This window comes from Mchenga conophoros, linkage group LG3, assembly GCF_057382185.1.
Source record: "Mchenga conophoros isolate Kocher_MC1m ecotype Shallow Benthic linkage group LG3, M_conophoros_male_GT1.1, whole genome shotgun sequence".
NCBI lineage: Eukaryota > Metazoa > Chordata > Actinopteri > Cichliformes > Cichlidae > Mchenga > Mchenga conophoros.
Window position 1 is genome coordinate 29309591 of NC_140528.1, and position 60948 is coordinate 29370538.

At 42.8% G+C, this 60948-nt stretch overlaps 3 protein-coding genes across 3 annotated transcripts; 2 read left to right on the top strand and 1 right to left on the bottom strand.

The window, feature by feature from the left end:
• The first annotated feature begins 2334 nt into the window (after positions 1 to 2334).
• LOC146578032 (E3 ubiquitin-protein ligase TRIM21-like) lies at positions 2335 to 4888 on the top strand. The gene has a single exon (XM_085256625.1). The coding sequence runs from the start codon at positions 2335 to 2337 to the stop codon at positions 3973 to 3975; it is 1641 nt and encodes a 546-aa protein (XP_085112751.1). The 3' UTR covers positions 3976 to 4888.
• Positions 4889 to 19973: 15085 nt separating this feature from the next.
• LOC146578033 (uncharacterized) lies at positions 19974 to 29339 on the top strand. The gene is made up of 8 exons (XM_085256988.1): positions 19974 to 20112; positions 20390 to 20741; positions 21381 to 21459; positions 21765 to 21809; positions 23081 to 23125; positions 24032 to 24161; positions 24658 to 24745; positions 29211 to 29339. Exons 2-8 carry the CDS (start codon positions 20617 to 20619, stop codon positions 29251 to 29253), a joined length of 555 nt encoding a protein of 184 aa, XP_085113114.1. The 5' UTR covers positions 19974 to 20112; positions 20390 to 20616; the 3' UTR covers positions 29254 to 29339.
• LOC146578034 (protein NLRC3-like) lies at positions 27403 to 60419 on the bottom strand. The gene is made up of 10 exons (XM_085256248.1): positions 60374 to 60419; positions 47475 to 47590; positions 45587 to 45688; positions 43563 to 43641; positions 42523 to 42751; positions 40587 to 42384; positions 37139 to 37312; positions 35740 to 35913; positions 29905 to 29954; positions 27403 to 29728 (listed from the first exon to the last, which is right to left on the bottom strand). The coding sequence occupies exons 2-10, from the start codon at positions 47561 to 47563 to the stop codon at positions 29196 to 29198; spliced, it is 3228 nt and encodes a 1075-aa protein (XP_085112374.1). The 5' UTR covers positions 47564 to 47590; positions 60374 to 60419; the 3' UTR covers positions 27403 to 29195.
• Positions 60420 to 60948: the final 529 nt, after the last annotated feature.

Consider the following 60948-nt stretch of genomic DNA (forward strand, 5'->3'; position numbering starts at 1 on the left):
GGTTACTGACCTGGTAGCCTGGCTGCCCCTGGGTGGGTCCGGGATGGGCGTGAGGTTCTGGAGGCGCTCCGTCTCTGGGCTGGGGCCCTGGCCGGGCCTCAGGGGCTTGGGTCCTGGTTGGTGTGTTGCCGGGGTGGTGGGCGGGTGGGTGCATGGGGGCCTGGCCCTGGCGCAGGGTGCCGCCGGTGCGTCGAGCCACCTGGGGGGCTCTTCAACTGGTGGTGGAGATTGTCACATCTTGCAGGAGCTTTCCTCTCTTCAGGAACTCTCTCTGCAGGAGGGGGAGATATAGGAGAGGTGGAGGAAGATCTCAGCCTGGGCGTCTATTGTCTTATGTAGTCTGGAAGATGAGTGGATGGTGGGGTGGGTGCAGTTTTTTCTGTGGTGGGGTTGGGTGGACTGTCCCGGGCTCTGTGGGGCCGGGCGGTGCTGCTGCACTGGGCCCCGGTCTGGATGGGCCTGGGCCCCCTTTCCCTGATGGGTCGTGGAGTATGGGGGTGCCTACTGGGGTCAGCGGGGGAGCTGGCCCCAGGGAGGGGTCACTTGCCCCTCCCTTCCTTCCCGCCCCATCTCCAGCTGCCTCCCTCTTCCCGCTCCACCACAACCACCCACACATGCAGGGCCTCGGAGTAGGGGTGTGTCACCAGGGTGTAGAGGAGGCTACCCCCCCCCCTCTGTCCCCTTCCGGCTGCCTCTGCCTCAATTTTATCCCACAACTTAGACATTCACATTACTCACACTCTCATTACACATACATATAGGATCTTGGGGGTGGGCACGATACACAGAACCCAAGTTACCATCAGGGTGTACACCTCACCCCTGGCGTCGTTGCCCACCTCTCAATTTTAAATACACGTAGACATTGAGGGCTAGCAGGAGGGACTATGCGCTTACCTGCTGCTCTCTGGCAGGTAGCTCCCTGCCCTCCTGGGTTTTAAATGCACCTTAGAACACACATGCATCAACACTACAATGAGCGGGTGGAGGGAGGTTTGGAGTCTTCTCTCACCCCCGTTCTCTGCGGCCTGCTGGAGCGGGGGGGCTAGGAGGAGGAGTTGGCCGTCCGACTGCGGTCTGGAGTGTGGGGCCTCCCTGCTGCTGCGGAGTCGGGGCGGTCTGCCTCTCCCCACCGTAGGGAAAAGGGTAACACCACCTGGGTCTGGGTGCAGTTCCCCCCTCCAGGGGCAAGGGTACCTAGACCCGGTTCGTAGAGTACGCTTGGGGAGTGTGATCGTGTGTACAGCGTCTCTTTATGTCTGTCTCCACGTCGGTTGAGTGTGAAGTGCACATGAGAGCATGAGGGTGGGAATGGATGTTTGTGTCTGTGTGTGCCTGTATGTTTGTGTCTATATGTCAGGTTGGGTATCAGACGCCACCTCTTTGGGGACATCTCGGGCCCTCCAAGGTTTGGAGGCCTATCTCCACCCACCACCACTTCCCCTGCCGGTGGCGGACTCCCTCAGGTGTCGGTGCGTTGGTGGTTCTTTTTATCTGGGGGTGGGCGTCCGGGTACACACCGGCTCACTCCTTGGCGGCCGCTCGCTCGGGCCATTTCGGAGGTGGGGACACATCCGGGACTTTTTCGCGTTCTCGGCTTGATGCGTACTTCGAATTGGAACAGTACTTAGTCTACGACTGATGACGTATCACGAGTACACGAGAACGCAAGTACGCACAAGTACGCATATTGAGAAAGACCCACTGACACCTCTGAATAAACATGTTCTCATAAATGCCATTAAAATACTGGATCAACAGTTAATGACACATTTCTGAGGTTTGTGATTCATCGTCCTCCTCACTGTCAGCTCTACTGGAACAGTCACTGTTTAATATTAATGGCTCGTTGATCTGGACTTACAATAAGAAGTATTTAGTCACCAACAAGGTCGAAGTTTACTTCACAGTAATTGATGGAATATATCCAACAAACTGATTTATTCAAGTATACAAATGATCTGGATGAATCTTGGACCTTCTGTAAAATAGTCAGAGAAACAATTTTACTTCTTTGTAACGACTGTATTTATCTTCATCCCCAAACGTTGATCCTGTCCATCTGGACGCTGCACTGTACAGCAGACACTACGATGTTAGGTTTGTGTTTGGATGAACCAGTTTGTGTCTGAGTGTATTGCTGGGTCTCCACCAGTTACTCTGAGAACTGAAGAAGCTTCTCTGATGAAACGTCTTCAAGAAACTCAAAGAAGTCCAGACGCTTTTCTCTCCAAGCTCCTCAGACTACTGACGCTTGTTTCTCTCTTTGTAAAATGAAATTTAAAGTGAATTTTGAATCAAATGTTTCTCTTCTTTCTCCCTCAGAGTGCAGACATGTCTGCTGCCAGCAATCTGCGATCTGAAGATCAGTTTCTGTGCTCCATCTGTCTGGATGTGTTCACTGATCCAGTCTCTACACCATGTGGACACAACTTCTGCAAAACCTGCATCAGTCAGCACTGGGACATGAATGTCATCTGTCAGTGTCCCATGTGTAAAGAGACTTTCTACACTCGACCTAAGCTGAGGGTCAACACTTTGTTCTCTGAGATGGTTTCTCAGTTCAGACGTGAAGCTCAGCAGAAAGCCAGCAGCAGCAGCTCAGAGCAACAAGCTGCCAAACCAGGAGAAGTTCCCTGTGACGTCTGCACTGGAACCAGACTGAAGGCCCTGAAGTCCTGCCTGGTGTGTCAGACCTCCTACTGTCAGACTCACCTGGAGCCTCATCTGACAGTGAAACGTCTGAAAAGACATCAGCTGGTTGATGCTGTGGAGAACCTGGAAGGCAGGATGTGCACGAAGCACGATAAACTCCTGGAGCTGTTCTGTAAGACCGACCAGACATGTGTCTGCGTGCTCTGCTCTGTTTTAGACCACAAGAACCACGAGTTTGTTCCTCTGAGAGAAGAATATGAAGGAAAGAAGGCAGAGCTGGAGAAGACAGAGGCTGAGATTCAGCAGATGATCCAGAAGAGACGACTGAAGATTCAGGAGATCACAGAGTCGGTGAAGATGAGTAAAGATGCTGCAGACAGACAGAAAGCAGAAGGTGTTCAGGTCCTCACGGCTCTGATGGAGTCTGTTGAGAGACGCCTGAAGGAGCTCATGAAGGAGATCGAAGACAAACAGGAAACTACAGAGAAACAGGCTGAAGGTCTCATCAAAGATCTGGAACAGGAAATCTCTGAGCTGATGGAGAGAAGCTCTGAGATGGAGCAGCTCTCACGCTCTGAAGACCACCTCCACCTCCTCCAAAGCTTATCCTCCCTGAAAGCTGCTCCACCCAGCAAGGACTGGACAGAGGTCAGAGTTCATCCACCATCATATGAGGGGACTGTGGGGAGAGCTGTGGCTCAGCTGGAGGAGACAATCAGGAAACTCATGAAGAAGAAGCTGTTTGAGGCTGAGCTGCAGAGGGTGCAGCAGCATGAGGTGGATGTGACTCTGGATCCTGATACAGCAAATCCTAAACTCATCCTGTCTGATGATGGAAAACAAGTGTATGATACTGATGTGAGGAAGAATCTTCCAGACAACCCAGAGAGATTTTCTCTGTGTCCTTGTGTTTTAGGAGAGCAGAGTTTCTCTTCAGGCAGATTTTACTTTGAGGTTCAGGTTAAAGGAAAGACTGAGTGGGCTTTAGGAGTGGCCACAGAGTCGATCAACAGGAAGGGACAAATCACACTGAGTCCTCGAAATGGTTTCTGGACTGTGATGCTGAGAAATGGAAATGAGTACAAAGCTGCTGCTGACCCTTCAGTCCCCCTCTGTCTCCATCCTGGTCCTGAGAAGGTGGGGGTGTTTGTGGATTATGAGGAGGGTCTGGTCTCCTTTTATGATGTAGGTGCTGCAGCTCTGATCTACTCCTTTACTGGCTGCTCCTTCACTCACAAACTCCACCCATTCTTCAGTCCCTGTAACAATGATGGAGGTAAAAACTCTGCACCTCTGATCATGTCCTGTCAATCAAACTGATCAACGACTGATTTAATTGGATGAATGATTGATTTTTCTTGAAGGGAACAAATGAACATATTGAGTGTAAATCCTCTACAGTCTCCATGTTTCTATAGAATCTGATCATCAGGACTCTGATTCACACTTTGATTCTCATGGAGTTTGATTTGAACAGAAGAAAAGTTGAATCAGGAAATGTTCCCACTGATGGAGACTCGAGCTGAAGAGCAAATATCAGAGAACAAATGTCCAAAAGCTTCATTTACAATAAAGTTTGTTCAATGCTTTGAGTGAATCCAGACTCATGTGTGGCTGTTATACGGAGCATCAGAGTCCAGCTGAGTTATGTTGGATACAAACTGCTTATTTTGGCTCTGTGAGGAGTTTTGTTCACTGAAAACTGATGAGCCGGATAATATTCAAAGAACTCTGTAGAGATTCATGCATCCATGTTCTCCACCTGCAGGTGTGGAGGAGAAAGGTGGAGCACAGACTGCTGCATCCTTCCAGTCACATCATTTTGATGATTATATTTGCATGTTGTGATGATTTGGGTTAAAGACAAACAGAGTTGAACGGCTGCAGTCACAGCATGAAGACGATGCTGAAGCTGAGCTGTCAGTGAACATGTTTCACTGTGATTTGATTTGAAGAATAGAAAGTGTGTGTGGCTGCTGACAGCTGCAGTCTCTGCTAGTCTGCATAACACACACACAACTTTCCCCCTGAGGCAACGATGCAGCAACAACACAACAGCTGCAGACACACACACGATTGTGCGCTCCCTTTCAGTCTGAACTCTCAAACACACAAACAAACTCTATCAATGTCGTACTGTTAAAGAACTCCTCCTTCTGCAGTAACAATGATTTGAGGTCTCTACCAGTGTCTCTTGTTTTGACCTTTGACCTCTTTATTCCTTATAACCAAAAAAACCCTTTTATCTGATATTTTCACCTTATTGATTGATTATATATATCTATTATATTTTCTCACCTTATTTTGACCTTTGACCTATGTCCTTGTTAGCCTTGATCTTCCTTCATCAAACGTGAAATTTCTTTCACCTTTGAACTTAAAGCTTAAATCAAACCTTTGTTAAAAAGCTTCTTACCAACTTGTAATTCCAACTCTCTGCATTAAACACGTATCTTATCATATAAACACTGGATCACTGAGAGAACTTTAGGCAGAACCAAATGAAGCAGCTGACCTCGTCAAACTCACAGCGACAGTAACTGACAGTGAATTATTTTAATCTTCTTCATTGTATTTGTTAGAAACATTTATTTTCCTTTAATTGGACTTTGGTTAAGTTCAATCCGATGTATTAACCGACCTTTGAGGTGAAGTGCAGCTGCGAAGAACGCTACGGCAGGCAATGAGGTGCGTTTAATGTCGCTCTGTTAATTTGAGCGTCCATAAATTGAATGTCTTATTTTTTCTTACTTTATTATTGCTAATTTATTGGAGAATTAGGCCTTTTAATCAAGATAGATTTTATGTTGTTGGTGGTAAAGATCTGGATGGATGTTTTATTTTATTCTGTGTTTCTATTTTTCAGTTTTACTTTTCAAGACTTGGTGAATTGCCTTTTTCTACTTTTTGTTTAGTTTTGTTAAAATTAGCAGCAGTGAGAAGTGTTGTTGTCGGTCTTGAATATATTTGATGTAGCCCACACTGTTAAGGTAAGTGTCATGTTTTTAGTTGTTAGTCTGATGAAGAATCTTTTATTTTTCTCCAAAAGTTGATTGTGTTTATCTGGACATAGTGTTTTTCAGGTCCAGCTGAATGCAGGTTTCCCCAGTCTTATACGTTGTGACAGCCACTATGGTGTGGTGTCCCTTTAAGACACCCAAGTCGAGGGTTGATGGTGTCATCAGTTTGTGCCACTGCTCTCTCTCTGGGATTATGAGGACACGTGCCTGCATGCTTCTGCTTAACGAGGGACGGATTTACGTTTTCTTCTTGTTTTGTTTGCAACGCTTGGGTTGTATGAACGCTGGGCGTTATGTTGTTGAGCCGCAGCCGTTCAGCCGGGCTTTTATATGGTTGTTGAAGAAGGCGTATTAAAGAACCACCGTGGATTACCGATACCAGCGTGGGTGTGTGTTCTTCCGACTAGCCTGCTAGGTGTTTTGCCGCCTCCTCTCAACCATGCAACACAACCCAACGTTACAACGTGTCAGGAGCATCAGCACAGCTGAAATGCATTTTTTCTAAGCACCGCGTCTCTGTGGCTTTTAAACCCCAAAACACGCTACAACAAAAATGGGTCCACCCCAAGGATGGGGTCCCCCGGTGTAGTTTCCACTGTGACAGACTGTGGGCTTCCTCAGAGTGAGGCTGAGAGCGGCAGGCCCAGGTGGAGTCTGACCTGTGGCCCTTCAGATAAAGCTGAAAAAGGCCAATATATGATATTAAATATAAAATATAATTAAAAAACAACATCAGAATGAACAACGAGCTGCTGTTAAGAACTCCCGACGTCCATCCAAGGCCCGATTGGTTTCTGTTTCCATGACAACAACAACCGTATGTGGAAAAGACCAAAAACTGAAGCGGTGAAAAAGTTTTGTTGCAGATTAACTATTAACTTTATGTTATTCATTGTCAGCTCGTGCCATCATTAAAGCATGTTAGAACACACATGTAGGATTTCACAAATCATCGCTCCTACATTTAATCGTCTCCATAACAACTGTGTGTACGTGTTCGCTTTGAAAACATCACATTCTTTATGTTGGTTGGTTTAGACGAGTGATCTCCAGGATGAATGAGGGCAGAGGCCCGTTTCATGGAGACTGTTTAAGTGTAAACCTGGATGAAAACCCCACATTTGAACACCTTCATCAGAGGCTGTGACCATGTTGAAGGACTGATGCTGACGTGCTCTGACACTCATTAGCATAGAAAACAAAGTGGTGAAAGCACAGAGCCCTGAGGAGCTCCACTGGACGGTCTGTTCACAGAACATTTAATTATTTCACTTTTATTTACATGCAAAACAGCCTCAGAGAGAACAGCTGTTTCAGAGCTGCCAGCTTTATTGGAAAGATGAACTGAAATCCTAAAATAGTCCAATTTATGACAAACTGACACGGTGAAATGTTGCAGGATTCAAATGTGTCGATTTTTTTACTTTCCTTATGAGTGCAAGGGAGACGCATTATGCACTTATGAATCAGAAAAGTCAACAGAGATTCTAACAACTGGTTCATGGTGATGGCTAAGTGGAAAACACATCTGACTTGGCTCAGGGCTACTTATGGCTGACAGAGAACAAAGAGCCATAAAGACTGAAAATGTGAGTGCCTCAGTTTGCTCCCTGATGATTATGTTAACTGTGATTTAGCAAAAAGGAAGGTTTTAAGCCTAATCTTAAAAGTAGAGATAGTGTCTGTCTCCCGAATCCAAACTGGAAGCTGGTTCCACAGAAGAGGGGCCTGAAAACTGAAGGCTCTGCCTCCCATTCTACTTTTAAATACTCTAGGAACAACAAGTAGGCCTGCAGAGCGAGAGCGAAGTGCTCTAATAGGGTGATATGGGTACTACAAGGTCATTAAGATAAGATGGGGCCTGATTATTTAAGACCTTGTATGTGAGGAGCAGGATTTTGAATTCAATTCTGGATTTAACAGGAAGCCAAAACAGGAGAAATCTGCTCTCTCTTTCTAGTCCCTGTCAGGACTCTTGCTGCAGCATTTCGGATTAGTTGAAGGCTTTTCAGCGAGTTTTTTGGACATCCTGATAATAATGAATTACAGTCGCCCAGCCTGGAAGTAATAAATGCATGAACTAGTTTTTCAGCGTCACTCTGAGACAGGATATTTCTAATTTTAGAGATGTTGCGCAAATGGAAGAAAGCAGTCTTACATATTTGTTTAATATGTGCGTTGAAGGACATGTCCTGGTCAAAAATGACTCCAAGGTTCCTCACAGCGTTACTGGAGGCCAAGGTAATGCCATCCAGATTAAGAATCTGGTTAGATACCATATTTCTAAGATTTTCAGGGCCGAGTACAATAACCTCAGTTTTATCTGAATTAAGAAGCAGAAAGTTAGCGGCCATCCAGGTCTTTATGTCTTTAAGACATTCCTGCAGTTTAACTCATTGGTGTGTGTTATCTGGCTTCATGGACAGATAGAGCTGGGTGTCATCTGCATAGCATTGAAAATGTATGCTATGTCTTCTAATGATACTGCCTAAGGGAAGCATGTATAATGTAAACAGAATTGGTCCTAGCACTGAACCCTGTGGAACTCCATAATTAACCTCAGTGTGTGAAGAGGACTCTCCATTTACATGCACAAATTGGAGTCTATTAGATAGATATGATACAAACCACTGCAGCGCAGTACCTGTAATACCTACAGCATGTTCTAATCGCTCTAATAGGATATTATGGTCAACAGTATCAAACGCTGCACTGAGGTCTAGCAGGACAAGCACAGAGATGAGTCCACTGTCAGAGGCCATAAGAAGATCATTTGTAACCTTCACTAAAGCTGTTTCTGTGCTGTGATGAGCTCTGAAACCTGACTGAAACTCTTCAAATAAACCTCTGCAGATGATCTGTTAGCTGTTTGACAACTACTCTTTCAAGGATGTTTGATATGAAAGGAAGGTTGGAGATTGGCCTATAATTAGCTAAGACTGCTGGGTCTAGAGATGCTTTTTGAGTAAAGGTTTAACTACAGCCAGCTTGAAGGCCTGTGGTACATAGCCGATTATTAGAGATAGGTTGATCATATTTAAGATCGAAGAATTAATTAATGGCAGGACTTCTTTGAGCAGTTTTGTAGGAATGGGGTCTAAAAGACACGTTGATGGTTTGGAGGAAGTAATTATTGAAGTTAACTCAGAAAGATCAATTGGAGAAAAAGAGTCTAACTTAACATCAATGGTACTAAGAGTAGCTGTAGATAATATTACATCTGTGGGATGATTATTGGTAATTTTTTCTCTAATGATAAAAATTTTATTTGTGAAGAAGTTCATGAAGTCATTACTAGTTAACGTTAAAGGGATGGTTGGCTCAAAAGAGCTCTGACTGTTTGTCAGCCTGGCTACAGAGCTGAAGAGAAACCTGGGGTTGTTCTTATTTTCTTCAATCAGTGATGAATAGTAAGATGTTCTGGCTTTGCGGAGGGCTTTCTTATAAAGCAGCAAGCTATTTCTCCAGGCTAAATGATGATCCTCTAGATTTGTGACACGCCATTTCCTCTCCAGATTACGAGTCATCTGCTTTAGGGTACGTGTTTGAGAATTATACCACGGAGTCAGGTACTTCTGATTTGAGGCCTTAGTTTTCACAGGAGCTACAGTATCCAGAGTCGTACGTAGTGAGGAGGTGAAATTATTAACAAGATAATCGACCTCTGTTGGGGTAGCGTTCAGATAGCTGCTCTGCTCTGTGTTGGTACAGGGCATTGGAGATGATAACAGTGGGTGGATTATATTCTTAAACTTAGTTACAGCACTTTCAGAAAGACATCTACTTTGATAAAGTCTACTCTCCACCGCTGTGTAATCAATTATTGTAAATGTAAATGTTATCAGGAAATGATCAGACAGGAGAGGGTTTTCAGGAAACACTGTTAAATGTTCAGTTTCTATGCCATATGTTAAAACAAGATCTAGAGTGTGATTAAAGTGGTGGGTGGGTTCTTTTACATTTTGAGAGAAACCAATTGAGTCTAATAACAGACTAAATGCCATGTTGAGGCTGTCATTTTTAGCATCTACATGGATGTTAAAATCACCCACAATAATTATTTTATCTGAGCTCAGAACTAAATTAGATATAAAGTCTGAGAAATCAGACAGAAACTCTGTGTAAGGCCCAGGTGGACGATAGATGATAACAAGTAAGACTGGTTTCTGAGTTTCACAGCTGGGGTGGACAATGTTAAGCATCAGGCTTTCAAATGAATTAAAAGTCTGTCTTGGTCTTTCATTAATTAATAGGCTGGTGTGAGAAATTGCTGCCACACCGCCCCCTCGGCCTGTGCTTCGAGATTTCTGGTAGTTAGAATGACTCGGGGGTGTTGATTCATTTAAACTAACATAATCATCCTGCTGCAACCAGGTTTCTGTAAGGCAGAGTAAATCGATTTGTTGATCAATTATTAAGTCATGTACTAACAGAGACTTGGAGGAGAGAGACCTAATATTTAATAATCCACATTTCACTGTTTTACTCTTTGGTTCAGATGTGGATACTGTATTGTTCTTTCTTTGTGATTGTTTATGTTTAAGTTGTTTGTTGCTGGTTTTTAGTTTGTTTTTTGTCTTTTTGGAAGCTGACACAGTCTCAAAGGAGATGGGTTTTGGGGGGGGTAGCAGGAGGAGAGAAGCTGCAGAGAGGCGTGTAAGACTGCAACTCTGCTTCCTGGTCCCAACTCTGGATAGTCATATTTTGGGGGGTTTAATAAATTTGTCCATATTTCTAGAAATGAGAGCTGCTCCATCCAAAGTGGGATGGATGCCGTCTCTCCTAACAAGACCAGGTTTCCTCCAGAAGGTTTGCCAATTATCTATGAAGCCCACATCGTTTCTGGGACACCACTCAGACAGCCAGCAATTTAAGGAGAACATGCGGCTAAACATGTCACTCCTGGTCTGATTGGGGAGGGGACCAGAGAAAACTACAGAGTCCGACATTGTTTTGGCAAAGTTGCACACCGATTCAATATTGATTTTAGTGACCTCCGATTGGCGTAACCGGGTGTCATTACTGCCGACGTGAATTATGATTTTACTGAATTTACGTTTACCCTTAGCCAGCAGTTTTAAATTTCCTTCAATGTCGCCTGCTCTGGCCCCTGGAAGACAATTGACTATGGTTGCAGGTGTCTCTAGCTTCACATGTCTGAGAAAAGAATTACCAATTACCAGAGTTTGACCCCCGACGGGTGTGTCGCCGAGTCGGGAAAAACGGTTAGACATATGTATGAATCTGAGGAGTGGACCCAAAATGCAGACACAAAGGAACGTGAAAGAAAATTTGAATATTAACAGAAAGCAAGCCGTTTATTAATCTCTACTTTTAAGATTAGGCTTCAAACTTTCCTTTTTGCTATAGCATATAGTTAGGGCTGGATCAGGTGACCCTGGATCCTCCCTTAGTTGTGCTGCAATAGATGTAGGCTGCCGGAGGATTCCCATGAAGCACTGAGTTTTTTCCTTTCCAGTCACCTTTCTCACTCACTGTGTGTTAATAGACCTCTCTGCACTGAATCAGAATTGTTATTAATCCACAGCATGTCTTTGTCCTTTCTTCCTTTTCTCACCCCAACGGGTCACAGCAGATGCCCGCCGCTCCCTGAGCCTGGTTCTGTCGGAGGTTTCTTCCTGTTAAAAGGGAGTTTTTCCTTCCCACTGTCGCCAAAGCGCTTGCTCATAGGTGGTCCTATGATTGTTGGGTTTTTCTCTGTATCTATTATTGTGCGATCTACTGTACAATATAAAGCACCTTCAGGCGATTGTTGTTGTGATTTGGCGCTATATAAATAAAATTTAATTAAAAGATTACAAAACAAAAGGCAGAGGTGAAGCTAAACAATAACCTAACCTGGGGAAAATATTTTTTATTAAAAAACAAACAAACCATGAAACCTGACATGGATACAAAGATACGTGGAACATGGAAACGTGGCACCAAAGACAACAGATGACCTGACACTGAACAAATGAGGACAGGACTTACAGTGGATGCAAAAGTATTCGGCCCCCTTGAACTTTCCCACATTTTGTCACATTACAGCCACAAACATGAATCAATTTTATTGGAATTCCACATGAAAGACCAACACAAAGTGGTGCACACGTGAGAAGTGGAACAAAAATCATACATGATTCCAAACATTTTTTACAAATAAATAACTGCAAAGTGGGGTGTGCGCAATTATTCAGCCCCCTGAGTCAATACTTTGTAGAACCACCTTTTGCTGCAATTGGATTCCATTAAAATTGATTTGTGTCACGGCTGGGAAGGCGAGCCGTGTGGTGTGGAGGAAGGAGGACCCAAGATGCATGCAGTGGATGAAAATGCTAGTGAAGTTTATTTACATGTTGTAGTGGCAAACAAGCAGTGGGGCATGACAAATAACTGAAGACACCTAAACTGGGAAGAACTAAAATAACAGACCTGGGAGCATACGACAAAGGGATGCGCGGCAGCCGCCGAGCAGGACACCGAGTAACAGGCAGGAGAACACACAGGGCTTAAATACACACACCAGTAATCAGGGGATGAGAGACAGGAGGGCAACACGGCTGGGAGGAATCAGAGCTGACGGGACAGGGGAAACGTAACCTGAACACACTCACATCAGACAGAGACCTTCACAATAAAACAGGAAACTCAGACACGGGGAACCAAACAAGACACAGAACTAAACAGACAGATTCACAAACAGACGGGGTGACACCATAGACAGAGACACAGACTCAGAGGCAGACCAAATATAAGACATAGAACTCAAACAATAATAATAATCATCATCATAATAATAAACTAGAAAATGATAATAAACTAAAAGCGCTAGGTCACCGACCCAGGACCATGACAATTTGTGTTTGTGGCAGTAATGTGACAAAATGTGGAAAAGAGGGACGAATACTTTTGCAAGCCACTGCAAGTACACAGAGAGATAATGAGGGGATGAGGAACAGCTGGGACAAGGGGAAACAAAACTAGACTCACTGCATATAGGACAAAGACTTTCCCAATAAAACAGACATCACAAGGGTAATCTAATAAACAAATGAACTTAGCAAACCTAAAGAACTTATAAACAAACATCGACATCCAAACAAACTAAAACTTAAAACGCTGGGTCAACAGACACAGGAAAGTGACAGTAAAATCATTTATTATACACATTATACTTATTTTCTTAAATTGCTTATCTATTATGTGTATTTTCACCTGGGGGTCTAGGGGTGCTGCTCTTCTTTTCATAACAAATTAGGACATGTTTATGATAACACACTGACAATATCAGGACAATTTTGGCCTCACTCTATCAGTGAACAGCATACCCATGCTAACTTAAACTAGACCAGCAAGCTAACCCCATGTGTATTAAGTGTTACTTCAGAATAGGAACCAAACAAATTAACGGAACGAAATTAACTGTAACAGCAGTTTGCAAAACATTGTGACAGTTCTCAAGTGTTCCTACCTCAAATCCAGCACGTGTTGCTGTGTTTTTGTTGTTAAATGGACGAGGAGAGACCGTGGCTGGTGAGAGTGTTCTGTTTTCAATATGTTCATATGCTAATGACACAAATAAGTGTAAAGTGTATTTCTATTGTTATACATCGGAAAATTGTGAATCTTTTATTTTGACATCTGGATAGACAGGAAGGCTTTTATTTTGACATGCGCATAGACAGGAAGCAGGAAATGCAGAGAACAGTGGGAAAAGCATGGCTACAACTTTGTAATCATTCATGTGGAATCCAAAGCAATCCTTCAAAGGAGTCCTTCAGAAAGCAATAGTCGTAAGTTCTGTCAGTTCTTTGTATATTAAGCAATTAATAATAGGGTGTTTTGAGACATTATTTTGTACCTTCTTTGAAGTGTAGTTATAGGGTGTAGCTTCTGAGCTAATGATACAAGTGTACGCTCACCTACTACCTGCTTGTTTCCTTTGTAGTAATATCAGTTTGGATATCTACAGTATACTTATTTCATGGTCTCCTGTGTAAGTGCCTGAATATATTTACCTGCTGATTATATGTCAATCGATTAAGAGTTTCGTATTATGTGTTTTTCTAGTTTCACTCCAGTTCAATGATGTCAGTGCAAGATGATTGCTATGTTTGGAGTCATTAAAGGAGCAAGTACGCTCACCTTCCTGGCTCTTGAAAAGGAGTTTGGCTGGCTGTTTATCTATGTTCACACTCAGGGAGTTCAACACATAGAGAGAACAGTACAGTGAAAGACTATATTTGTCAAAGGGATTCTCCAGCATAGTAATGGATACCAAAATGGACGACAAAGTGTCATCGGTCTCCAGCTCCAAGCGCACCTCTTCTTCAAAGCATTCAGTAGCCAGCGCCGCTGCAAAAGCCAGAGCTATCGCTGAAGCTGCACGCACCAGGGCCACATTTGCACAGAGGGAGCTTGAAATAAAAAAACAAAAGGCCAAGTTGGATTTAGAAAAGGCTACTCTCGAAGCAGATCTAGAAGCATTGGAACTTGAAAAAGCAGCTGCCGTTGCTGTTGCTGAGGCTGAGGTTTTAGAAGCAGCAGCAGCCATAGACTGTGATGATATACACAGCAACAGGAGTGGCATCTCACCTTTGTCCATAAAACAGCAAACCGAGGCATACCTCGAAGATCAAGCTCGAATCAGTTTTAAACCTGCCATAGATTCTCAAGCCACACTGAGTCCCATCTATGTTAAGAAAGCATCGTTGTCAACAAAACAAGAACTCCCAGAATCCAACGTAGAATATAACACTTTATCTGCAAACCCTGGTTACTCACAGCTAAGTGAGCATCAGCCAACTACAGGACAGCAGCCATTCTCGCCTCAGCCCACTCCATTGAGCCCTCGCTATTTTTGTAAGGCATCTTTAGAACGCAGTCCACACATCAGGCATTCAGATACTTCTCAAAGGAACAGCATACAGCAAAACTCTCAGACTCCATCTACAGGCATGTTAGACTTTGCAAAGTATCTGGCACGCAGGGAATTAGTAACCACAGGTCTCACTAAATTTGATGATCAGCCAGAAGGCTACAGAGCTTGGCGGTCATCCTTCCTCAGCACCATTCAGGATTTGGAGCTGACAGCCAGTGAAGAGTTAGATCTACTAGTAAAATGGCTCGGCAAGGAATCATCAGAACATGTAAAAAGGATCCGTGCTGCTCATATCACTAACCCTGAAGCTGCGCTTAATTTGTCATGGTTGAGACTTCAAGAATGTTATGCAACCCCAGAAGTGATAGAGTGTGCTCTCTTTAAGCGACTGGACTGCTTCCCTCGCCTCACGTTGAGAGAAAACTTAAAACTAAGGGAATTGAGTGACCTACTGATGGAGCTTTTGGCAGCCAAGGAAGATGGTTATCTACCAGGTCTTAGTTACTTGGATACTCCAAGAGGCATTAACCCCATTGTCGAAAAGCTGCCAGTGAACCTGCAAGAGAAATGGCTCTCCACTGGTTCAAGGTATAAAGAACAGCATAGAGTATGCTTTCCCCCATTTGCCTTTTTTGTGGATTTTGTCAACAGTGAAGCCAAGGCTAGAAACGATCCCAGTTTTGTTTTGACAAACAGCAGCCGTTATTATAATCGAAATGAAAAACCCATGGCAAATCATGATGGTGGGAGAACTGCCATAGCCGTTCGAAAGACAAATGTGTCCACAGTAGCTAATCCAAGCTCCAGACATAGAGAAGAAACAGATGGGAGAGGCGCAAATGATCCTGCTAAGTACTGTCCACTTCACAACAAACCCCACCCTCTGGAAAAATGTAGGGTCTTTAAAGCAAAACCACTCATGGAACGGAAGAAATTATTAAAGGACCACAGACGGTGCTTTAGGTGCTGCTCAGTTACTCATGTTGCAAGGGAATGTCACATGAACCTACAGTGCAATGAATGTCAGAGTGATAAGCACTGCACTGCTCTTCATCCGGAGACTACTCTTCCAGAAGCGTCGCCTCCTGCATCAGTGTCAGATATAGACCAGCGAAACAACTCCACAACAGAGGTAACCTCAAAGTGCACTGAAGTCTGTGGAGACGGTCTCCTTGAACGATCTTGTGCTAAGATCTGCCTGGTGCGAGTTTTTCCAAAGGGACAACGAGAGCGCTCAGTCAAGATGTACGTCATCCTGGATGACCAGAGCAATCGCTCGCTGGCCAAATCTGAGTTTTTCCAACTCTTTGGGATCAGTAGCAACCTTTCCCCGTACTTGCTGAAGACATGCGCTGGTACTACTGAGATGACAGGGAGAAAGGCAGTCGGTTTCCAGATTGAGGCTTTAGACGGTGAAGTGTGCTTAGACTTACCTCCACTCATTGAATGTAATGACATCATGACCAACAGGTCTGAAATCCCCTCACCAGAGGTAGCACGTTCCCATGCCCACTTGATGCCCATAGCGCCTTACATTCCTGAGATAGATCCCGAAGCACAGATTTTGATGTTACTGGGAAGAGATCTCATACGTGTGCACAAAGTAAGACAACAAATTAACGGCCCCCACAATGCTCCCTTTGCCCAGCAGTTGGATTTGGGATGGGTGATAGTTGGGGAAGTTTGCATCAACAGGACACACAAGCCTACTGTAGCTGTCTATAAGACTAGTGTCCTGCCGAATGGACGTCCATCTTTCATGGTGCCATGTCAGAATGAAATATCTGTGAAAGAAAAGTTGGCGTATGGCGGGGAGCAAAGACCCGATATTTACCCCTGTCTGTCCAGTTATGGCTCCACCAACATGCCTGCTGAGGAAAAACTTGGGGTAAGCGTATTCACAAGACAGACATGTGATAACGAACCGGCTTTGTCGTTTGAAGATGAGAGCTTTCTGAACATCATGCAGAAGGAGTTCCGTCAGAATGAACAAAACAGCTGGGTTGCTCCTCTACCATTCAGGTTGCCCAGACCACGCCTACCAAACAACCGTGCTCAAGCCTTGTCTCGTCTCCACTCTCTGGATCGCACATTGGGCAAAAATCCTAAAATGAAAGAGCAGTTCATTGCGTTCATGAAGAAGCTCTTCGAAAATGGGCACGCTGAGAAGGCACCTTCTCTCCAAGAACATGAAGAATGTTGGTATTTACCCATTTTTGGGGTCTACCACCCCCAAAAACCCGATCAAATACGTGTGGTATTTGACTCAAGCGCACAAGAAAGTGGCATTTCTCTTAATGGCGTCCTGCTCTCAGGCCCTGACCTAAATAACTCCCTGTTAGGAGTGCTGCTCAGGTTCAGAAAGGACATTGTTGCTGTGACAGCCGACATCCAACAGATGTTCTATGGTTTCATGGTGAGAGAGGACCACAGAAATTATCTAAGATTTCTTTGGCACAAAGATCATGACCTGACAAAGGAAGTAGGGGAATACCGCATGCGCGTGCATGTGTTTGGGAATAGCCCGTCACCTGCAGTCGCTATATATGGACTTCGAAGAGCTTCCCAAGAGGGTGAGCACAAATACGGACCTGACACACGCCAGTTTGTGGAGAGACACTTTTATGTGGACGACGGACTGATCTCTCTCTCGACAGAAGCAGAGGCTATTGACCTTCTCAAGCGCACTCAAGCATCACTGGCAGTATCTAATCTTAAACTGCATAAGATTGCCTCCAACAGTATCAAAGTGATGCAGGCTTTCACCCCTGAAGATCTGGCTACAGGTTTAAAAGACTTGGCGCTAAATGAGGAAGTTCTCCCAGCACAAAGAAGCCTTGGTCTGTGCTGGAGGATAGATTCTGACACCTTCACATTCAAGGTTGCAGCTGACGACAAACCCTTCACTCGCCGAGGAGTGCTATCGACAGTTAACAGCCTCTTCGACCCGCTGGGCTTGGCTGCTCCAGTGACCATCCGAGGACGAGCACTATTAAGGGAACTTTCAGCTGACATATGCGACTGGGATACAGAACTTCCCACAAACAAGTTAAATGAATGGGAAACATGGAGAAGATCACTACAGGATTTAAGTAATCTTCAGCTTCCTCGTGCCTACATACAACAGTCGCTCTCCACTGCCATGTCTACTGAGCTGTGTGTATTTTCTGATGCCTCAAACTGGGCCATAGGAGCAGTAGCTTACCTGAAAGTCATCACTACAGATGGACAGTGTCGAGTCGGCTTTGTACTTGGGAAAGCCAAGCTAGCTCCTAAACCAGAGCCCACAATCCCTCGCCTGGAACTCTGTGGGGCAGTGCTGGCCGTCGAAGTGGCAGAACTAATCCTTAGGGAACTCGATCTTAAACCTGATACTGTGAAGTTTTTCTGTGACAGCAAGGTGGTTCTCGGATACATCCACAACGATTCTAAACGATTCTATGTGTATGTGCACAATCGTGTTCACCGAATTCGACAGACAACTTCTCCTCAGCAGTGGCACTACGTGCCAACAGATCAGAATCCAGCTGACCTAGCCACCAGATCGGTCCCAGCATCTCGGCTTGGAGAGACTATGTGGTTTACAGGTCCAGATTTTCTTCACAAGCCTCCTGTGGCTGAAACACATGAGCCCTTTGAGCTGGTGGAACCAGATGCAGATGTGGAGGTAAGACCACAGCTGACATCCTGTGCTACCCATATAACCGAGGGTAAGTCGACTTCAAATAGGTTCCAACGCTTCTCCACCTGGAGGTCTTTGCTGAGAGCAGTTGCCTTCTTGAGCCACCAGACTCAATCATTCAGTACCAACCCCCCAAATACATGTAGAGGATGGCATATGTGCAACAAACTTCATACTCCAGAAGAACTGGAGGCAGCAAAGCTGACCATACTTAGGTTGGTCCAAAGGGACGCTTATCCAGAAGAGTATGTTGCACTGCAAGAGAATAGAGCAATTTCAAAGACAAGCACAATCCTCAAGCTAGACCCTTTCATGTGCAACGGTCTTTTACGGGTTGGTGGACGTCTGAAACACTCCACTGTTAGTCTTGGGATGAAAAATCCAATCATTCTCCCAAAACAGAATCATGTGACCAAATTGGTAGTGACCCATTACCATGAAAAGATAAAACATCAAGGACGACAGTTTACAGAAGGGGCAATCAGAGCGGAAGGCCTGTGGATTGTTGCCGGCAAAAGGTTGATTAGCTCTGTAATCCATTCCTGTATTGTCTGCCGAAAGCTGAGAGGAAAACTGGAAGTCCAGAAAATGGCCGACCTTCCCCCAGAACGTCTGAGCATGTCTCCTCCCTTTACATATGTAGGGTTGGATGTTTTTGGTCCGTGGGAGGTAATCACCCGAAGAACTCGAGGTGGAGCAGCTCAGAGTAAGCGATGGGCGATCCTTTTCACGTGCATGAGTACCAGGGCTGTGCATATAGAAGTCATTGAGTCCATGGACTCCAGCAGCTGCATCAATGCACTACGAAGACTTTTTGCCTTAAGAGGGCCTGTGAAGCAGCTGAGGTCAGACTGTGGTACAAACTTTGTTGGAGCATGTTCTGAACTAGGAATAAGACAAGATGATCAGAGTCAAGACAAGATCCTGAGTTACCTCTACGGACACGGCTGTACATGGGAGTTCAACCCTCCACATGCCTCGCATATGGGAGGTGTGTGGGAGCGCATGATTGGTGTAACCAGGAGGATACTGGACTCCATGTTGTCTCACGGTAAACACAGTTCCCTGACTCATGAAGTGCTCTGTACATTGATGGCAGAGGTGTCTGCTATAATCAATGCAAGGCCATTGATCCCAGTCTCCTCCGATCCTTCTTCACCACTGCTGCTGACTCCCGCTATGATAGTAACGCAGAAACCTGGTGTACCACCTCCAGCTGGCGAGTTTGTTGGAAAGGAACTTTTGAAGTGCCAGTGGAGACGAGTACAGGTACTTGCTGATGAATTCTGGACCCGATGGAGGAATGAATATCTACACACTCTGCAGCCAAGACGCAAGTGGCAAGTAGCATGTCGCAACTTACAAGTGGGTGATGTAGTGTTGCTCAAACAGAAGCAGTCATCTCGTAACGAGTGGCCGATGGGGTTGGTCACTACCACCTTTCCAAGTAGTGATGGGAAGGTGCGCAAAGTGGAAGTCAGAACAGCATCACAAGGCAAAGTAAAGACTTTCTCAAGGCCTATAAGTGATGTTATTTTGCTCTTATCAATAGAGAGTCAGACCTCAACCAAAGACAGTTAAGCATGAAGTGGCATATTTGGGAATGCCAGACGGGGAGTGTTCTGTTTTCAATATGTTCATATGCTAATGACACAAATAAGTGTAAAGTGTATTTCTATTGTTATACATCGGAAAATTGTGAATCTTTTATTTTGACATCTGGATAGACAGGAAGGCTTTTATTTTGACATGCGCATAGACAGGAAGCAGGAAATGCAGAGAACAGTGGGAAAAGCATGGCTACAACTTTGTAATCATTCATGTGGAATCCAAAGCAATCCTTCAAAGGAGTCCTTCAGAAAGCAATAGTCGTAAGTTCTGTCAGTTCTTTGTATATTAAGCAATTAATAATAGGGTGTTTTGAGACATTATTTTGTACCTTCTTTGAAGTGTAGTTATAGGGTGTAGCTTCTGAGCTAATGATACAAGTGTACGCTCACCTACTACCTGCTTGTTTCCTTTGTAGTAATATCAGTTTGGATATCTACAGTATACTTATTTCATGGTCTCCTGTGTAAGTGCCTGAATATATTTACCTGCTGATTATATGTCAATCGATTAAGAGTTTCGTATTATGTGTTTTTCTAGTTTCACTCCAGTTCAATGATGTCAGTGCAAGATGATTGCTATGTTTGGAGTCATTAAAGGAGCAAGTACGCTCACCTTCCTGGCTCTTGAAAAGGAGTTTGGCTGGCTGTTTATCTATGTTCACACTCAGGGAGTTCAACACATAGAGAGAACAGTACAGAGAGGATGCAGCATTTCGTCAGTGGAGCATAGAACGACGTCTCTGATTGGTCAACAAGTGAGTAAAGATGCATCTGATTGTTCGAAAGCCTCAACCAAAGAGCTGCTGGTCACGGCAAGATAAAAACTCGCCGGAGCTCTGCGTGAACGGCACATCCGGGACCTTCAGCACTCAGGAGAGATTTATCTTGAGGTATGTATTTACCTTTGATATCCATGCTTCGACGCACGCTTGGCGAGGTAAAGTTGTATGTTTAACAAGCTAATTAAGGTTAGTTAAACGGAATTAAAACAATACACAATCGATTTGAACAAATTGAAAGTGGTGAATGATGATAAATGTTAAAAAATTACTTAAGATTTATCTTTAACAATAGATATTAGAAGTTAAATTTAGCTGTTTTTAAATTCCCACCGGAGTTAAAGGTACGGCCTTGCATGTGCTCTGCATCTTCAACTGCAGAGACAGTCAGTCTAAGCTCAGTGTAGCTAACTGCAACACACATTTTTTTCAACACAAGATATGCTTGGGGGGATTTAAATGATAATATTAATGTTTTCGTATTCGGCACAAATCAATAATATTATAGTTATTTGCTCACGGTCTGGGTCTCTGGCCCAGCGTTTCTCATGTTATTCTACGGTTTTTGAGTTTCTTATGTTTAATGGCGGGTTAGGTGAGTTTGGCTTAACGTTATTAATATTGGTTTAAGGAGTTTATGTTAGGGCTGTATATTACCACGTTTGTATTTTCATGCCATGTTTCCTGTTTTATTTTGAAAGAGTCTGTTGCGTTCAGTTCATTAATCTCACTTCCCTGTTGTGTCAATAGAATCATTTGTGCAAGCTACTACCCTGCTGTCCCTCTATCGTGTCTCAACCTCCAACAGGAAAGTAGAAGTCCTCATATGGTAGGACCAGTGATTGTAGTGTGTGTTACACTGTCCTCATATTGTTTTAAGCTGTGAAGGACATGACTGTGTTTCAGTTGCCTTCCTCATGTGGTAGGACCAACAACTCTAGTGTGTGTTACACTGTCATCATATCGTTGGGTAGCAGAACCGTACAGTCTTAAGTTTCTATAGAATCTGGTATAAGGAAGTCAGATCCTTCTGTAATAATATTCACTGATACAAATATGATCTGTAGTTAATTAAATAGTCGGGATTTATACTAGAGAATGTTTCTGACGTTATATTGTTGTCTTTTGTTGCAGACACCAAGTGCCGAGGTCCTGCCTCAACCTCCTTCAGACCAATTGGTGAGTGACACACCCACTTCATTCTTCCAACAGGTTACACATTATTTTTTTGTATTTGGCATCAAGTATATGTGTCAGTTGGGCCTAGTGCATAAATGAAATGCACTTTAATTGTACTAAAACAATCAGTTTGAGTTAAAGTTAACCAAAACCAACATTAGCATTAGGATAAAGTAATTGTCTATACCATTTGTTAGTCCAAACTTTCCCTTAAAGCATCAGCTTGGTCTTTATTCTGACAAAATTTGATATTTTTGTCCTTTTACACATGTTTTTGTCCAATTAAGCTCCCGCTGATCAGTTTACATGATTTAATTTCTGGGGAAATAGATGGCTTTACATCAGAATCAGAATCAGAATCAGAAAGGGTTTTATTGCCAAATGTTGAGCAGGTTTACAACATTAGGAAATTGCTGCGGTGCTTCAGTGCAAACATACTGTCATAAAATTGCGCTTAAATAGACATGAAAAAATAAAAGTAAGAATAAGAATTAAAAGTGCTACGTAGAAAGATATATGCATGAGATATACATGAGATATATACATGAGAATAAGAATTAAAAGTGCTACGTAGAAAGATATATACATGAGTGCAGGTGGTGATCAGTGCCAAACATGGAATGATGCAGTGACACAGCGTAGGGTCATGTGTTAGTGGTGGGAACAGTCGTACGTTTATTGTTCATGTGTCCAACAGCAGAGGGGAAGAAACTGTTCTTATGGCGAGAGGTTCTGGTGCGAATGGACCGGAGCCTCCTGCCTGAGGGGAGCAGGTCAAACAGACTGTGTCCAGGGTGAGAAGGGTCAGCTGAGATCCGAGCTGCACGCCCCAGTGTCCTGGAGGTGTACAGGTCCTGCAGAGATGGGAGTCTGCAGCCAATCACCTTCTCAGCAGAGCGCACAACACGCTGCAGTGTGTTGGGTTTAGAGCTTTTATTGACAACAGCAGGAGAAGTTAGAAGTCAGGAATGTGAACTCTACACGTGTTCAGTCGTCATGTCCTCATATTGTTTTAAGCTGTGAAGGACATGACTGTGTTTCAGTTGCCTTCCTCATGTGGTAGGACCAACAACTCTAGTGTGTGTTACACTGTCCTCATATCGTTGGGTAGCAGAACCGTACAGTGTTAAGTTTCTATAGAATCTGGTATAAGGAAGTCAGATCCTTCTGTAATAATATTCACTGATGCAAATATGATCTGTAGTTAATTAAATAGTCGGGATTTATACTAGAGAATGTCTCTGACGTTATATTGTTGTCTTTTGTTGCAGACACCAAGTGCCGAGGTCTTGCCTCAACCTCCTTCAGACCAATTGGTGAGTGACACACCCACTTCATTTTTTGTATTTTGCATCAAGTATATGTGTCAGTTGGGCCTAGTGCATAAATGAAATGCACTTTAATTGTACTAAAATAATCAGTTTGATTTAAAGTTTCCCATATTCAACATTAGCATTACTTGTTTGTGAACATCTTAGGAGAAAGAAATTGGCGTATGATTTGTTAGTCCTAACTTTCCCTTTAAAGCATCAGCTTGATCTTTATTCCTACTAAATTTGATCTTTTTGTGTTACATTGTCCTCAGATTGTTTTAAGCCATGAAGGACATGAATTTGTTTTTTTTAGCCTTTCTCAATTGGTAGAACCAACAACTCTAGTTTGTGTTACATTGAAACTGAACAGCAGGGATGTTTGTCATGAATATAATAACACTCTATCCGATTTCAAACAATCACACTGTGATGAGTATTATTAGTAGATTATGTTCACATGTAAAATATTCATATCAAATGGTAAATATCCTATATTTATATAGCGCTTTTCTAGTCCCTAAGGACCCCAAAGCGCTTTACACATCCAATCATCCACCCATTCACACACACATTCACACACTGGTGATGGCAGCTACAGTGTAGCCACAGCCACCCTGCGGCGCACTGACAGAGGCGAGGCTGCCGGACACTGGCGCCACCGGGCCCTCTGACCACCACCAGTAGGCAACGGGTGAAGTGTCTCGCCCAAGGACACAACGACCGAGACTGTTGGAGTTGGGGCTCGAACCGGTAACCTTCTGATTACAACTCTTGAGCCACGATCGCCCCTTAGCCCCTTAATGTAGAATTACACACTGCCCAATGCTGACTTTGCCTACAATGCAGAGAAAAAAGCAAACAGACCTATTGCATGCATTGATTCTCATATTTCACTGTTACTTTTCAAAGGCTCAAGGACCAAGTATTCCGGGGGTTCCAAGCCACACGCTTTACTCAGCTGCCCTGGACAACATGAAGGGCACCTCTGCCTCAATCACCCTGGACAACAAAAACATTAGCAACACTTCACCAAGAAGGGGTAAAGGCACCCAAATACAAAATGTTTTAGGTTAATATACTTGTGATCAAAGAACAAGTTTGTTTTCAGACATGACACTATTCAGAGCTTTTATCATAAATCATTTCATCTTATTTGATTCCCAGCAGAACACAGCACTTCAAATGGTTCATTCCAAGCATCCTTAAAGGAGCAATAAGCAATATCTTTTCACTGCTAGGTGTGATGTTTTGCACTGCCTGTAAACCAAACCAAAGTCTATGGCTGGAGATCAACACAGAGAGAGGGATTGTGACTTCATGCTGTACTCCAGATGTAATTACACCTCTAGTTCTTCACATAGTCATTTTTAATTCCTTCAACCTAAGTATGATGAATTGTGCTTATTGCTCCTTTAAAGTGCTCCAGTAGAAAGCAAGGTTTAAGAATATTTTGTATTCACATTATAAACTAGAATATTTTCTATCTTTTCTTGCATTCACATTAAGATATTTTCTTTTGTTTCCATTTATGACAGCTGGGACGGTGAGAAGCAAGTGGACAAATGATGAAGTGAAGGTTGCTGAGCGGCACGTTTCACTTCATAAAAAGCTGCAAAGTACCAGGTAAAAAGGAATGTGACTGCTGAGTGATCACAAAACGGTGTATAACTGAACACAGTAGTGCAATTTTCAACCAGGTCTTCCCATTAACACCTGACCTGTCCAGAGGGTCAGTCAATGAGCTCGTCAATAGCTTCAATGCTAACATGTTAAATGTAATGGACACTATTGCTCCCATTAAGGTGAAGGTTATCTCTGGAAGGAAAAAGTCTCCATGGAGAAACTCCACACTGGTGAAAAATGAAAAAAGAGAGTGTAGGAAAGCTGAGCGCAGATGGAGAAAAACAAACCTCCAGGTTCATTATGACATTTATAAAGAGAAACTTCACAATTATAATTTACAACTGAGGAGTGCAAGGAGGTCCTACTTCTCTGACATCATCACTAAAAACAGCCATAATGCTCGGGTCTTATTTTCTACAGTTGACAGGCTAACAAACCCTCCTGTGTCAGTGGCAGCTGAACTTCATTCGACCATGGCCTGCAATGACTTTGCCAAATTCTTCACAGACAAAATCCAAAAAATTAGACAAGCAATTGGTACATCAACAGCAGATCCAGGATATATACTGTGTCCACCAAAAAACTGTTTAAACACCATGAAACAGTTTCAACCTATTAACAGCAAAGACCTGGAGGACATCTTGGGTCAACTGAACTCCTCCTCCTGCTGTTTAGATGTCCTGCCAACAAGTTTTTTCAAAAAGGTCTCAAAGACTTTAGAGTCAGACCTGTTACAGATCGTCAACTTTTCTTTATTATCAGGTGTGTTTCCAGAACCACTAAAAACTGCTGTAATCAAACCTATACTGAAAAAGGACAATCTTGACAAGACACAAATGAACAACTACAGGCCGATCTCAAATCTCCCATTTTTAAGTAAGATCATTGAAAAAGCAGTTTCTCAACAGCTCAATTACTTCTTAAAACAGAATAATTGCTACGATGCCTTCCAGTCAGGTTTTAGACAGAACCACAGCACTGAAACCGCTCTGACCAAAGTGTTTAATGACATATGTCTGAATACAGACAGTGGAAAAATGTCAGTCTTAGTTTTACTGGATCTCAGTGCAGCATTTGATACAGTTGACCACAACATATTACTCAAACGACTGGAGAACTGGACAGGTCTTTCAGGAACTGTACTAAACTGGTTCAAAACATACTTAGAAAACAGGAAATACTTTGTATCAATAGGTAACTTCACATCTGAGCAGACAAGTATCACATGTGGAGTTCCCCAAGGTTCCATCTTGGGACCCCTTCTGTTTAACATTTACATGCTCCCACTGGCACAGATTATAAACAACAACAAAATAAACTATCACAGCTATGCAGATGACACACAAATATATATCACAATGTCACCAGGAGACCAAGGCCCTGTGCAGGCTCTTGGTAAATGCATTGAGGAAATCAATGACTGGTTGTGCCACAATTTTCTCCAGCTAAACAAAAACAAAACTGAGGTAATAGTCTTTGGCGCCAAAGAAAAACAATTACAGGTCACCAGAGAACTTCAATCTATACATCTAAAAACCACAAACCAGGCGAGAAATTTGGGTGTAGTGATGGATGCAGACCTAAACTTAGAAAAAAACATTAAGACAATAACAAAGTCAGCTTACTATCACCTCAAGAATATTTCAAGGATAAAAGATCTGATGTCTCAACAGGACCTGGAAAAACTAGTCCATGCATTCATCTTTAGTAGGCTTGATTACTGTAACAGCATCTTTACAAGTCTACCTAAAAAATCAGTCAGACAACTACAGCTCATTCAGAACTCTGCTGCTCGAGTCCTCACTAAGACCAAAAAAGTGGACCACATCAGTCCAGCTCTGAGGTCTTTACACTGGCTGCCTGTCCGTCAGAGGATAGACTTTAAAGTTCTGATGCTGGTCTATAAAGCTCTGAATGGATTAGGACCAAAATACATCAGGGACCTCCTGACCCAGTATGAACCTTCCAGATCACTCAGGTCATCTGGATCCGGTCTTTTATCAGTTCCCAGAGTCAGAACCACACACGGAGAAGCTGCATTCAGCTTTTATGCTCCTTATATCTGGAACAAACTCCCAGAAAGCCTCAGATCAGCTGAAACACTCAGTTTATTTAAATCCAGGTTGAAGACTCACCTGTTCTCAGCTGCATTTGAATAAAGCACCAAATCCACACTTTTAAGCTTAAATTTCAAAACTTACATTTAACTACTGATTTTATCTACTGTTCTGATTTTATATACTGTTTTGTTTGTTTGTTTGTTTGTTAATTAGTTAGTTTATTTGCTTGTTTTAATCAATTTTAAATCATGCTTTTTATTTGTTTTTGTTTCTAATGTCTCTGTAAAGCACTTTGAATCACCTTGTTGTTGAATTGTGCTATACAAATAAACTTGCCTTGCCTTGCCTTGCTGCCTCCAAGCAGAGCCGGCAGCTCTGAAAGGCAGAGACTGGGTTGTCATAAGGTACTACATCCACAACAGGATCATAGCATTAAAAGAAAGATGCAAGAAAAAAGAAACAAGCAAGAGAGATACTTTGTTACTTCCACAGTTATGTCAGCATTGCAGTTTTCTGTATTGCATTGTTCTTACTCATAAATCTGTGGTTTATGCTGGGTGCTTTTTGCAATTAAATGATAAGAAAGGCAGATAATGTTACACGTTTTTATTCACATGAACATTCACTACAAAATGAATTAATGCATTACAATATCAAGACTTAAAAAGTAGACTGACCACATTTGACCCATGTCTTTTTTTTTTAAGTCAGCTCAGATTTACTGTTTTATTAACACATAAATGTCTGATATTTCTGTCAGAAGTTACCCGACTGGTGAGCATTACTATTGTGCATCCATGTCTATTATATTGTAATCTCAAAAGGAGCCAAGCTAAAAATGCAGAACCTACCCTTACCTGGTCCTTATAAGTCATGTATACTTGAAAATTATGTGTTTCCATGAGCTTCACAATTCACCTAAACATGAAATATCTGTGTGTGACCTTATGGTACTCATAAGTCACATAAACCTGACAGTGTCCTCACAAGTAGCATTAAATTCAGGTTTGACCAAAATTTAGCCCTAGCCAAAATCTCAACAGATGGGCGTGTTCCTGGAAGCATGGGTCAAATTCTTTGAGATTCCCATGCCTCTAGGACCTTCAGAAAAGCACGTTCCCATTTGTCACATTTTTGTCATATGTACTGATATATCATGAAAACACGTATGTGTGTGTGTGTATGTGTGTGTGATTTGTGTGAGGTCAAGATGTGACCCTGTGAAGAGTCTAGCGGGTCCATCTGAACAAAAGGCTCTTATACTTAAACAGATATACGTGTGTTTGCTATGCCATAAATCAACAAGAGAAGATACGGATCTATGCCAGAACACTCTAGAGGAGTGAACGCACTCCCCTCTTCATGCTACATCAGAGTTGTTACAGACCTCCTAGGATGAGACATTCTTTCAATCTACAAATGATTATACACCTCTAAGCATATATGGTTAAATATTTCTAAGCATAAATGACAATCAACAATACAAAATCTAACAGACATCCTGATAATAATGAATTACAGTCGTCCAGCCTGGAAGTAATAAATGCATGAACTAGTTTTTCAGCGTTACTCTGAGACAGGATATTTCTAATTTTAGAGATGTTGCGCAAATGGAAGAAAGCAGTCTTACATATTTGTTTAATATGAGCGTTGAAGGACATGTCCTGGTCAAAAATGACTCCAAGGTTCCTCACAGCGTTACTGGAGGCCAAGGTAATGCCATCCAGAGTAAGAATCTGCTTAGATACCATATTTCTAAGATTTTCAGGGCCGAGTACAATAACCTCAGTTTGATCTGAATTATGGTCAACAGTCTCGAACGCTGCACTGAGGTCCAGCAGGACAAGCACAGAGATGAGTCCACTGTCAGAGGCCATAAGAAGATCATTTGTAACCTTCACTAAAGCTGTTTCTGTGCTGTGCTGAGCTCTGAAACCTGACTGAAACTCTTCAAATAAACCATTCCTCTGCAGATGATCTGTTAGCTGTTTGACAACTACTCTTTCAAGGATGTTTGATATGAAAGGAAGGTTGGAGATTGGCCTATAATTAGCTAAGACTGCTGGGTCTAGAGATGCTTTTTGAGTAAAGGTTTAACTACAGCCAGCTTGAAGGCCTGTGGTACATAGCCGATTATTAGAGATAGGTTGTTCATATTTAAGATCGAAGAATTAATTAATGGCAGGACTTCTTTGAGCAGTTTTGTAGGAATGGGGTCTAAAAGACACGTTGAAGGTTTGGAGGAAGTAATTATTGAAGTTAACTCAGAAAGATCAATTGGAGAAAAAGAGTCTAACTTAACATCAATGGTACTAAGAGTAGCTGTAGATAATATTACATCTGTGGGATGATTACTGGTCATTTTTTCTCTAATGATAAAAATTTTCTCTTTACACTCCACTCAGCACACACGCTGAGGAACCAGACCTGACCCAAAACCCAGGATAAAGCATTTCAGTGAATGTGGTGTTGAAGGTGTGGAGGTGGATCAGAGAGTCAGAGGAGACTCTGTAGAAGGACAGAGTGCCAGCAGGACAGTCCACATACACTGCCACTCTGTTAGAGACAGAGGAGGAGGCGGATATGAGTGTTTGTCTGTTACTGTCACAGACACGAAGACGACCATCATCAGAGCATCTCAGACTCCAGGAGTGATCATTGTTTCCAAACCTACAGTCATAACTGCCTCCTTTCCTTTTGATGCTCCTGTAACTCACTGCTATATCAACCCTTCCTCTCCACTCGACCTCCCAGTAACAGCGACCAGTCAGACCATCTGTACACAGCAGCTGAGGTTCCTCAAATCTGTCTGGATGATCAGGATATGACTGAACCTCCTCCACATGTGTCACCTTCCTGTTGTTGTCAGACAGTTGGAGGTTTGTGTTCACTGTGTTTTTGTCGATTGTGAGTTTGCAGGAATCTGATGGAGAGAACAAACACAATCCAGCTGCAGTTATTGATCCATCATCTGTTCATTGATTTGACACTTTGATGATGACTCCTGACATCAGAGATGTGAATGAGTGATGTGACAGTTTGAAGATGGTTGAATGTGTGCTGCTTTGTTTTCATGAATCACAATAAAAACACACTTACATTTCCTCAGACCTCCTGTTGTTAACCATTGGACTCCAGCAGGCTCCACCCTGAAAGGAGGAGGGGGGTCAGAGCAGCACAGTCTCTTTCAGCAGGCACACATGGACATTACATGGCTCTCATACATATACTGTTAGACACTGATAAAGGAACAGTCCAACATTTTCACAAATACACTTCAATCCATATGTGGATCAAACTGCTGATGATACACAGTGTTGGGGAGTAACGGAATACATGTACCGCAGTTACGTATTTACAATACAGAATATGAGTAACTGTATTCCGTTACAGTTACCATTTAAAAAGGTGGTATTCAGAATACAGTTACTAACAAGAGTGGTTTTGTTTGTTTGTTTGTTTTTACCAATTTGTTTGGGGTCAATGATGTCATTTGTCATTTTATTGATTCCAAAACCTGTAGAACTAATTATTGGAACTCAAATTGTCTCGGTAAGCTCAGTGACCCCTGACCTACATACACAGGTGAATACAATAATGAGAAAGAGTATTTAAGGAGGTCAAGTGTAAGTTTCCCTCCTCTTTTAGTTTTCTCTGAACAGTAGCAACATGGAGGTCTCAAAACAACTCTCAAATGACCTGAAGACAAAGACTGTTCACCATCATGGTTTAGGGGAAGGATACAGAAATCTGTCTCAGAGATTTAAGCCGTCTGTTTCCACAGTTAGGAACATATTGTAAAGGTTTAACTACAGCCACCGTGAAGGACTACGGCTATGTACCACAGGCCTTCATTTTATTTATTTTTTTGCTCTCAGCGAAGGCGGTCGCACTTTTCTCCTCCTCCTCTTCCTTATGTTCCCTGCTTAGCTTCTTATGTCCTTGTCTTGTCTCGTGTGTATTACTTTCCCTGGAACACTCTCTCACAGTCTGTTCTCTAAAACCTAAAAGAGGAATTATGGATTTGATCAACTGGTCTCTGAATGCAATTGACACCCCTTTCTCAACGAGAAGTTTGGGCTTAGGTGAGCCTGAGTGCTGAAGATATCTACCTATTCGGAACCATGATAACAGGGTTCTGGCTGATCGGAGCTGGCTTGGCCCTGACTTATCGAAGAATTAAGAAAATGGAACCGGCTGTTCAAACCCCCACAAGGCTGCCCGCTGGGATTGGAATGATGGGAGAGGCGTGAGTTTCTCAAAATGGGCTCATTGAGTGCAGCACGGATAAGATCTTGGAGAGGCTACGGCTGCTGTGAATACTCAGAACAAGATGTCTGTGAAGGTTCTCAGTCATCCAGGTCATCATAGTCAAAGGAGCTTGCAAAGAAAAGCGTCTGGACTTCTTTAAGTTACTTGAAGACGTTTCACCTCTCATCCGAGAAGCTTCTTCAGTTCTAAGGTCAAATGGTGGAGAGTCCCAGATATAAGCCTAGTGGGAGTGACCCCCCACAGAGGGACAAAAGGACCCCCTGATGATCCTCTAATCGCCTGAGCCAAGGTGTGAAAATGGCTTTTACAGACAAAAACATGGCTGTGCCATGGGCTCCCCCGTGGCACCTATTGTAGCCAACCTTTACATGGAGGAAGTGGAAAGGAAGGCTCTTGGCTCTTTCAAAGGAAGAGTACCCAGCCACTGGTACAGATATGTGGACGGCACCTGGGTCAAAATCAAGACACAAGAAGTGGAATCCTTCACTGCGCACATTAACGCTGTGGATAAAAACATCAAGTTCACCAGGGAAGACACAAAGGACAACTGTTTGCCTTTCCTGGACTGCGCTGTGCACATTGAAGAGAACGGCAACCTCAACATCGAAGTTTACCGGAAGCCCACACATACGGACCAGTACCTCCGCTTTGACTCCCATCACCCTCTGGAACACAAACTTGGAGTAATTAGGACCCTACACCACCGGGCAGAACATGTTCCCTCTAAGCCGGAAGGAAAAAAGAAGGAACACACACATGTAAAGGAAGCACTCAAAACGTGTGGCTATCCTAAATGGGCGTTCTTAAAGTCAGCAAAGAGGCACAGAAAAGAAGACCAGACACCAGCGAGGGAGGATAAGAAGGACAGACGCAACAACATTGTCATCCCCTATGTAGCCGGTGTATCAGAGAAACTCAGGAGAGTTTTCTCCAAGCATGACATCCCGGTGCACTTCAGACCCAGCAACACACTCAGACAAAAACTGGTTAAAGATAAAACGCCAAAACACAGACTTAACAATGTGGTGTATGCTGTACAGTGCAGCGAGGAATGCCCAGACCTCTACATTGGAGAGACCAAACAGCCACTTCACAAGCGCATGGCACAACACAGAAGAGCCACCTCCACAGGACAAGACTCAGCAGTCCATCTGCATCTTAAGGATAAAGGTCACTCTTTGAGGATGCCAATGTTCACATTTTGGACAGAGAGGACAGATGGTTTGAAAGAGGAGTGAAAGAAGCCATCTATGTCCACTGTGAGCGACCATCTTTGAACAGAGCGGGGGTTTACGACACCAACTCTCTGCCATCTATAATCCAGTTTTGAGATCCCTTCCCAGACGCCTTAACGCCCACTCACATCCTGGGCCATCTGATCTCAGGAATTCGCATGATAAGGTGGGGCCAGGTTTCACAATGAACACACCCGAAACTCTGGCTGATTGGGACCCACACCCATTTTCACACCTTGGCTCAGGCGATTAGAGGATCATCAGGGGGTCCTTTTGTCCCTCTGTCACTCCCACTAGGCTTATATCTGGGACTCTCCACCATTTGACCTTAGAACTGAAGAAGCTTCTCGGATGAGAGGTGAAACGTCTTCAAGTAACTTAAAGAAGTCCAGACGCTTTTCTTTGCAAGCGCCTCAGAACAAGACCTCCGAGTGAAAAACTGGGGCTAGCTCGAATAACACCTTTGAGCGTAAATTGGATGACATCTTGGGGAAGTGCACTGCGGTCGTGAGTTCTCAGAACCTGCTCTTTGAGCAAAAAGAATGACAACATCACGGAGCGTAAGTTTGGATAACATCATAGGAAGCTCACGGCTCTCCAACGGGAGATTGAGAGACCAGTGTTGGACTGTTAGAACAGCTTTGAAATTCATATGAGTTGTTCGCACTAAAGTAAAAACCACCATCACTTCATGCGGATACCCCTTTGGCGCCAGCTGCGGCCTCAAGGCTGGAGCCGAAAACAAAACACCAAAAACACCCTGATAGCGACTGTGTTTAGTCTGTTCCTTCCCATTCTATGTAAGGCCACCTGGGTTGGCTGGAAGACTGTTTACTTAGCCTGGCGGGGCGAAGGACACTGTCTCAGCTGAACTATGGACACATACACACATACACATGCACTGATATGCACACACTGATCCCCCCTCCCTTTCCAAATGCCTTCGATGCTTGTGCCCTCCCGGGGAAGATGGCGGTCAACTGGACCAGCGCAGACATGCTGCAGTACCGGATGCGCTGTCTACACCGGCTCTCTCTTACCCTTTACCCGCCCCTGTTGCTTGTCTTGTGTTTCTATGGTGTATTGATAGTCATGTGCTTTTGTGCTGAGGTGTTTTTTCTGTTATCAAACTGTTCTCCCACTAGGAGCTCAGTCTGAGTGAACTTTTTTTCTCCGTCACTATGCATCGTTCAACCATTCGGTGCACTCTACACAAGGACATGCTATATGCGAGAGTGTCTGACGTTATTTTTGTGCCACTATTCTGAGCGCACGTAAAAAAGAAAAAATTGCAGGTGCAAGTGTTGCATTTTGAGGAGAAATTTATTTTGAGTGAAGAAAAGCTAAATTTGAGGGAACAAAATTCATTGCTGCATGCAAAAAACTGTATTTCAGTGTTTGCTATTATCCATACACACACACACACACACCCGTTCAGCTATCTTAGTGAGGACCCTCATTGACATAATGCTTTCCCTGGCCCCTTACCCTAACCATTAAAAATGAATGCCTAACCCTAACCCTTACCCTAAACCTAACCATAACCTAATTGTAACCCTGACACTAAAACCACATTTTGAGCGTCAAAAATGCCTTTAAATGCCTTCAAAAATGTGAGGACCGGGTTGTGTGTCCTCACAAGTGACTGCTGGTTCTCACAAGTGTGGTAGAATGCAGATTTCGGTCCTCACAAAGATAGCTAGACAGGAACACACACACACACACACACACACACACCGTCCAAAACTCAAAAGAGGCAGTGGCGGAGGAATGCAGCCAATCAGATTTGTTTGCATCCAAGTCTGTGATTGGCTGGTTTTGTGGCACAAATATAATGGTGTACAGAAAGAGTTGAACGTGCACAGGCGAAAATGTTGAAAGTGCAACACATTGTGAGAGAGCGCAAATGCAAAAACTGAGCGAGAGGGGCTGCTGTCGTGTGTGTGTGTGTGTGTGTGTGTGTGTGTGTGTGTGTGTGTGTGTGTGTGTATAATAGCAAACACTGAAATACAGTTTTTTGCACGCAGCAATGAATTTTGTTCCCTCAAATTTAGCTTTTCTTCACTCAAAATAAATTTATAGTCAAAATACAACACTTGCATGTACAAATTTTGTTTTAAGTGCGCTCAGAATACTGGCACAAAAATAACGCCATAAGAGTGATGCAGAGGAAGCCTTTTCTCCGCCCACAGCACAAACTGAGCCGCTTGAGGTTTGCTAAAGCAGATTTGGACAAGCCAGCTTCATTCTGGAATAAGGTGCCGTGGAGTGATGAAACTACAATTGAGTTATTTGGGCATAACAAGGGGCACTATGTCATGGAGGAAAAAGAACACAGCATTGCAAGAAAAAACACCTGCTAACTACAGTAAAATATGGTGGTGGTTCCATCATGCTGTGGGCTGTGTGGCCAGTGCAGGGACTGGGAATCTTGTCACAGTTGAGGGACACATGTATTCCACTCAGTATCTGCAAATTCTGGAGACCAATGTCCAGGAATCAGTGACAAAGCTGAAGCTGCGCCGGGGCTGGATCTTTCAACAAGACAACGACTCAAAAAACTGCTCAAAATCCACTAAGGCATATATTGTTTAGTATTAAGCTTTGCTTGTTCCATATTCAGTTTTTCAGCAAAACATGTTTGAGTCCATAAGAAAAGATTCATTCTTATATCTGGAGGAATAAATATATTTCAATAAATATTAACGTTAGCCCACGACTTTGATCCAGTTTTGAATTTTGGCCCACTGTGTATTTGAGTTTGACACCCCTGCACTAAGGCTTTCATGCAGAGGAACAAGTACGTTCTGGAACGGCCATCTCAGTCCCCAGACCTGAATATTACTGAATATCTGTGGTGTGAATTAAAGAGAGGTGTCCATGCTCGGAAGCTATCAAACCTGAATGAACTAGAGATGTTTTGTAAAGAGGAATGGTCCAAAATACCTACAACCACAATCTCATTGGAACCTACAGGAAGCGTTTAGAGGCTGTAATTTCTGCAAAAGGCAGATCTACTAAATATTGATTTCATTTCTTTTTTTGTGGTGCCCAAATTTATGCACCTGCCTGATTTTGTTTAAACAATTATTGCACACTTTCTGTAAATCCAATGAACTTCATTTCACTTCTTAAATATCACTGTGTGTCTCCTATATGATATATTTAACTGACATTTTTTATTGTAACAGCCAACGATTTATACAGGAAAATAATGACTATTAACAAGGCCCAAACTTTTGCATCCCACTGTACATTATACATTGTTTACATAAGTAGTCCAATACCTCCAGGGTCTGAGCCTCAGTGTATGAACCCTGATTCTGGGTTCAAACTACTCTGCGTTTATTAAGGCTGTTGTGTTTTTAACATGTTTTAATGCTTTGTATGCAGCACCTGAATTGAGACACAGCAATTCTCTCCATACCTGAGAGTGTCCAGTCTCCAGCCTGGATTCTTCAGTCCATCCGACAGCAGCTTAATTCCTGAGTCTCCTGGATGATTGTAGCTCAGGTCCAGCTCTCTCAGATGGGAGAGGTTGGAGCTCAGAGCTGAGGCCAGAGAAATACAGCCTTCCTCTGTGATCAGACAGCCTGACAGACTGAAGACACACAAAACACAAGAATAAATCTGTAAACACTGCAGGAAAAGATTGTTTTATTTGTTTTTCTTTCTTTCTCCCAAACATAAGTGTCATTCATTATAGTGCCATTCATTCATTTGATTTAGTTAAGCTTTATTTATGATGTATCATTTCATAACAAATAACACATTTGTTTACTAATCAAAATGTACTTTTGGAAAAACTAAGAAAAGCTAGTAGCCCAACCTTAAGGTACAAAATGCTCAAACACTCGGAGACTGAATATTTTTAATTTTAGCACTATTGGTCAATTAAAAGAAGAACCCAGCCACAACCATGCAAAGCTTGGCACCAGTGTACTACAAACGCGGGTCCTGTATTAATGGGGAGAGTTGCATCAAAGAGGACATATGGTAAAATGTGTTTGTCAAAAAATAAAATGTAAATCATCAAGATTTTGACTTCTATCCTTGATTAGTGTTGGGATTTATTTTAATCTTTAAGGCTAATGATATTATTAGCATCACATATTGGTGTTTGGCATGAGCAGTGAAGCATCTCTGGGGAATGTAGTCAAGGCCATAAATCAGGTGTTAGAAGATGGTATGCACTCTACACCTCTTATTTAACTCTACAGGTCTAACTGGGGTGCAAGAGTTGGCTGCCATGGTAACAGGAGCATTGGCTGGTCATTTCCAAATACGAAGAAGATCAGAAAGCTGTAGAAGAAGAAACATGAGCCTGACTGAGAACTGTGGCTTTCCTCCACTGTCGATGGCGAGTTGCAAAACTAATTTGAAATTTTAACCATTTAGATAATAATTTGTGAAACCCCTTAACTACAGCATAGTTTTCATATTTGTCAAACAGTAACAATGAAAGGAAATTGATATGTGATAAAAAAAAAAAATAATATCCTAAATCTCTCACTTGACATGTGGATGAGATAACATGTTATATAAACAGATTCTTGCTCATCAGAGATAAAAAAACAAAAAAACAAAACAAAAACAAACAAACAAACAAACCCAGAAAGCATATGGAAAAAATATTAAATGAATAAAACACTAAATTAAAGACTAAGGATACACCTAAATGTAAATACAAGGTCAATTTAAAATTCCATATATTTTTATTAGTAAAGTAATGTAATCCAGATTTTAAAATACACATTAATTCATTTTATTTATATAGCACTAAATGAGAAAAACCTTTGCTTGAATGATAAAATGTAAAACCTGACCTGAGAGTCTTCAGTGTACAGTTTGGACTCTTCAATCCATAAGACAGAAACTTTACTCCGGAGTCTTGCAGGTCATTGTTACTCAGGTCCAATTCACCCAGACTGGAAGATGAGGAGCTAAGAACTTTGGACAGCGTGTCGCAGCTTCTCTCTGAAAGTTTGCAGCCATTTAGCCTGAAAATCAATTATATTTGAGCTCAAGTGACATTACTCTTATTTTCAACCAACTACAATAAAAACAAATATTTCCATGTACACTTTATAAATTGCAATACTACTACTATAAAACTTGAAATTTAAGTCTGAGGGGAAAAAAAAACCTTTTGAATTTCTGTTGTAAAAACACATTTACATCTCTATATCAGTGATGACTGAAAAAAAAGAACACCTTTTATTTTTGATGCTATGTACAGATTAAAATAATCCTTATTTATCATTCAACCCTTACACAGCCCCGCATTCATCGTCTGTATAAAACACGTCCCTTTTGCTTCTTCCAGAAGTTACAGTTTGCTGTATAAACTATACGCATTAGAAAGCAAGTACATAACTAACGAACATGGAGACAAGATCATGATAAACTTCCTGATTCATGTACACCTGGATGAGACAGCGGAAAGATCAGACCCCTGTTACTATAGTGGTAAAATTGATGGTAGAGGTGCTTGTTGTTAACGACAGAATTATGCTGGAAACAGTGCCTTGGCTGATAATGTTGCACCAAAAAACTTGGCCAGGACACAAAGGAAATCTTTCAATTGACCAAATGGTTCACAAGTTACGGGAGTTATTGACGTTCAAAACAAAGCTGCATAACAACTGTTGGAAGCCAGCAAGAGGTCATGCTTTAGAGGAGGGTTCTCAAACTCAATTGAGCCACTGTCCACTGCTGGCACAGTCATTTCATTGGAGGGCCACTTCAGTGTTTAAGTAGTACTAAACAAACAAGAAACACCCACTAATATTTCCTAAAATCTCGTGTTTTCTAGTTTTTTTTTTATTTTGTTTGATTGTTTAAAACTCAAATATTGTTTAGCAAGACAAAACTGCAAATGTAACACATTTTATATCTCCAATCTGTGGTAAATGGACCCTCTGGCTAATACATCTGGCTCCGTGTTGAGCTCGTAGCCGGTAACTAGCTTTACTGTCTGGGTCACCTTTGCTAGTGAGAAACACAGAGAGGCGTTGAAAGGCTGCTCCAATGGAACTTTGTTTCAGAGGCGGCAAACACAGTGTACAGTCAAGTCTTAACAACTTACTTACAACTGGGCTCATCAGGCACTCTTTTTGGCAGCAGTGGTCATAATTATACTTACAGTGGCTTGCAAAAGTATTTGGCCCCCCGTGAACTTTCCCACATTTTGTCACATTACAGTCACAAACATGAATCGATTTTATTGGAATTTCACGTGAAAGACCAACACAAAGTGGTGCACACGTGAGAAGTGGAACGAAAATCATACATGAATCCAAACATTTTTTACAAATAAATAACTGCAAAGTGGGGTGTGCGTAATTATTCAGCCCCCTGAGTCAATACTTTGTAGAACCAGCTTTTGCTGCAGTTCCAGCTGCCAGTCTTTTAGGGTCTGTCTCTACCAGCTTTGCACGTCTACAGACTGAAATCTTTGCCCATTCTTCTTTGAAACAGCTCCAGCTCAGTCAGATTAGATGGACAGTGTTAGTGAACAGCAGTTTTCAGATCTTGCCACAGATTCTGGATTGGATTTAGATCTGGACTTTGACTGGGCCGCTCTAACACATGGATGCGTTTTGTTTTAAACCATCCCATTGTTGCCCTGGCTTTATGTTTAGGGTCGTTGTCCTGCTGGAAGGTGAACCTCAGCCCCAGTCTCAAGTCTTTTGCAGACTCCAAGAGGTTTTCTTCCAAGACTTCCCTGTATTTGGCTCCATCCATCTTCCCATCAACTCTGACCAGCTTCCCTGTCCCTGCTGAAGAGAAGCACCCCCAGAGCATGATGCTGCCACCACCATATTTGACAGTGGGGATGGTGTGTTCAGAGTGATGTGCAGTGTTAGTTTTCCACCACACATAGCGTTTTGCATTTTGGCCAAAGGGTTCCATTTTGGTCTCATCTGACCAGAGCAGCTTCTTCCACATGTTTGCTGTGTCCCCCGCATGGCTTGTGGCAAACTGCAAACGGGACTTCTTATGGTTTTCTGTTAACAATGGGTTTCTTCTTGCCACTCTTCCATAAAGGCCAACTTTGTGCAGTGCACGACTAATAGTTGTCCCATGGACAGATTCCCCCACCTGAGCTGTAGATCTCTGCAGCTCGTCCAGAGTCACCATGGGCCTCTTGGCTGCATTTCTGATCAGCGCTCTCCTTGTTCGGCCTGTGAGTTTAGGTGGACGGCCTTGTCTTGGTAGGTTTACAGTTGTGCCACACTCCTTCCATTTCTGAATGATGGCTTGAACAGTGCTCCGTGGGATGTTCAAAGCTTGGTAAATCTTTTTGTAGCCTAAGCCTGCCTTAAATTTCTCAATAACTTTATCCCTGACCTGTCTGGTGTGTTCTTTGGACTTCATGGTGTTGTTGCTCCCAATATTCTCTTAGACAACCTCTGAGGCCGTCACAGAGCAGCTGTATTTGTACTGACATTAGATTACACACAGGTGCACTCTATTTAGTCATTAGCACTCATCAGTCTATGTGCAACTGACTGCACTCAGACCAAAGGGGGCTGAATAATTACACACACCCCACTTTGCAGTTATTTATTTGTAACAAATGTTTGGAATCATGTATGATTTTCGTTCCACTTCTCACATGTGCACCACTTTGTGTTGGTCTTTCACCTGGAATTCCAATAAAACTGATTCATGTTTGTGGTGGTAATGTGACAAAATGTGGGAAAGTTCAAGGGGCTGAATACTTTTGCAAGCCACTGTATGTGCTTCCATCTCCCATTTCTGGTCGGTAGCAACAGGTACTTTTCGACTCGTCTTTTTTGAAAAATATATTTTTTCACGTCAATACGCGGGCCACAAGTAGAGGGGACAGGGGCTGCAAGTGGCGCATGGGCCGCAAGTTTGAGACCCCTGCTTTAGAGGATTAAACAATGGGGATAATGCGATATATATTAAGTGAAGAATTTAATTTTTTCAGAATCAGCTTGGCTATATGATACATACTGAGTAAGGTTGATTATAACAAAAACAAAAAATGTTAATTATAAGTGTTATCAACTAAATGTGAACTGATGGAGAGAATTTATTCATGAATATTTATTATTTTCTTTTTATGTGTATTCAGTTTGGAGGAGTTAAAGAAAAGCGGTGGGTGCACTACAGATGGGTCAATGAGTATCATTTTGAGGGTGACATGCACAAATGTTTCAGAAATGCTAACACTTCTTGCTTCTGCAAACTATACATTGAATCAATATTTTAAAATAAAATAAAGAGTAGATGTTTACATACAGAGCTTTGTTGGAGGCTTTGACCACTGGCAGCAGCCTCAGAAGAGCCTCCTCTGAAGCAGAGTATTTCTTCAGGTCAAACACATCCAGATCTTCTTCTGATGACAGTAAGATGAAGACCAGAGCTGACCACTGAGCAGGAGACAGTTTATCTGTGGAGAGACTTCCTGATCTCAGGGACTGTTGGATCTCCTCCACTAGAGAACGATCATTCAGTTCATTCAGACAGTGGAACAGATTGATGCTTTTCTCTGCAGACAGATTCTCACTGAGCTTCTCCTTGATGTACTCGACTGTTTCCTGATTGGTCTGTGAACTACTTCCTGTCTGTGTCAGCAGACCTCGTAAGAGAGTCTGATTGGTCTGCAGTGAAAGACCCAGGAGGAAGCGGAGGAACAAGTCCAGGTGTCCACTTGGACTCTGTAAGGCCTTGTTCACAGCACTCTGATAGAAGTGTTTCTCTGCAGATTCTCTTGTTTCAGACTTCTGGGAGGTTTGTTGTTCTTCCAGCAGATTAATTCCAGAGTTGATGAAGGTCAGATGCACATGAAGAGCAGCCAGAAACTCCTGAACACTCAGATGGATGAAGCAGAACACCTTGTCCTGGTACAGTCCTCTCTCCTCTTTAAAGATCTGTGTGAACACTCCTGAGTACACTGAGGCTGCTCTGATATCGATGCCACACTCTGTCAGGTCTGATTCATAGAAGATCAGGTTTCCTTTCTGCAGCTGATCAAAAGCCAGTTTTCCCAGAGACTCAATCATCTTCTTGCTCTCTGGACTCCAGTGTGGATCTGTCTCAGCTCCTCCATCATACTTGACCTTCTTCACCTTGGCCTGAACCACCAGGAAGTGGATGTACATCTCAGTCAGGGTCTTGGGCAGCTGTCCTCCCTCTCTGGTTTCCAGCACATCCTCCAGAACTGTAGCAGTGATCCAGCAGAAGACTGGGATGTGGCACATGATGTGGAGGCTTCGTGATGTCTTGATGTGGGAGATGATCCTGCTGGCCTGCTTCTTTTCTCTGAATCTCTTCCTGAAGTACTCCTCCTTCTGTGGGTCAGTGAACCCTCTGACCTCTGTCACCATGCCAACACAGTCAGGAGGGATCTGATTGGCTGCTGCAGGTCGTGTGGTTATCCAGAGGCGAGCAGAGGGAAGCAGTTTCCCCCTGATGATGTTTATCAGCAGCACATCCACTGAGGTGGACTTTCTAGGGTCAGTTATGATTGTAGTTTTGTGGAAGTCCAGAGGAAGTCGACACTCATCCAGACCATCAAAGATGAACACAACCTGGAAGTCTTCAAAGCTGCAGATTCCTGCTTCTTTGGTTTCAGTAAAGAAGTGATGAACAAGTCCCACCAAGCTGAACTTTTCCTCTTTCAGCACATTCAGCTCTCTGAAAGTGAATGGAAATATGAACTGGATGTCCTGGTTGGCTTTGTCTTCAGCCCAGTCCAGGGTGTATTTCTGTGTTAAGACTGTTTTCCCAATGCCAGCCACTCCCTTTGTCAGCACTGTTCTGATTGGTTCGTCTCTTCCAGGTGAGGCTTTAAAGATGTCCTCTTGTCTGATTGTTGTTTCTAGTCTGTCTGGTTTCCTGGATGCTGTTTCAATCTGTCTGACCTCATGTTCATCATTGACCTCTGCAGTCCCTCCCTCTGTGATGTAGAGCTCTGTGTAGATCTGATTCAGAAGGGTTGGGTTTCCTGCTTTAGCGATCCCCTCAAACACACACTGGAACTTCTTCTTCAGGGTGGATTTAAATTCATTCTGACACCAGTTCCCAGTGGAGGTTCCTCAAAGAACGAATAGAAAAAACAAATTAATCATACATTAATCAAGTGCACATTTTGAATGATTTTCTTGTCATTTTTTAGACGTTAGTAAATGTTTCATTGATCGAGCAGGTTAAATATTTAGAGAAATATTCTTACTTGTCTGAAGACGGTCCGCCAACTCCTCCTGCTTCATTCTCCTCAGTAATTCCGCTGTAATCGTCAGAAATGCGTCTCTGCTATTTATACTCTCCTCTTCATCCTTACCTTGTAATACATCCTCATCCTCACATCGACTCTTTAAGCATTGTAGGTCATCTGGACTCAGATCTGTCTGGATCTTCTTTAGCCCGTTTTTCACGAAAGTGATGATTTTGGCCTCCAGTATCTAGAATAGAATACTTATGAATGCCCCAAAAACGTTTCTCTCACAAGAGAGAAAAGAAGAACAGGAATTAGAACAACAATGTCCAATGTGGGAAAAGGTAAAATCCCCATTTTTCTAAAATATTTTCCACTTATCTATCCCTATCTATTGTTCTTAAATTTTTTGGAACACTAACCAGGTCTGGTGAAGTGAATACAAGAGCCCATTTTGCTACTGTAAACAGCATCCTTTAGCCACCTGAAAATTAACACTTCTTCTGATGACAGTAAGATGAAGACCAGAGCTGACCACTGAGCACGAGACAGTTTATCTGTGGAGAGACTTCCTGATCTCAGGGACTGTTGGATCTCCTCCATTAGTGAACGATCATTCAGTTCATTCAGACAGTGGAACATATTGATGCTTTTCTCTGCAGACAGATTCTCACTGAGCTCAGTTTTACTGCACTGTGCAGTGTAATACCTTTATTCCCCTTTAAGTACTATAATTTTAAATATTCCTCAGCAGCTGGCTCTAGATCCATACAGTACATTGTATGACCATACATTTTTTTAGCTGAAGAGCTTAGGTGTTTCTCTTTATATCGCCATAAGTTTTGAAAAATGCAAAGTATTACTTGGTCATCATATTTCCAGCTACATAATGTTAGTTATCATTCCCCACAGCTAACACTACTGCTATTCTTCTGCATCCTCTGATTATCTTCTATTTGGATTATCATATCATATATCGCTCTACTGTCTGAATCAGAACCCAGCACAGAGATAACTGTGAACAGAATAGATGTAAAAGTAGTTGTACATGTACAGACCCTAAATAGGGAGTCCAGTTGTTTTTGACGCTTCTGGGCAGACTGACCACTGGGAACTTCTGAGCTCTGCTGGTCCACTCTGTGGAGGAACCATGAAGAGTCAGAATAACACAACAAAACATCACAACTTAAAATAAAACCTGCTCTTCATTTAAAAAAACAAAACACTTGATAATGCATGGAGTTCTGATGGTACGATGCCTGAAAAAAAGACATCATGTTAGTTTTTTTAATCTTAATATTCTCTTGCTATCTGAATGTTGACAGCATGTAGCTCCATTCACTGTATAAATCCGAATCCTGATAGCAAAAGCTGAACAGTGATTTTTGTTTTTGTAAAAATACTGTAAACAAAAAAAGGCAATTAAAAAATATGAACAGCTAGAGATTCAGTACTCTCACAGAATTTGCAATAAAACTATTACATCTTTTGGAGACAGTATATAGACCCTCAGCAGTCGAAGATAACAAGAAAAATCTGCACAGCACTTATAAAACAATACTGTACTGTGTGCAGTCCCCAACGTCCCCTTAATCAAATAAAATTCAGGGAGTTGTGGTGGAACTTCTACATTCTATTTATTGATCAATATTTTAACAATATCACTCTAGTAATAGTAAAATCACTTTCTTACTTAGTTATATGCATGTAGTTGTATGCAATGTTATCAAAAGTGGGCCTCATGTTTAACACACTTTCACAGTGGGATTATTGTATGAGGTAGAGACATCTAGGCGCTGAATCAAAGAGAGGTGATGGGTGGTTGTAATTCTCCTGAAGGGGGAAGGGGATCAAGGATGAGATGAACTGAAGGTATAGAGTAAAATTGTATTGAGAAATTTTATTTGACTTTGGTCAAAACATATATAAAAGACGTTTTTTAGAGACCATTTGGTTGTGTTCCCCTAGTAATCTCTCTGCTGCAGCATTAAAATAAACTCACACCATTTTGAAGCTGTGTAAGAGCAGTCTTGGATCAAGTTTTGATGACAGTAGTACTTAACCAAGTAGACGTTTGGAATGGGGTAAATGCAGAGAAAAGGAGCAGAAATAGTGAGACTGGCCCAGATGACGGAGAGTAGCAGCTGTCTAAGTATGTTTAATCTTAGTCTAAGCATGATTCAGTTCCAATGTTGGGAAAAGTCAGGGAGCATCATTTCTGTTATGTTCAATTAAAGTTCCATTAATTCATGTCCTCAGTTTTAAGGTGTTGGCAATGTTCTTATAACATACTCCATTTTTATGTTGAGCGTGTGGCGGACCACTCGAGGGCTCCACTCACACCCAGTGTTGAGGAAGTGTGTTGCTGTGTTTTGTGGCGTGATGTGTTCAGTTGATGTGAGAAGAGAAATAAAGCAGGAGTGAGAACTGAGAGCTCCATGTCGTCCGTTTAAAAAAAAGCAAATTCTTTTTTTCAGATCTACAGAGAGTTCCTTGCAGTGAGGTTCGATGTTGAACTTCCAGTGACCAGTATGAGAGAGTGTGAGCGCAGTAACGCCAAATTGAACACACTTGCTCCACATTCATACTGGAGACCTTGTAACACTAACCAATTGGGAGCTATGAGAATTTGGTGTGTTGTTTTACTTTACTTACTTTTACTTAAAGACAAAAGTGGACGAAAGAGGCAAACTTGTGGCTCCACAACTATAATTATAACGTAACATAGACTAGATCGATATAAAGGATATTGCCACATCTTATATCTCGTATAAAAATATATCGATATTTTTAAAAAACTCGATATATCGCCCAGCCCTAGGGCTGAGGCAATAAAGGTCCCAGTTGTTCACTTCCAAGCCAACTCCTTTTGTGAGTCTCCAAAACAAAACCTCCTTCTGAACCTAGTTAGATGTCTAGGGTCTCTATTCGAACTGAAATTGTACTGGTCCTGAGTAGAGGCACAACAACTCCAACACACCACTTCACATATAAACATAGAAATGTCCGTGAAACAGAGCTAAACATGATGGAGGATTTATTCACAAACACTGAGTCATAACAACATTTAGACACACATTACCTCTCTGCAGGACGACACACGCCTGATTTAAAGAAAATGATACCATCTTTAGACTGGCCACTCTGTAAGGACACAGAGCTGGGTGGAGGTCCAGGCTGGTTCCTGTGAATAATGATGGAGCAGTGATGTGAGCTGTGACACGGAGAAGAGTCATGGACAGTTAGGCTACGTTCACTCTGCAGGTTTTAATGCTCAATTCTGATTTTTTGATCAAATCCGATTTATTTTTCTGCTCGTTCACACTACAAATAAAATGCGACAGCAAACGCGCTCTAGTGTGAACGCTCAAAGCATGCACAAAAGAAGACGTCACACACAGCGTGCTCTGTTTAGACCCAGAGCAAACAGTGTTGTTTGACTGATGGCCGTTAATATAAAGACTTCGGACTTTACGTTTCCCAATTTTTGCTTTAAGTTATTTTGTTATTTACATAATAATGTAAATAACAAAATAATGATCCTTATTCAGTGTTGGGAAGGTTACTTTTAAAATGTATTCCATTACAGAATACAGAATACATGCCCCAAAATGTATTCTGTAACGTATTCCGTTACGTTACTCAATGACAGTAACGTATTCTGAATACTTTGGATTACTTAATATATTATCATGCTTTTTACAACAACGTGAATGTACTATTGCTGTGTGATTTATTACTATTACTGAAGGTCCGCGACTCCAAACTGTAGTAAAGGGACCTCTGACTAATACGGCGGGGTCCCTGTCGGCTCGTAGCCGAAAAATAGCTTTACTTTGTTGTGTGGGTCAACTTTTCTTGCGAGAGACAGATAGAGGCGTTGAAAGGCTGCTCCAATGGAACTTATTGTTTTCGGAGGAAAACACGAACACTGTGTACAGTCGAGTCTTAATAGCTTACTTACAACTGGGCTCGTCAGGCTCTCTTCTTGGCTGAAGTGGTTATTATTATATTTACATGCTTCCAGCTCCCGTTTTTCCTCGATGACAACTCGTACCTTTCCACTCCCCTTTTTCTCCCTCCTCGCGCTCACAGACCCATAACGTGTATGGCAGTCCATTCTCCCTGCAGCACGGACTACACTGCCCATGATGCTACATTCTTTAGAGCTATGCTTGTAGCATTCTGCCTGTTAGCTTAGCACAACAACAACAACAACGAAAATGCGCTCTCTCACCCAGGAAACACACAGTCGCAGAGAGAGAGAGAGAGCGTCGCCCTGTAACCATGGCAACCGTAACGCTGCCGCCTGGAACGAAAGAACGTAGCTGTCAAACAAAACCCAAACAGTCCTGACCCGCGACAAAATGAAACAGGAAAGTACCGCAGTGTAATCCATTTATTTCAACAAAGTAACTGTATTCTGAATACCACCTTTTTAAACGGTAACTGTAACGGAATACAGTTACTCATATTTTGTATTTTAAATACGTAACGGCGGTACATGTATTCCGTTACTCCCCAACACTGTCCTTGTTGCCGTTTTAGAGGAGCGGTGCTTCAAAGGATAGCTGCAGATTTCTGTCAGAATCTGCAGATTATACAGTACAAATAAAATGTTCACGTTTCTCCAACGTTGTCTTCCCAACAGTTTCACGGGATGGTCAGGAAGCGTTCGTGATGTCTTCTTGGGCGCTGATAATTAGCGTCTGTCTTGTGTCAGTGACGTAAAAGACGGATTTAATGCGACATGACCATCAAACAGCAGTCGCTTTCTAAAACATCGGATATGTATCGGATTCAGCACCACATACGAAAGTGACCCAGATCGGATTTGAAAATATCGGATTTGTGCCGTTCACACTGTCACACCATGATCGGATAGATGGGTCGCATAGGGTAAAAAAAAAATCGGATTTGATGCGCTTTCGCCTGCAGTGTGAACGTAGCCTTAGAGATGGTCATCTCACCTCTGAGCTTTGGTCTGGCTCTCATGTTCCCCACACAGAGTGCTTTTAGAGGGAGGGGCTCCCTCCTCTCTGTCCTCACACTGATCCATGCTGCTCAGCTCACACACACTTTCTACCTGCAGAGGAAACACAAATCATTCATGTGCACATCAACTGAAACCCTGCTTTCCATCATGTGTGCTGTCCAAACATCAGCTGCTTCTTTCCTGCTTCATCTCAGTGTCAGCTGAATGCAGTCAGGCAGCAGTGTGAGGCAGAGGAAGCTGCCATCAGCTGCTCTGCTATCAGGCCACTAGATGGAGCCATGAAGCACACACGATGCATTCACTGACACACACTGATTCACCGTGACTGGAAGCTTCAGTCAGTTCAACACGTGTGAACAACATTTTAAACATTTCAGCTGATCCATGATTCAAAGAGGATCAGCTGAGTAAAAGCTTCACACTGATTATTCCTGCTGAGTCTGAACAGGACAGGCAGAATCAGATGTTCTATCTCTACTTTTAAGATTAGTAATTATTAATCTCAGGCTTTCTTCCACAACGTGTGTTTGTCCTTCCTTCTTGCCCTTACCCCCTAGCACTTTCTGAACCTGGAAGCAGCCGCCATCACTTCCAACATTTCTAAACTAAAACAAATGTCGTCTGATTATGTTTGAAATATTTGCAGGTACATGGTGTTTCTTGGGCTCACCAAATAAAAACAACTTGAAAATCAACTTTGTTTCTGTACAAACAAATGTTAATGTATTTAAAATATTGTCTAACTGTACTGAATATGTGTTGTAAATTTGAGTTTCAGGAAATTAAATTAAAATAACTAGTTTTATAGTATATAAAAACACAGAAGCCATTTGGGGATTTAAATGTTTCATCTGTTATTATACATTTCCTTGTTGTTTATGGACACAGTCACTGTGTCTAATTTTCACTATGAATCTTAAAACTACTGTTGCAGGCTCTGTTTTATGGCTGCTCGCCTGATACATGATGGGTTTCCATATATGGGAACAAGTTGTGCTGAATCCTTTGGACCCGGATTGTCTGAACAAAACGCATCTTTGTATTTTTATTTCTGGCAGTAAAACAGTACTATTATGGTTTAATATTATTTCTGCACAACTCAGTGTGACGCCCACAAGTGTATGGTCACAATTGTAATTTTGTTGTGAATTGTTTTTGATGTAAAAGACCTGATTTTATGGTGGTATTGCACTTTTCATTTAGCGTTATGGACAATGTAATTGCGTGGCATTGCCACAAGGGGGAGATAGTGGTGAGTGCGATAGGCCGTTGCAACGCGTCTCTGCCTCAGACGAGGAAGAGCCTGCAGACCGAACGCAACTGATGTCTCCTGTCTCTGCTTTTCTGTTAAAAAAACAGGTTAGTGGTTCAAGTTTGCTCACTGCAATGTACATATAAAGGCAAGAAACCTTTTTCTGTCTTTGTTTAAAGACCACGAATGTTGTGAGAGAGTGTGTTTTCACTGACTGAGAGAAAGCTAACTATACCGCCATTTTTAATGGAAGCCGCCATTTCACTCGTAGTCTAAATAGGCAGCTGGTCTTATTACCTGTTTTATTTTGTGACAAATGGAGCTCTTAGACACTTCTTTTATCCTGACATTATTGGAAGTTACAGTTGATTAGGACCTACCCAGTTCTTATGTGTCAAATGTAAATAGTCTGATGTATACTGTTTGTGGATGATTGTGAACTGTTTGTGAGCAATGGAATAATATTTTTGTTTATTGGTTACAAATGTAATATATTGTTTGAATCTGTTAAAGTATAAGAAAAGTATAAAGGTGACATAAGCGGGTTAATTGCAGTGTTAGTGGTGCTGCACAGAAATGTTTTGATGCTGAAATGCAGTAAAATTGGTTACAGATTTATTGTAAATAAGGATGTTCATATACAATGATTATTTTGTAAGTTTATTCTTGTGAGAGTGCAAGGTAACCAAAAGGGTTTGAGCAATGGACCTAATTGAATGTTTGTGTTGTTAAAAGCGAAATGTGTGTGTCTAAATGAAAAGAAAAGGACGTTGTTAAACTCTGTTAATAAATCAGACGAGGAAGAGCCTGCAGACCGAACGCAACTGATGTCTCCTGTCTCTGCTTTTCTGTTAAAAAAACAGTTTAAAAACAGACCCCATCGAAGGCCTGTAACATAATTTTGGTGGCCCGTACGGGGATCAGCATGCTACGTGGGTGACTGCTGATCCTTTAATCAACGAACCAGAGACAGCCATCACAGGGCAGGCGTGTTGGAACAGCAGACGTGCAACTGAGGCAGCAGCGGGACCTGTGTCGAGGAGGGGAACCCCTGCTGGAGAGGTGACGGGCTGCGTGTTTGAGCTGACTGCACTGTGAGGAGTGCTAGCCAAAAGACACAGAATGGAGGACAGTGAAAGAAAAGAACTGGCTTGGCAGATCAGAAAGAGTCTTTATGCACTGACAGCAGAGGAACTCTTCCAGATTGCTACAAACATCACACCAGTACCTGATGTGGACCCCGCAAGTGTAAGACGTGGTGATGAGGAAAGTTGTTTTGATTATGTTTGTGCTTATCTACGCTGTAAGACATTGCTTGACTTAGAGGATCAGGGGTTTTCACACCTACTGCTGTTGAAAGATGCTATTATTCATCTCATTGATAGTCATGCCGCTGAAGTATCTCACCCTGTAGTCTCAGAGGAAAATGTTGTTACTCTCACAACACTTAAGCACCCGGAACAGAGTGATGTACTTACCTCAGCTATATTGCCTCTTGAGTCTGTTAATCCACAAATAACAGAGTATGAAATGCTAAAGGCTAACTACGAGGCACTTGGTAAAAAGTTAGCAGATTTACAAGTGACATCTGCAACACAAGACACACCCACCCCCACTATTACACAGTCACTCCAGCCTCGAGCTGAGAGCGTGACAAACAGCCGCTCCACCACAGACATGCGACAATCTAAGCCTGATCACATGGTTTCCCTAAGAGACCTGCCATTTTTGCAACGCAGAGAGTTTAAAGTACATGGTGGTCAGGTTGGGGACATTGCATCTGACATTAGCTACCATGGACTGTGTAAGCAGATTGAGGAGGGGCTCAAGGTGAAGCACACAGAGGGAGAGATCATTCAAGGTGTGCTCCGTATTATCAAGCCTGGACAGTTTAAGGACATGTTGATCAGTAAAGATGACTTGACCCTCATTGAACTCAAAAGCTTACTACGTTCACACCTGAGTGAGAAGAGTGGGAGTGAGTTATTTCAGGAATTGTTGAGCACTAAGCAACATGACCATGAAACTCCACAACAGTTCCTCTACAGGATGATTGGACTGAAGCAGAAAGTCATGTTTGCATCCAGGCAGGATAACATGGACGTTGCGTATGAGACACGTACGATCCAAAATGTATTTCTACGCACCATTCATCAAGGTCTTCTACCAAAATATAGTGACATTCGTAATGAACTCAAGCCACTACTATCAGACTACAGTGTGTCAGATGAAGCCTTGATAAGGCAAGTGAACAAAGTGTCAAGCGAAGAGAGTGAGCGACAGCGAAGACTGGGATATTCCACTCGACAAAAGGTAACACATGCTCATACTGCTCAACTTGAACCTGCCAAAGACACTGAAATGACTGACTGTAAATCTAAGAGTAAGAATAAAGTCATAGAAGAGCTGGCTGCGAAGGTGGAAACCCTGACCAAAGTGGTTGAGTCTCTCACAGCCAGTCAGGCTCGTGAACCCACTTGTCAGTGTGCACACCCAAAGCAGAAGCCCAGACAAACTGCAAAACAGTATGGCTGTCCCAAGTGTATTGAAAGTGGGGCTACTTCATGCACTCATTGTTTTATCTGTGGGGAGACAGGTCACAGGGCAGTGGGATGTCTCAAACGAAGCCAACCCAGAAGCTCTAGTTGGCCTCCTGCTGATACACACACGCCCAGAACCAGTGGACAGCCAGACCCAAAATCACGAGGTATGTGCTCAGAAGAGTTTGCTCATGTCAGAAGTAGTTGGGCGACCCTTCCAACGAAAAATGCAGACACAGGGGAAAGTGAGAGAGTGGCACAGCTTGTTGGGAAAAAATGTAAAATCAAGTGTTACATTCATAGCTTTGCAGTGGACTGTTTATTAGACACAGGTGCACAAGTGAGTCTCATTGATCGCCAGTGGGCAAAAACCTACCTCTCTGACCACAAACTCCGGCCACTGACAGAACTTATTGGAGATAAGGCTCTTAGTGTGCTTGGTGTTAATGGCCAGCCATTACCCTACGACGGCTGGGTGGGCGTGATGGTGAGTCTCCCAGAGAATAGTGACCCAAACTTGACTGTACAAGTCCCCTTTTTAGTAAGCAGTGTGCCCATGGACTGCCCCCTGATTGGTTTCAATGTAATTGAACAGCTGATACTGGGGCCAAATGCTAGTACAAACCTCATACCCACCATTGTGAGCCTCCTGCGCAGCGCGATGAACCTCCAGGATGACACAGCGACGGCACTGGTCAACTTCATCCAGACCAAGCTTACCAGTGATAACGTGGTCAGCCAGAGTGTCCTAAAAGTGGGCCTGTATGATGTAGTAATCCCGGCTGGTCAAGTTAAGTATGTTAAGTGTAAAGTCTCCTCTACAGTTGACATGTCCAACCCCCTCGTGCTCTTTGAACCAACTGAGAGCAACCCACAACTGCAACAGCTTGATGTTGGCAACAGCCTCCTCACAGTTTGTGATGCCAGAGTCCCATATGTCAAAGTACCTATTGGCAACCACACTAAGCATGATGTGACCCTCACCGGCAGAGCAGCCCTTGGAACTATTGAACCAATAGCAGGAGTCGTACAAACTGACTTACCAAACCTCGGTGAGCCCAAAGTGACTCAAGATGTCGACCCTGATGTATCTCAAATACCCCAGCAGTGCGGTGAAGATCAAGCAACACAGGAATGGGATCCACCTGTTGATGTTAGTCACCTGACTGAAGACCAACAGACTGTTGCCAAGAAAATGTTAAGGGAAGAGTCAGGGGCTTTTGCACGTGATGAGAATGACATGGGGTGCATTCCCAGCTTGGAAATGACAATAACACTCAAAGACACAACCCCAATTCAGAAATCGTACACCTCAATTCCAAAACCCCTCTATAAGGAGGTTAAAGAGTATATTGAGGACCTCTTAGCAAGAGGATGGATTGTAAAGTCTAGATCCCCTTACTCTGCGCCAATAGTTTGCGTGCGGAAAAAGGATGGCTCCCTAAGGCTCTGTATCGACTACCGTCTCCTGAACCAGCGCACAGTACCTGATCGCCACCCATTACCAAGAATCCAGGACCTCATTGACACCTTGGGAGGGTACAACTGGTTCTCCATTTTGGACCAGGGAAAAGCCTATCACCAGGGCTTTATAGCAGAAGGATCCCGCCATCTGACTGCATTCATCACCCCCTGGGGCCTTTATGAATGGGTGCGAATTCCCTTCGGTCTTACCAACGCACCTGCTGCATTCCAACGCAGTATGGAAGAAATGCTGGCTCCCCTTCGGGATGAGTGCTGCATCCCATACTTGGATGACATCTTGTGCTACGCCAAGACTTTTGAGGAACATGTGGAAGGGCTGAGGAAAGTCTTGAGAGCCCTGCAGAACTACGGAGTCAAACTCCGGCCGACAAAATGTGACCTATTTAAAAGAGAAGTGAGGTATGTTGGGCGCTTAGTGTCAGCTGAAGGAGTACGCATTGACCCAAAAGATCTCGAGGCAGTGTACGCCCTGAAAAAGGAGACACCTGCCACAGTGGGAGATGTGAGGAGGATTGCTGGGTTCCTGAGTTACTATCGCTCATATATCCAGGATTTCTCGAGAATAGCAAAACCCATTTATGAGCTTTTGCAACCCAAGAAAACCAAAGAGGAGCATCTTCTGGGGAAGGTTACAGGACAGAAGGGGAAAGGCGCACAGTTACCATCCAAAACACCAGTTGAGTGGGCAGAGAAGCACCAGGGTGCCCTGTGTAAGTTGATTGATATGTTGGTAAACCCCCCTGTACTTGCCTACCCGGATTTTGAGCTTCCCTTCGTCCTTCATACAGACGCATCTGATAAAGGACTTGGGGCCGTTCTCTACCAACATCAGAGTGGGAAGCTAAGAGTGATTGGATACGGCTCCCGAACACTGACACCGGCTGAAAAGAATTACAGACTCCACTCGGGCAAGCTTGAGTTTCTCGCCCTCAAGTGGGCTGTCTGTGAGAAGTTCAGGGATTACTTGTTCTATGCCCCGTATTTTACCATCTACACAGACAACAATCCCTTAACTTATGTCATGAGTACCGCCAAGTTGAATGCGGTTGGGTTCAGATGGGTGGGAGAGCTATCAGATTTCAGGTTTGATATAAGGTACAGACCTGGCAAAGTAAATGTTGACGCAGACACCCTGTCGAGGAGTCCCCTTGACATTGACAGATACGTCACTGAATGTACAAAAGAGCTCTCCAAAGAAGCTGTTGCCGCTACTTGGGAGGGATGTGGAGCAGGCAAGCATGGAGATGTCGCATGGATCGCTGCTCTGGCTTTAGCGCAAGGTGACCAGCTTGAACCAGTAATCCAAGAAATGGTCACGCCCATCAATTTGGATGAACTACAAAGGGCTCAAAGAGCAGATCCTGCGATAGGTGAGATCATGAAAATGAAAGACTCAGATCAAAAGCTGACAGATGACATGAGACGGAATGTGAGAGGTCCGGCAAGGAAAATGATGCATGAGTGGACAAAGCTGAGCTTAGAAGACGGAGTTCTGTATCGTAAGACTGCAGAAAAGCGCCAACTAGTCTTACCAGCTAGCTTCAAATCCCTGGTCCTGAAACATCTGCATGATGACATGGGGCATGTCGGGGTAGAAAGAGTTCTCAGCCTGGCGAGGCAACGGTTCTACTGGCCATACATGAGGCGAGACATCGAAGCCTATGTCACCCGGCAGTGTCCGTGCATCAAACAGAAGAAACCGGTGACACATGTCCGAGCTCCCATGTCCAGCATTACCACAAGCTCACCAATGGAATTGGTTTCAGTCGATTACCTCCACTTAGAGCCAAGCAGGGGCGGATATCAGTATATCCTAGTTGTGGTAGACCACTTTACTAGGTATGCCCAGGCCTATCCAACCCGCAACAAGAGTGGCAAAACTGCAGCTGAAAGGATTTTCAGTGATTATATCCCCAGGTTTGGCTACCCTTTAAGGCTGCACCATGATCAGGGGCGGGAGTTCGAGAACGAGCTTTTCCGGACTCTACAACAGTTGAGCAATGTGGGGCACTCTCGAACAACTCCGTACCACCCTCAGGGCAACCCAGCTGAACGCTTTAATCGTACCATCTTGCAGATGCTGAGGACCCTGAGTGAAGAAAAAAAAGAAAGATGGAGAGAATATCTCCCACAGATGGTTCATGCGTACAATTGCACTCGCCATGAAGCAACGGGTTACTCGCCATTCTTTCTGCTTTTTGGTCGACATCCACGAATGCCAGTAGACCTCCTGTTCAAGTTGGTTACTGATGGAGAGCCACAAACTGCAAGAGGTTATGCTGAGAAATGGAAAGAACGAATGACTGAGGCTTACAGGATTGCATCTGGAAACAGCCAAAAGTCAAGTGATCGTGGAAAGAAACACTATGACCGGCACTTGAAAGGAGTGGTACTCCAACCTGGAGACAGAGTACTAGTGCGGAACCTGACTGAGAGGGGTGGTCCTGGCAAGTTAAGGTCCTACTGGGAGAACACCATCTATGTGGTGAAGGAACAGATCAATGACAGCCCAGTGTACAGAGTGACCTCAGAGGCAAAGGGGAAGAAAGTGCGTGTTCTGCATCGCAATCTATTGCATCTTGTCAATGAGCTTCCTGTGGACTTGCCTGCTGTAAATAAGGGGGACGGGCCATCCGCTGTCAAGAAAAAGAAACCAAAACCAGCTCAAGGAGAGACCGAGTTTCAACCCCACTCTGACGCAAGCTCCGATGAGGATGAGAGTTCCATGTATTATGAGTTGAGGTATGATTTGAGAAGTGGGAACAAAGAGGATGCACTACATACCTGTAACCATACTGTTGGACCCCCAAGAGGAACAGCTGAGTTCAGCAGAGTGGTCAACTGTGGAGCACCTCAGCCAACAGAAGCAACAGATGAATTGAGGGAACAAGGAATGGAACAGGATGGTGGACACCAAAGCACTGAACTTGACAACGACATGGGAGAGGAGGAACATGAGAGAGTACGGGAATCAGGAGTCACTGAAGTGCCTTTCACAGTTGACGAAGGAGAAGTTGGACTGCCGCTTTCAGAAAGGGCACAGTATACACCTAACGGGACCCCGCCGACTAATGAATCAGTTCTAAGAAGGTCTACTAGAGAACGACGGCCTGTTACACATTTCACATATGACACCCTTGGCCAGCCCTCTCTCCGGGTGCATCCATCAGTCAGTTGTGCTGAAGTGCACGAGTCACCAAACACAACACACTACACCATGCCACCATATCCCCTGTTACCTTACTTCCCCCTAGTGCCATATCGCATTCCAACATCTCACTGTGCACACCCAGGCACCTTCCCTCTGTATTATAACTGTCCAATCTATACATGTTAGTAGTATACAAGGAATGTGGGTATGTGGGAAGGGGATGTGATTTGAGCTGTTTGAATAATGAGTATAATGAGTTTTAGAGGGTAAGAGGTTAAATGTCAGGAGCCATTTTCTTTTTGTTGGGGAGTGTGTGACGCCCACAAGTGTATGGTCACAATTGTAATTTTGTTGTGAATTGTTTTTGATGTAAAAGACCTGATTTTATGGTGGTATTGCACTTTTCATTTAGCGTTATGGACAATGTAATTGCGTGGCATTGCCACAAGGGGGAGATAGTGGTGAGTGCGATAGGCCGTTGCAACGCGTCTCTGCCTCAGACGAGGAAGAGCCTGCAGACCGAACGCAACTGATGTCTCCTGTCTCTGCTTTTCTGTTAAAAAAACAGGTTAGTGGTTCAAGTTTGCTCACTGCAATGTACATATAAAGGCAAGAAACCTTTTTCTGTCTTTGTTTAAAGACCACGAATGTTGTGAGAGAGTGTGTTTTCACTGACTGAGAGAAAGCTAACTATACCGCCATTTGTAATGGAAGCCGCCATTTCACTCGTAGTCTAAATAGGCAGCTGGTCTTATTACCTGTTTTATTTTGTGACAAATGGAGCTCTTAGACACTTCTTTTATCCTGGCATTATTGGAAGTTACAGTTGATTAGGACCTACCCAGTTCTTATGTGTCAAATGTAAATAGTCTGATGTATACTGTTTGTGGATGATTGTGAACTGTTTGTGAGCAATGGAAGAATATTTTTGTTTATTGGTTACAAATGTAATATATTGTTTGAATCTGTTAAAGTATAAGAAAAGTATAAAGGTGACATAAGCGGGTTAATTGCAGTGTTAGTGGTGCTGCACAGAAATGTTTTGATGCTGAAATGCAGTAAAATTGGTTACAGATTTATTGTAAATAAGGATGTTCATATACAATGATTATTTTGTAAGTTTATTCTTGTGAGAGTGCAAGGTAACCAAAAGGGTTTGAGCAATGGACCTAATTGAATGTTTGTGTTGTTAAAAGCGAAATGTGTGTGTCTAAATGAAAAGAAAAGGACGTTGTTAAACTCTGTTAATAAATCAGACGAGGAAGAGCCTGCAGACCGAACGCAACTGATGTCTCCTGTCTCTGCTTTTCTGTTAAAAAAACAGTTTAAAAACAGACCCCATCGAAGGCCTGTAACATCAGCATTTACAAAAATCTGCAGTGGCTCGTTTATATAGGCTCTTAACTTTCTATCAGGAATATCAGTTTCATTTGAAAGCAGGAGTCACTAATGGTCATCTTGATTCCTGAGAGTCTTCTTCACTTGGCTGAAATTGTGATGACGGTTTTGTTTTTAAACGTTTCTTTACCATGAAAGGATCTTGTCTTCTGTGGACGTCCAGGCCTTTTGCTGTACTTTTCTTCTGTAAATGAACTGTTGATGTGTCCTCTCCTGCTGTTACTACCTCTGTGTCTAAACTGAACAGAATCTGCTTCAGTAAAATCCTCTTCCTTTTTTTTAACAGTCTTTAAAATGGATCAGCATCTTTAAACTATCAGAATTGAACTTGAAAAACACATGCAGTATACTACTAAAGTATTAAGAGACACACTAAACATTGGATGTTGGATAGCCGTGCAGATCATGTCTATATTGGGTCCATCGGTCCGTGACCTACTGTAGACATCTAAAGGATGTCCAACCATGGCCCAACTTGGATGTCAATATGGTGTTCAACATTCAAAATTTGGACTGTGTAATTTTTTTCAACATCAGGTGGATGTTTATGACAAGTTTAGTACGCATTAAAAAACAAACAAACAAAAGAAAATGAAAAAACAACTTTTCAGTGGACCAAAATCCAAAAACAAAATATAAAAGACATTAATCCAACATCACTTGGCACGATGGATTTCTATTAAACGAGTTCATACTGACATTTCAAGCAGTAGTACGTTAATGTCTACCTACAGTTTTCCATGCCGTTAAAAAAATTCTAAAATCCAGACTTTCCAGACTGACTGATCAGTTTCAACAGTCAGATGGAAATATTTCTACAGCAGCTCTGAGAACTTCTATCAACAGTTTCTGAAGCTTGAACTTGAAGTTACTGTGAAGTTCAGTCTCTGCACAGCAAATACCAACTGCAATTATTTTTTCTTTTGAAAACATGGCTCCTCTCCACCTGCTCCACAAACTGATGGAGGCAAGAAAATGTGCCTTCAGTCATCAGGAAGTGGATCCACAGTAACAACAACTCTGAGTTCAGCTGTTGACCATCAACTAACTCTGCTTCATTATCAGATGAGTGTCTGACTGTTTAATTTTGTGTCGTCAGACTAGTTTTAATCCAAAATGGATTTACCAAAGTTTTAATCCAAAGTAGATTAAAAATTTGGATACTGTTTTAATCCACAGTATCCAAAGTGGATTAAATCTAGTGTCATTTCTGTTTGTCACTCAGCCGATTTAGCTTTTAATAAAAATAATGGTGTAACTTTGTATCTTTCTCCACATTCATAATTATCAGTAAAATTCCCTGAGAAATACCTCAGTGTAGGGCTGGGCGATATGGCCTAAAATTCATATCGCGATATAATTTGAAGCACGTGCGGTAACTATATATATCACGATATATTCTTTTCTTCTGTATAACGTATTTTCCACACTATAGGGCACACTTAAAATCCTTTCATTTTCTCAAAAATCGAGAGTGTGCCTTATGTATGAATTCTGGTTGTGCTTACTGACCTCGAACCGATTTGGGCGTGCAGAAATCTGTTCAAAAATGTTTTAGTAGAACTTTGGTAAGCCGCACTGCTTGATGGATTGTCAGAGCATTACGGCTGCTGTAGTGAGGAGCTTCGCGGAGTAATCTGGGTCCTAAACACCGTTACCTTCAGGTCCCAAAGTCAAACGAATACTGAGAGTTAAAATCGGTCTAAATTCTTTCATCTTTAATTAAATCATCAGCGTTGCTGCTTTACCAGGTGTAACAATTAAGTTTAACATCCAGGCATCCATGAAAACAGAAGTTATTACATTTAACGGAGTTAGAAGTTAACAGGAAGTTAGCTCGTTAGCTCGCTAGATTCCACCTAAACATGTTGTGCTACGTGATTGCTAGCAACACAGCTATGTTAGCATAACATTAGCACAGTGCAGCTGGAGGATGAACGCCAACTTTTTTTCCACTCGATAAAAGTTAACGTGAGGGATTCTGGTGGTGCTATACACGGACCAAACTTCAGTCAGGAGAACAACTGAGATCATTCATCCACAATACGAGGTTAGTTATTAATATACTGCAACAACATGGGAATAGAGCAGCTGCGAGAGAATTCAGCATTATTGAATTAATGTTACCGAGGTGGAGGAAGCGCAGTTTTTGGCTTTCCCCATATTTCAAAAGTGCTTCATCTCTTTGCTATGACTGTCGCCCGGCATAATTTGCAGATGATAATGGTTGTAGCCGCTGTGATGCTTTCGACCAAAACAGGCACAGCTTGATGACATCATCAACATGCGCTATCGCAATAGAGTGATATAGTCAAAATCTCTATCGTTGGCCAAATTTATATCGTTTCTATCGTATATCGTTTATATCGCCCACCCCTACCTCAGTGTGAAAGTCAACATAGCTTGGTACTGAAACAAGACCCTCCTTTTCAAGGTCGCCTTTGAAACTGTTTCTAAACTATGCTTTCTAAACATGCTCCCTTTCTTTTGCAGCTGTCGCTGTGTTACTTTTTTCCGCGGAATTTGCATGTTATCGGCATATGCTGCCATCAGAATTTCGGCCTCAAGCGCTGTGAAATACATTGATCACGCCTTCTTTCCCTCCGTCTCCATGGTGACTCGCTTAATCTGTGCTCCGCTTATCAGGGCTTTATGTATCCTCGTCCGCGCGCTTCACTTGGGGTTAAAGCAACTCCGCATTGACTGAACTAATTGTTATCAGCCTTTCTGAAACCGAATATTCCGAGTTGGACAGTTCGGGGTTACTCAACCCTGCGTATCGTTTTTCACTCTGAGTTTTCTAAACCGGCTTCCTGAAACAGGGCCCAGGCCACATTCAGTGTGTTTGGTCTGATTCCCGGACTTTGATCACACACTAACAGAAAATGGCGGACACGGACGGGCTCGTCGGAAAACATTACAGACCGACTTTAACGGAGAGAACAGAAATAAAAACACAGTTTGTGTGTGAAGAAATCAAACATGAGCTGAACAAACAGTAAAGTACTAAAGACAAACTGTTAAAGGAGGAAACAAAGCAAACTTACAGTTTCTTCACACCAACAACAAGCAATAACAAGCACCACTCCACGAAGATCAGGAAAGTGAAAGTAAACTTTGAACAAGAAAAAAAACGCAGAGAGGAGTTTGAGGACACTCAGCAACATGAAACACTGTGTGCTGCGTTCAGGTGCATCTCGAAAACTCCCTGATCTCTGACAGGTGGTGATTTATTTCTGCTAGATTTCCTGTTTGAAACACAAACGTGTGTCATCACTTGGTTGCTCTTCTTACTGCAGCGTTTGAATATTTCACTAAACTGATGTTTCTTCAAAGCTCATTTCAACTGAATGAAAGTGCAGACTGAGAGTGGATCACATGATGTTTAAGGTGTGTCATGTGACATGTTCAGTAATGTCACACATGTCTAGATTGTCCCTGATATCATAACTGCTCAAACCCTGATGATTATATTTGAAGCATTATTACTGATGGCAGCAAAGGTTGAATGGAGCTCTCTGTCTGTGTCCCAATAGAGATTGAAAATGTGACGTCATTCAGGGGTAAAACCGCAAAGAATTCTGGGAACGCGTGGCAAGAGGTACTAGCGCACGCAGGCTTT

Coding starts and splice junctions, on each gene's coding strand:
- LOC146578032 (XM_085256625.1), top strand. CDS start 2,335: ATGTCTGCTGCCAGCAATCTGCGATCTGAAGATCAGTTTCTGTGCTCC.
- LOC146578033 (XM_085256988.1), top strand. CDS start 20,617: ATGCATCTGATTGTTCGAAAGCCTCAACCAAAGAGCTGCTGGTCACGG. Junction 23,126..24,031: donor AACCTCCTTCAGACCAATTG/GTGAGTGACACA, acceptor TACTTTTCAAAG/GCTCAAGGACCAAGTATTCC. Junction 24,746..29,210: donor AAAAAGCTGCAAAGTACCAG/GTAAAAAGGAAT, acceptor CACTCCACTCAG/CACACACGCTGAGGAACCAG.
- LOC146578034 (XM_085256248.1), bottom strand. CDS start 47,563: ATGGATCAGTGTGAGGACAGAGAGGAGGGAGCCCCTCCCTCTAAAAGC. Junction 43,642..45,586: donor GTGTGTCGTCCTGCAGAGAG/GTAATGTGTGTC, acceptor GTTCCTCCACAG/AGTGGACCAGCAGAGCTCAG. Junction 42,385..42,522: donor GGCGGACCGTCTTCAGACAA/GTAAGAATATTT, acceptor TCGTTCTTTGAG/GAACCTCCACTGGGAACTGG.